The sequence below is a fragment of the Vicia villosa genome, linkage group LG7 (genome assembly GCF_029867415.1).
Source record: "Vicia villosa cultivar HV-30 ecotype Madison, WI linkage group LG7, Vvil1.0, whole genome shotgun sequence".
NCBI lineage: Eukaryota > Viridiplantae > Streptophyta > Magnoliopsida > Fabales > Fabaceae > Vicia > Vicia villosa.
The window spans coordinates 81749999-81822087 of NC_081186.1; the positions used below are offsets into that span (position 1 = coordinate 81749999).

The following is a 72089-nucleotide window of genomic DNA, read 5'->3' on the forward strand; positions in this document are numbered from 1 at the left end:
TAATTTATTTTAGTGTTAACATTATTAATTTAATTTAATTTAATTTATTTAATATTATTTTACTATTAACGTTATTTTTTAAATTAATATAAATTGTTTAAATTAAATTAATTAACTTAAATATAATGTTAATAGTAAAATAATATTAAATAAATTAAATAAATTAAATAAATTAAATTAAACATAAACGTTAAATTAAATTAAACTAATATTAATTAGAAAATATAAACTAAATTAAATTAATATAAACAAATATTAATTAATATTGTTAACAGTAAAATAAATTAAATTAAATTAGATATAAACATTTATTTAAAATCTTTAAATTAAATTTATTAAGTTAAATATAACGTTATTAGTAAGTTAAATTTATTAAATAGTATATTATTTTTTATTAAAGTATAGTATTAAAAAAAGTTATGTAAATTAATATGCAGTATATAATATATATATTAAAAAAGTTACATTAAATCGTATATAATAGTTGTATATAATTATTAATTAAATACAAACATATAACAAGTTGGATCTCTTAGCTTAGTGGGCAGGCGCTGTACCTTGTAGTTGAAGGGAGTGGGTTCAACTCCCACCTACAACATATTTTTAACATGTATTCTTATATTAACCTTATATTAATCAAAAATAAAAATAATATAAAATACATGTGGCATTAAAATTAACAAATAAATAAAATAAAAAGCCACCTGGGCATCCACGTCATTAAAAAAAAATAAAAAATAAAAAAAATACAAGCCACGTCAGCTTTTTTGCTGACTGGATGGGATGAAGGTAAAAAATGAGAGAATTTTGAAATGTTAGGGGAATTCTTGCAACTTTTTTTTTTGCAGGGGGGTTTTTCAAATGCGCCCTATATGGCAGGGGGGTTTTTCAAATGCGCCCTTTATCTATATCCAAATCGATCTTACCGAAGACTTCCTTATTCCACTTTTTGAGTATATCTTTTAGAATCCGGAGTTTCTCTTTCAAAACAAAATCGGGTCTTCCTTCCACTTTCAAAGACTTCCACTCCTTTTCCACAAAAGGTATAAAAGAATCGAAGGAAAACCATTCATTATTGAATTTGAACGGTTTCGGACCCCAATTACATTTATCCGACATAATCCAAATAGGACAATGGTCCGAAATATCTCTATCGCCTATCAATTGACCAATTATGTCCCACCGATTCACCACCACGTTGGAAATTAAGAAACGGTCAATCCTACTCATAGACTTGCCATCACCACTATACCACGAAAATTTCTTCCCTTTACACGGAATGTCCACCAAGGAGCTCTTATGAATGAACTCGGCAAAAAATTCCGTCTCCTTCTTGTAGCTCCCTCCCACTCTCCCTTTACGTTCTCTAGCATTCTTTATAGCATTAAAGTCTCCCCCTAATATCCATTCCCCATCGGAGTAAATTCTCATCAAGTCTAACAATTTCTCCCACAAAACCTTCTTCTTAGACAAATCACAAGAAGAGTACACGTTAACCACATAATAAAAGTCCTCCTTCCAACAAACTTTTAACCCCAAATACCCGTCCCCCTTAAAACTAAACAAAACATCCATGATGTTTTTCTTCCACATCGTAATCAAACCACCCGACCTACCTTCCGAGTTGGCAAAGGAAAAACCAATCTCCGAGTGTCTCCAAAAACTATTAGCATAATCCTCCACCATATTGGAAATCTTAGTTTCTTGCAAAAGGAAAATATCCGCACAACCTTTGTTAATCAAGTAACTAATTCTCCTTCTTTTGAGCGCATTTGCTCCCCCTCTAATGTTCAAAGAACCAATAATCATTGAGACACTTTGTTATGCTCCTTCCTACACTCCAATGCTATATTGGTTCCCTTTCCCAAATCTACAATTCTCCTAGCAAGATTGTTCCTTCCATTCACATCCACCACCCCCAATGCCACAATCGCCTCCAATAATTTCTCTCCGACATCCCTTTTGAGAAAATCCCATTGTCTATTATTATTCCTAATTATGTCTGACTCCTCTTGTTGATTACCATAACACTTGGAAGATGCACCCACACTACTATCTTCAGCCACTGTGCCCCGCTGCCCAGCATTTTTAGACTCTATCCTATCACAAACAGTAACGATTTCTTTATTCCCAGCCTTGCCGCTACAAGACTTCTTGCCCACTTCATCCCTGAATCTGTACCTTATTTGCTTCCTTACAGATTTACATCCCCCACCTTCTATTGAGCAACCAACCTTGGACTGGGACGCCTCAGCCTGCACCTCCCCTCTGGCAACTAAAACAGGCGACAAAGCTGTCCCAGGAAAATCCGCACTGCCTGCCACCTTAATCTGCTCCAGCACTGTCCCGTTCGATCCAGCCCCCACATTATCCAACCGCAAGACAGCTGAGCCAAGCTCTGTTTCGATGCCCCTCACACAGTGAGAAACAGAATCGCAGCACTCATTAGAATTGCTTCCTCTAATCGGAACTCCACAAATAGATAACTGGGAACAGCCTCTAACATTCTCAATGGCCTTATCAAAAATACCTCTAACCGCAAGATTGTCTACCAGAGGAGCCTTCTTAACAGCCGGAATATTTGTAGTAAATTCCCTCACAGCATTAGTATCAGACCGTAACACTCCGTCCACATTAACGTTTGCCACTTCCAAGTTCTCCTCAGAAAATTGTTCAATGCTGTCCGGAATACTCCCTTCCTTACCTTCATGATCGCTCCACCACTCCGCTACCGAGTCAGAGGAACTGCTATTGCGCGAACCAGCCGGTGCCTTAGGAGAAGATCTAAACAGGCCCTGAGCATCTTCTCTAATTAAAAGCTTGAAAACCCGTCCATCAAGATTAATATGAACAAAATCAGGAAACAGACAAGCAATAGGCACGTTAATCATAATTCTCGCGACGTCAAACACCTCTCCTTTAGCCGTGGATTCACCAATGCATAAGAATCTCCCCCATTGTTCAGCCAATGCCGTAAAACAGTCAGAACTCCAAGCATGGAGAGGGATCCCGTAAATCCGAATCCACACATCTCTATGCTGATCTACAGCACCAGGTTCCCATTTTTTGATCTCCAAAAACCAAGTCTTCCACCACACCTCTCCTTCACCAATGAGATCTTCAATAAAGCCCTCCTCATTTTCTTCTAGCAGACACCAATTGCTACCCATAGGGGACACTTTAACAGCGAAAACTCCTTCCATTTCGAATTGAGTTTGGATGATATGAGCCGATCCCGGAATACGAACTTTGCCCACAAAAGCTCTCTCCAACCGGCCTCTTAAGGCTTCCGATGATTGAAGCACCAACATGTTCTCCGATACTTTCGAATCGTTATCCTGATGACTCCCTCCCACGACCTCAGCATAAGAGTGGCCCTTCCGAGCCTCAGACCTTGGAATTCCATTACTGGCAGGGTGAAACCTATTTCGTGGAACCCCAATCTTGCCCAACACAGGCTCCCCATGACCCTTAACTCTCCTGTAAGAATCCCTTTTGAATCTTGGCAAATTGACATGTATTTTCTTACCACCAATAATTATATTGTCCAGACGCACAGCTAAGAGTCTACCGTCGATTACCTCCACAAACCGAGCAAAGCCAAATCGTTTCCCAAAAGAATTCCTCCTTGGTGAAATCGCCACCTCCACCACCGAACCATAACACCCAAAAAGCTGAAACAAATCCTTAGCTGTTGTCCCTTCTGGAAAATCCGACACGAACAAAGAAGTAACTTCCCCTAGCGAGGCAGACGGGTTACGATTACGACCACCAAAAGGAAAAGTGTCCCATTTCGGGGCGAACCGTTTCTTATAGGAAACCTCAGTCCATCCACCACGATACATCGAGAAATACGAACAATACTCACACAAACAGGCACAGAGATGAAGAAGGAAAAGGAGCCACCGCAGAAAGAAAGAAAAGAAAAGCGAGAATGAGGCTTCTCGAGAACAAATCAGAGCTAGAACAACCCAACACCCCAACAAGGTCCCTGACCCTAAGGCCAGGAGTTTAAACCAAAATTGAGATGAAGATGCTTAACCCTAACCTGCCTCTAGAAACCCACCGCGAGAAAACCACGGTAGCTTTCGTCCCTACGCCGTCGGCCGCCCTACGCCGGTACTGTAGCAACCATTCGCGAATTTTTTCTAACCGACAGAATCTCAAAGTTTCAAAAGTTAACGAGCATTATTAATATCTACTAACACCATTACTGTTGTTAACTATATTAGACTTGATATGGTTACAAATAAAGAGTAAGAAAGAAAAAAATGAAGGTGAAAATATGTAATAAATATATGATAAATATAAACAATTGATATATTATCTAGATTTAATACATTTTGGTCTTGTACGGTTAAATTTAAAGTCTTCTAAATTTATAAAAAATCTATATTAATCTTTTAACTCTTCAAAATATAGTATATTAATCGATTTTATTTATTTAGCGAAGAATTTAATATTTGAATTTTGAATTTTTTAATTGTCAATTAGACTAGACGAAAAAAATTAGCATAAAAAGTTAATTGATAAGTATAGATATTATTTAAATTTAAAAATTAAAATAAACTATGAAGTTAATTTTAGGATTAAAAAGAATATTACACTTATCATTTAATAATTAATATATTAAAAGACATAAAAAAAGAAAAATAGTAATTGTTTTCTAAAATATAAAAAATTCGTATCAAAATTTAAATTAACTTTTTTTACCCCTAATTCATTATTTAATTTTTTTAACTAGATTAATTTATCTAACTTTTCATTTAAATTATTTTTAATAAGAAAATATTGTTCTCACTCACCTTTAAAACTTTCAATACCACATAATTTCTTCTTATCCTTTAACATCCACACTCAATATAACTAATCATAATAGTGAACATGTTAACTTTTTATTTGTCACTATCTAAGTTTGTCGGTTCCACCACATTAAATTAAACTAAACAAAAGATACAATTCATTAGAGAGTTAGGCAAAGCAAAGCAACAAAATGAGAGACATGGATTTAGACAAAAATTTAGAGAGTTAGGCAAAGCAAAGCAATAAAATGAGCTAGAGACATGAATTTAGACAAGAATCTAGATAGTTAGGCAAAGCAAAGCAACAAAATGAGAGACATGGATTTAGAGAGTTAGGCAAGAGACATGAATTTGGATGATTATCTCTATTAATAATTGGTCTACGGATATATATATATATATATATATATATATATATATATATATATATATATATATATATATATATATAGGGTTAATACCTATTTTGCCCCCTGCCATATAGGGCGCATTTGAAAAACCCCCCTGTAATGATATTTGGGTTTTTTTATAAATGGGGAAACTAAAATCTTAAATCTAGGTAAAATATAATAACTAACGGATATCAGTATGTATTTCATCTAACTTAGGTGATCCGAAGTTCCATTGGCCAGATTCTAATTAAATCAAAGATCTTTACTAACTATGTTATTTAAAAGTCCTCCTCTCAAACTCTCGCTCTATTGATTCAGACTACGATCCTAACTCTTAATGTACGCTTTCGCCATCCCACCAGATTTAGAAACGCTTTTTGAAAACAACGTAATTAATAAAATGCTTGTTTTATGAAGTCGTTATCTACTTAAATCCCCTAATCTCAAACTCTCGCTCTGTTGACTCGGAACATGCTAATATCCCTAACGTACGCTTTCGCCATCCCGCTCGGGTGTAAAAACACTTTTTGGAAATAAATAAGTTCTAATTAGTTTTAATACGCTTTCGCCATCCTTAAAACTAATGTCCTATGTCTACTATCCAGTTAAAGATCTCAAACTTTCGCTCTATTGATTTTAACCTTTGACCGTCTTAACCCCTCAAACTTTCGCTCTATTGGTTTTAAGACTTACTAATTAAATTAGACATACAAACCAAAAACAAGTGATAATTAATAAAACATAATTAAGCCAATTTAATTCGGATCCCTACGGTTAAATTACTTTACATACCGACATCTAAATAAATTAGCCAGACATACTTAAAGAAACAAACATGAAATTATAATTATTAAACATGGAATTATAATTATTAAACATGAAATTATAATTACTAACCATATTATAATAATAATGATAAAACAATATTATAAGAACATAAAACTAAAATAATTGCAAATAAATAAACCTGGAAGTAAAGCAGACGAAATAAACTTGAATTAAATTGCGAACAAAACAAATCTTGAAACTTGAATGAAGCTTTGAAATAATGTCGGCAAGATTGTGATCCAAGAGTACATAAATTGTAGGCCTAAAACTAATGGTGTGGTAGTTCCTCAATGTGAGAAACTACCACTTTTACAAAGTGATAATTTATGCCTAAAACTATGAACAGCGCTTCCGCGCCTAAAACTTGGATGAATTCAAATGAATGCTAAGACCCTTTATATAGTGAATGGCAATGGAAGTTACATTCAGCATCACGTGAGAAGTAGTGGAGATAGTGGAGTGGGAAGTTGAGAAAATATAGGAAGACTTGGTTGGTGGAGTATAGAACGGAGACGTGGGCCTTCAAAGTGGCTGGATTGTTGGAGACGGACGTCTCCTTCATGTGACGTGGCCTATGAACGTGGGTGAGCTTGGGAGACGGACGTCTCCTTTGATGACGTGGCCCTAGAACTTTGGAGACGGGCGTCTCCATGCAATTGGGCCCTTAGACGGGCGTCTCAGCTTCTTCATAGTGGGAGCTTCAGCTCCTTCGTGGGCTGGGCTTCCACACTTGATCCATCGTATTTTCACCCTTCACATTTGATTAATTCCATTTGCACCTCCACTTCAAAAAAAAAAGTTGCAAGAATTCCCCTAACATTTCAAAATTCTCTCATTTTTTTCATCCCATCCAGTCAGCAAAAAAGCTGACGTGGCTTGTATTTTTTTTATTTTTTATTTTTTTTAATGATGTGGATGCCCAGGTGGCTTTTTATTTTATTTTATGATTACTTATAATGCCACGTATGCAATTAATATTATATTAATTTTTTGTTCATATGTCAAAACATTTCAAATAATCAAAATTTGTTGGAAGTGGGAGTTGAACCCACTCCCTTCCATTTGAAAGCCTAGCGCCTAACCACTAAGCCAAGTGGTTTATCTTGTTCAATAATTACTTTTAATGGTATTAATAGCATACTGCATTTGAATGGTATTAACTAATACTGCATTTGTTTTGTTCAATATTTATATTTTATAATTAATACTATTTTAGTTTATATTTTACTGTTAACATTATTAATTAATATTTTTTTATATTAATTTAAATTTTAGTTTATATTTTCTAATTAATATTAGTTTAATTAAATTTAATGTTTATACGTAATTTAATTTAATTAATGTTACTTTACTTTTAACGTTATATTTAACTTAATAAATTTAATTTAAAGATTTTATATAAATATTTATATCTAATTTAATTTATTTTAGTGTTAACATTATTAATTTAATTTAATTTAATTTATTTAATATTATTTTACTATTAACGTTATTTTTTAAATTAATATAAATTGTTTAAATTAAATTAATTAACTTAAATATAATGTTAATAGTAAAATAATATTAAATAAATTAAATAAATTAAATAAATTAAATTAAACATAAACGTTAAATTAAATTAAACTAATATTAATTAGAAAATATAAACTAAATTAAATTAATATAAACAAATATTAATTAATATTGTTAACAGTAAAATAAATTAAATTAAATTAGATATAAACATTTATTTAAAATCTTTAAATTAAATTTATTAAGTTAAATATAACGTTATTAGTAAGTTAAATTTATTAAATAGTATATTATTTTTTATTAAAGTATAGTATTAAAAAAAGTTATGTAAATTAATATGCAGTATATAATATATATATTAAAAAAGTTACATTAAATCGTATATAATAGTTGTATATAATTATTAATTAAATACAAACATATAACAAGTTGGATCTCTTAGCTTAGTGGGCAGGCGCTGTACCTTGTAGTTGAAGGGAGTGGGTTCAACTCCCACCTACAACATATTTTTAACATGTATTCTTATATTAACCTTATATTAATCAAAAATAAAAATAATATAAAATACATGTGGCATTAAAATTAACAAATAAATAAAATAAAAAGCCACCTGGGCATCCACGTCATTAAAAAAAAATAAAAAATAAAAAAATACAAGCCACGTCAGCTTTTTTGCTGACTGGATGGGATGAAGGTAAAAAATGAGAGAATTTTGAAATGTTAGGGGAATTCTTGCAACTTTTTTTTTTGCAGGGGGGTTTTTCAAATGCGCCCTATATGGCAGGGGGTTTTTCAAATGCGCCCTTTATCTATATCCAAATCGATCTTACCGAAGACTTCCTTATTCCACTTTTTGAGTATATCTTTTAGAATCCGGAGTTTCTCTTTCAAAACAAAATCGGGTCTTCCTTCCACTTTCAAAGACTTCCACTCCTTTTCCACAAAAGGTATAAAAGAATCGAAGGAAAACCATTCATTATTGAATTTGAACGGTTTCGGACCCCAATTACATTTATCCGACATAATCCAAATAGGACAATGGTCCGAAATATCTCTATCGCCTATCAATTGACCAATTATGTCCCACCGATTCACCACCACGTTGGAAATTAAGAAACGGTCAATCCTACTCATAGACTTGCCATCACCACTATACCACGAAAATTTCTTCCCTTTACACGGAATGTCCACCAAGGAGCTCTTATGAATGAACTCGGCAAAAAATTCCGTCTCCTTCTTGTAGCTCCCTCCCACTCTCCCTTTACGTTCTCTAGCATTCTTTATAGCATTAAAGTCTCCCCCTAATATCCATTCCCCATCGGAGTAAATTCTCATCAAGTCTAACAATTTCTCCCACAAAACCTTCTTCTTAGACAAATCACAAGAAGAGTACACGTTAACCACATAATAAAAGTCCTCCTTCCAACAAACTTTTAACCCCAAATACCCGTCCCCCTTAAAACTAAACAAAACATCCATGATGTTTTTCTTCCACATCGTAATCAAACCACCCGACCTACCTTCCGAGTTGGCAAAGGAAAAACCAATCTCCGAGTGTCTCCAAAAACTATTAGCATAATCCTCCACCATATTGGAAATCTTAGTTTCTTGCAAAAGGAAAATATCCGCACAACCTTTGTTAATCAAGTAACTAATTCTCCTTCTTTTGAGCGCATTTGCTCCCCCTCTAATGTTCAAAGAACCAATAATCATTGAGACACTTTGTTATGCTCCTTCCTACACTCCAATGCTATATTGGTTCCCTTTCCCAAATCTACAATTCTCCTAGCAAGATTGTTCCTTCCATTCACATCCACCACCCCCAATGCCACAATCGCCTCCAATAATTTCTCTCCGACATCCCTTTTGAGAAAATCCCATTGTCTATTATTATTCCTAATTATGTCTGACTCCTCTTGTTGATTACCATAACACTTGGAAGATGCACCCACACTACTATCTTCAGCCACTGTGCCCCGCTGCCCAGCATTTTTAGACTCTATCCTATCACAAACAGTAACGATTTCTTTATTCCCAGCCTTGCCGCTACAAGACTTCTTGCCCACTTCATCCCTGAATCTGTACCTTATTTGCTTCCTTACAGATTTACATCCCCCACCTTCTATTGAGCAACCAACCTTGGACTGGGACGCCTCAGCCTGCACCTCCCCTCTGGCAACTAAAACAGGCGACAAAGCTGTCCCAGGAAAATCCGCACTGCCTGCCACCTTAATCTGCTCCAGCACTGTCCCGTTCGATCCAGCCCCCACATTATCCAACCGCAAGACAGCTGAGCCAAGCTCTGTTTCGATGCCCCTCACACAGTGAGAAACAGAATCGCAGCACTCATTAGAATTGCTTCCTCTAATCGGAACTCCACAAATAGATAACTGGGAACAGCCTCTAACATTCTCAATGGCCTTATCAAAAATACCTCTAACCGCAAGATTGTCTACCAGAGGAGCCTTCTTAACAGCCGGAATATTTGTAGTAAATTCCCTCACAGCATTAGTATCAGACCGTAACACTCCGTCCACATTAACGTTTGCCACTTCCAAGTTCTCCTCAGAAAATTGTTCAATGCTGTCCGGAATACTCCCTTCCTTACCTTCATGATCGCTCCACCACTCCGCTACCGAGTCAGAGGAACTGCTATTGCGCGAACCAGCCGGTGCCTTAGGAGAAGATCTAAACAGGCCCTGAGCATCTTCTCTAATTAAAAGCTTGAAAACCCGTCCATCAAGATTAATATGAACAAAATCAGGAAACAGACAAGCAATAGGCACGTTAATCATAATTCTCGCGACGTCAAACACCTCTCCTTTAGCCGTGGATTCACCAATGCATAAGAATCTCCCCCATTGTTCAGCCAATGCCGTAAAACAGTCAGAACTCCAAGCATGGAGAGGGATCCCGTAAATCCGAATCCACACATCTCTATGCTGATCTACAGCACCAGGTTCCCATTTTTTGATCTCCAAAAACCAAGTCTTCCACCACACCTCTCCTTCACCAATGAGATCTTCAATAAAGCCCTCCTCATTTTCTTCTAGCAGACACCAATTGCTACCCATAGGGGACACTTTAACAGCGAAAACTCCTTCCATTTCGAATTGAGTTTGGATGATATGAGCCGATCCCGGAATACGAACTTTGCCCACAAAAGCTCTCTCCAACCGGCCTCTTAAGGCTTCCGATGATTGAAGCACCAACATGTTCTCCGATACTTTCGAATCGTTATCCTGATGACTCCCTCCCACGACCTCAGCATAAGAGTGGCCCTTCCGAGCCTCAGACCTTGGAATTCCATTACTGGCAGGGTGAAACCTATTTCGTGGAACCCCAATCTTGCCCAACACAGGCTCCCCATGACCCTTAACTCTCCTGTAAGAATCCCTTTTGAATCTTGGCAAATTGACATGTATTTTCTTACCACCAATAATTATATTGTCCAGACGCACAGCTAAGAGTCTACCGTCGATTACCTCCACAAACCGAGCAAAGCCAAATCGTTTCCCAAAAGAATTCCTCCTTGGTGAAATCGCCACCTCCACCACCGAACCATAACACCCAAAAAGCTGAAACAAATCCTTAGCTGTTGTCCCTTCTGGAAAATCCGACACGAACAAAGAAGTAACTTCCCCTAGCGAGGCAGACGGGTTACGATTACGACCACCAAAAGGAAAAGTGTCCCATTTCGGGGCGAACCGTTTCTTATAGGAAACCTCAGTCCATCCACCACGATACATCGAGAAATACGAACAATACTCACACAAACAGGCACAGAGATGAAGAAGGAAAAGGAGCCACCGCAGAAAGAAAGAAAAGAAAAGCGAGAATGAGGCTTCTCGAGAACAAATCAGAGCTAGAACAACCCAACACCCCAACAAGGTCCCTGACCCTAAGGCCAGGAGTTTAAACCAAAATTGAGATGAAGATGCTTAACCCTAACCTGCCTCTAGAAACCCACCGCGAGAAAACCACGGTAGCTTTCGTCCCTACGCCGTCGGCCGCCCTACGCCGGTACTGTAGCAACCATTCGCGAATTTTTTCTAACCGACAGAATCTCAAAGTTTCAAAAGTTAACGAGCATTATTAATATCTACTAACACCATTACTGTTGTTAACTATATTAGACTTGATATGGTTACAAATAAAGAGTAAGAAAGAAAAAAATGAAGGTGAAAATATGTAATAAATATATGATAAATATAAACAATTGATATATTATCTAGATTTAATACATTTTGGTCTTGTACGGTTAAATTTAAAGTCTTCTAAATTTATAAAAAATCTATATTAATCTTTTAACTCTTCAAAATATAGTATATTAATCGATTTTATTTATTTAGCGAAGAATTTAATATTTGAATTTTGAATTTTTTAATTGTCAATTAGACTAGACGAAAAAAATTAGCATAAAAAGTTAATTGATAAGTATAGATATTATTTAAATTTAAAAATTAAAATAAACTATGAAGTTAATTTTAGGATTAAAAAGAATATTACACTTATCATTTAATAATTAATATATTAAAAGACATAAAAAAAGAAAAATAGTAATTGTTTTCTAAAATATAAAAAATTCGTATCAAAATTTAAATTAACTTTTTTTACCCCTAATTCATTATTTAATTTTTTTAACTAGATTAATTTATCTAACTTTTCATTTAAATTATTTTTAATAAGAAAATATTGTTCTCACTCACCTTTAAAACTTTCAATACCACATAATTTCTTCTTATCCTTTAACATCCACACTCAATATAACTAATCATAATAGTGAACATGTTAACTTTTTATTTGTCACTATCTAAGTTTGTCGGTTCCACCACATTAAATTAAACTAAACAAAAGATACAATTCATTAGAGAGTTAGGCAAAGCAAAGCAACAAAATGAGAGACATGGATTTAGACAAAAATTTAGAGAGTTAGGCAAAGCAAAGCAATAAAATGAGCTAGAGACATGAATTTAGACAAGAATCTAGATAGTTAGGCAAAGCAAAGCAACAAAATGAGAGACATGGATTTAGAGAGTTAGGCAAGAGACATGAATTTGGATGATTATCTCTATTAATAATTGGTCTACGGATATATATATATATATATATATATATATATATATATATATATATATATATATATATATATATAGGGTTAATACCTATTTTGCCCCCTGCCATATAGGGCGCATTTGAAAAACCCCCCTGATCGCGACTTTGCGTGTCTATTAGTCGGGATAACTGCAAGTGCACAGTCGTGTCGTGTAGTTTTAAAAGATATCGAATCCACAGGGACTATAAATCGACCTACCGTTATCTAAAGTTACTATGTAAAGCTAAGGCTAATGATATTTGGGTTTTTTTATAAATGGGGAAACTAAAATCTTAAATCTAGGTAAAATATAATAACTAACGGATATCAGTATGTATTTCATCTAACTTAGGTGATCCGAAGTTCCATTGGCCAGATTCTAATTAAATCAAAGATCTTTACTAACTATGTTATTTAAAAGTCCTCCTCTCAAACTCTCGCTCTATTGATTCAGACTACGATCCTAACTCTTAATGTACGCTTTCGCCATCCCACCAGATTTAGAAACGCTTTTTGAAAACAACGTAATTAATAAAATGCTTGTTTTATGAAGTCGTTATCTACTTAAATCCCCTAATCTCAAACTCTCGCTCTGTTGACTCGGAACATGCTAATATCCCTAACGTACGCTTTCGCCATCCCGCTCGGGTGTAAAAACACTTTTTGGAAATAAATAAGTTCTAATTAGTTTTAATACGCTTTCGCCATCCTTAAAACTAATGTCCTATGTCTACTATCCAGTTAAAGATCTCAAACTTTCGCTCTATTGATTTTAACCTTTGACCGTCTTAACCCCTCAAACTTTCGCTCTATTGGTTTTAAGACTTACTAATTAAATTAGACATACAAACCAAAAACAAGTGATAATTAATAAAACATAATTAAGCCAATTTAATTCGGATCCCTACGGTTAAATTACTTTACATACCGACATCTAAATAAATTAGCCAGACATACTTAAAGAAACAAACATGAAATTATAATTATTAAACATGGAATTATAATTATTAAACATGAAATTATAATTACTAACCATATTATAATAATAATGATAAAACAATATTATAAGAACATAAAACTAAAATAATTGCAAATAAATAAACCTGGAAGTAAAGCAGACGAAATAAACTTGAATTAAATTGCGAACAAAACAAATCTTGAAACTTGAATGAAGCTTTGAAATAATGTCGGCAAGATTGTGATCCAAGAGTACATAAATTGTAGGCCTAAAACTAATGGTGTGGTAGTTCCTCAATGTGAGAAACTACCACTTTTACAAAGTGATAATTTATGCCTAAAACTATGAACAGCGCTTCCGCGCCTAAAACTTGGATGAATTCAAATGAATGCTAAGACCCTTTATATAGTGAATGGCAATGGAAGTTACATTCAGCATCACGTGAGAAGTAGTGGAGATAGTGGAGTGGGAAGTTGAGAAAATATAGGAAGACTTGGTTGGTGGAGTATAGAACGGAGACGTGGGCCTTCAAAGTGGCTGGATTGTTGGAGACGGACGTCTCCTTCATGTGACGTGGCCTATGAACGTGGGTGAGCTTGGGAGACGGACGTCTCCTTTGATGACGTGGCCCTAGAACTTTGGAGACGGGCGTCTCCATGCAATTGGGCCCTTAGACGGGCGTCTCAGCTTCTTCATAGTGGGAGCTTCAGCTCCTTCGTGGGCTGGGCTTCCACACTTGATCCATCGTATTTTCACCCTTCACATTTGATTAATTCCATTTGCACCTCCACTTCACTACAGTACCTCTTTTCCATCTTTTAGGCACAAATAGTAGTGATTTTAGCTCAATTTCTTTCCTTTTCACAAATAGTCTCAATATGAGCGTAAAACCTGAAAACATAGAAAATACCGGCATAATACCAACATAAAGCAACATAATTAAGATAAAATAGGGAAATAATCATTGTAAATCAAGCCAAATATGTGATACATTTTCGTGTTATCAAATACCCCCACACTTAAACCATTGCTTGTCCTCAAGCAATCAACCACACGGTAAAAGAAAATGATTAAGCAAGGCTTTTGAAACAAGGGCACGACACGACTCCTAGTCATACGTGGTTGCTAGGCTAAGGTTAGATCGATAGGTACTAAATGCCAACACCAAGGATACCATAACGACACAATGTTCAAAAACTCCCTCCTTATACAAACCAATTCGAATTATGCCATTATAACTCAACCTATATCTCTCGTTTTTCTTTCACTCTTTTCATTCAAGCGCAATCACATTAAGCCCGTTATCCGTGCACGCACATAGTAGGGGAAATCGGTTAGCGACTATGATCCTTTTCTTTTCTTTAGCACGGGGTTCTGGTTTTTTAAATGGTGAAGCCCCATCTTTCCCAACTGCGGTTGTGGGGGATCGAACCGTAGTCCACCCTACCAAGCCCAGTACCAGTGACCTCTAGGCCAACCAACAATGGGTGCTAAATATTAAATCCTTATTGGCTTAACAACCGTTGGGCTAAATGACCGGGTGAGGGTCACCTAACTTAGAAGGTTATTCTTTAATTAAATCATTTAAAAAAAACAGGATCATTCACTTATATTCATCGACTCCCTACGTAGTTTGTGCTTAAGATGGTGCCGACTGCTAATATAAACTACTTAAGAGCTACTTTGAAAACTTGAGCCTAAGGTATCGACATAATGGGCATCCAAATTGATATCACATAAAGAGGGGGTTTAGGGTGTCAGGACGGTATCGATGTTGTTGAAACATCTCCAAGTCTTTCTAACAAAGCCTAAAGTAGGACAACCTCTATACTTTCAGAGTGTGTATGCCATGCGTCAAAATTCAAATTTTCGTTGGAGGTTAAAATTTTCAAATTTTTGGGAAATTCGATAACAACAGAAAATCATATATAAAGACTTGACAACATAACTAGAAAACAATAAAGCAACAAATGAAAGCGGTAAAGCTTCTCCCCCACACTTAAACCAAACATTGTCCTCAATGTTTCGATCCAAGGTGGAGAAGAAAAGACAGAACCTATATGGATGCTACCGGCGGGCTATCACAACCAAATCTGCTCCGCGTCCGGAGGAAATATCTTCTCCTATCATGCTCATCAACTGTGTCACCACCAGCAGCAACACTCGTAGGAATGTGCGTGGAGACCCATTCATCTTTGAGATGATCGTCTATAGATTTTTCGCCTAGATATGGCCGAGACGTGACAAGCGATCCATATCTTTATTATCTGCAAATTCAAACGATAAAAGGAAAACATTAAACTGAAAACTCGTGGGTTGCCTCCCACGCAGCGCTTTGTTTAACGTCGATAGCTCGACGGCTTAAGAGTGCAAGCACTCAAGGTGGTTCTCTTGAGAATGACTCCTCAGTTGAACTTTTAACAAACCTCGTTTTCCATGGCCACTTATCAAGCCATCTCACATATCCCTCACCTTTTCTTTTCTTTCTTCTGTGGGGTGGTTCATTCTTTTGAAATCGTGGTGGCGGTTCTGGATCTATCCTAAGTATCAGTTTTTCGAGTTCGGGCTTAGTGATATTGTCCACCACCTCAAAGATTAACCTTACCCTCTTATCACTAATGATATCCTTAGTTTCATGGTCGTCTAAATTTCTCTTTTTATGCAAGACTTCAAATAAGGGTGCATTAGTGTGGATATTTTCCAATATCTTCACATACATTATGGATTTGGAGTCTACCTTAGCTTCCACAAAACTTTGCGGGAAAGGAATCAGTTGGGTATAGAGAAGAGGAATAACAATAGGTGTTTCCCTCTCTACCTCTTCTACAACCTCCCTTTCAGATGGTGTTGGTGGATTTTTCTCAATCTCCACTCTTTTCTCACTAGAAATCTCTTCAACCACATTATCACTCTCTTCAATCTCATAATCACTCTCCTCAATCTCATTATTACTCTCCTCAGGCATTTCAATTTGTTCTTCACTAATGGTTGTGCCAATATACTCCTCAAGTAAGTCTCCTAGTGGCTTTTGTTCAAGTTGGGCGATTTGAGTCTCTAATGTCATGTTGTGGGTCGCGAGGGACTCAACCATAGTGGTCAGTTGCCTAAGGGTTTCATTGTTTTGAAGACTTTGTTTGATAAACTCTTGGTTTTGAACAGTTTGTGTTTCTACAAAGTTCTCCATCATGGCTTCTAATCTAGAGTGAGTTAGCATCTCGTCGGAATCCTCCATTGATGTTTCGAAGTTAAAATTATGGGATTCTTGAGGTTCTTCAAAGGGAGCTAGCGTTGCATTTTGCGTTTCCTCAAAGTGCTTCGTCATCATAGATTCTAGCCTAGAGAGAGTTTGTGCTTCAATGAATTCCTCCATTATGATTTCGAGGTTGGATTTAGGATAATCTTTAGACTCCTCAAAATGTTGGGCGTGGTGATCGTAGAGGAAATTTGGTTGATGATAAGTTTGCGTTGCATTGAAATCCTCTGCTTCAAGGTTAGAGTTGTAGGATTCTTGTGGTTCCTCGAAGTAGGTTAGCGTCGCATTTTGTGTTTCCACAAAGTTCCTTGTCATCATAGATGTTTCATTAAAATTTTCCATTATTACTTCGAGGTCGGATTTATGGGATTCTGGTGACTCCTCAAAATATTGATTATGGTGATCATAGAGGAAATTCGGTTGAGGATAGGTTTGGTTAGAATAAAATTCTTGCGACTCCTCAAAATGTTGGGATTGGTGATTGTAAAGGGAATTCGGTTGAGGATAAGCTAATGTCGAATTGTAATCCCCAATTAATGTTTCGAGGTTTGGATTGTAGGTTTCTTGTGGTTCCTCGAAATGTTGAGATTGGGAGTTGCAGAGGTGATTTGGGTGAGAATGAGTTTGTGACGCTTTGAAATTTTCCAACAGTATTTCGAGGTCGGATTTATGGGATTCTTGGTATCCCTCGAAATACTGTTGTTGGGAGTTGTAGAAAAAGTTTGGGTGATACATAGTAATAAATGAAAAGAAAAAAAAAATAATGCCTTAGTCTCTACGGTGTAACAGCAAGTTACGATATCGACTTGAATAGTCCCCGGCAACGGCGCCAAAAACTTGATCGCGACTTTGCGTGTCTATTAGTCGGGATAACTGCAAGTGCACAGTCGTGTCGTGTAGTTTTAAAAGATATCGAATCCACAGGGACTATAAATCGACCTACCGTTATCTAAAGTTACTATGTAAAGCTAAGGCTAATGATATTTGGGTTTTTTTATAAATGGGGAAACTAAAATCTTAAATCTAGGTAAAATATAATAACTAACGGATATCAGTATGTATTTCATCTAACTTAGGTGATCCGAAGTTCCATTGGCCAGATTCTAATTAAATCAAAGATCTTTACTAACTATGTTATTTAAAAGTCCTCCTCTCAAACTCTCGCTCTATTGATTCAGACTACGATCCTAACTCTTAATGTACGCTTTCGCCATCCCACCAGATTTAGAAACGCTTTTTGAAAACAACGTAATTAATAAAATGCTTATTTTATGAAGTCGTTATCTACTTAAATCCCCTAATCTCAAACTCTCGCTCTGTTGACTCGGAACATGCTAATATCCCTAACGTACGCTTTCGCCATCCCGCTCGGGTGTAAAAACACTTTTTGGAAATAAATAAGTTCTAATTAGTTTTAATACGCTTTCGCCATCCTTAAAACTAATGTCCTATGTCTACTATCCAGTTAAAGATCTCAAACTTTCGCTCTATTGATTTTAACCTTTGACCGTCTTAACCCCTCAAACTTTCGCTCTATTGGTTTTAAGACTTACTAATTAAATTAGACATACAAACCAAAAACAAGTGATAATTAATAAAACATAATTAAGCCAATTTAATTCGGATCCCTACGGTTAAATTACTTTACATACCGACATCTAAATAAATTAGCCAGACATACTTAAAGAAACAAACATGAAATTATAATTATTAAACATGGAATTATAATTATTAAACATGAAATTATAATTACTAACCATATTATAATAATAATGATAAAACAATATTATAAGAACATAAAACTAAAATAATTGCAAATAAATAAACCTGGAAGTAAAGCAGACGAAATAAACTTGAATTAAATTGCGAACAAAACAAATCTTGAAACTTGAATGAAGCTTTGAAATAATGTCGGCAAGATTGTGATCCAAGAGTACATAAATTGTAGGCCTAAAACTAATGGTGTGGTAGTTCCTCAATGTGAGAAACTACCACTTTTACAAAGTGATAATTTATGCCTAAAACTATGAACAGCGCTTCCGCGCCTAAAACTTGGATGAATTCAAATGAATGCTAAGACCCTTTATATAGTGAATGGCAATGGAAGTTACATTCAGCATCACGTGAGAAGTAGTGGAGATAGTGGAGTGGGAAGTTGAGAAAATATAGGAAGACTTGGTTGGTGGAGTATAGAACGGAGACGTGGGCCTTCAAAGTGGCTGGATTGTTGGAGACGGACGTCTCCTTCATGTGACGTGGCCTATGAACGTGGGTGAGCTTGGGAGACGGACGTCTCCTTTGATGACGTGGCCCTAGAACTTTGGAGACGGGCGTCTCCATGCAATTGGGCCCTTAGACGGGCGTCTCAGCTTCTTCATAGTGGGAGCTTCAGCTCCTTCGTGGGCTGGGCTTCCACACTTGATCCATCGTATTTTCACCCTTCACATTTGATTAATTCCATTTGCACCTCCACTTCACTACAGTACCTCTTTTCCATCTTTTAGGCACAAATAGTAGTGATTTTAGCTCAATTTCTTTCCTTTTCACAAATAGTCTCAATATGAGCGTAAAACCTGAAAACATAGAAAATACCGGCATAATACCAACATAAAGCAACATAATTAAGATAAAATAGGGAAATAATCATTGTAAATCAAGCCAAATATGTGATACATTTTCGTGTTATCACCCCCTGCAAAAAAAAAAGTTGCAAGAATTCCCCTAACATTTCAAAATTCTCTCATTTTTTTCATCCCATCCAGTCAGCAAAAAAGCTGACGTGGCTTGTATTTTTTTTATTTTTTATTTTTTTTTAATGATGTGGATGCCCAGGTGGCTTTTTATTTTATTTTATGATTACTTATAATGCCACGTATGCAATTAATATTATATTAATTTTTTGTTCATATGTCAAAACATTTCAAATAATCAAAATTTGTTGGAAGTGGGAGTTGAACCCACTCCCTTCCATTTGAAAGCCTAGCGCCTAACCACTAAGCCAAGTGGTTTATCTTGTTCAATAATTACTTTTAATGGTATTAATAGCATACTGCATTTGAATGGTATTAACTAATACTGCATTTGTTTTGTTCAATATTTATATTTTATAATTAATACTATTTTAGTTTATATTTTACTGTTAACATTATTAATTAATATTTTTTTATATTAATTTAAATTTTAGTTTATATTTTCTAATTAATATTAGTTTAATTAAATTTAATGTTTATACGTAATTTAATTTAATTAATGTTACTTTACTTTTAACGTTATATTTAACTTAATAAATTTAATTTAAAGATTTTATATAAATATTTATATCTAATTTAATTTATTTTAGTGTTAACATTATTAATTTAATTTAATTTAATTTATTTAATATTATTTTACTATTAACGTTATTTTTTAAATTAATATAAATTGTTTAAATTAAATTAATTAACTTAAATATAATGTTAATAGTAAAATAATATTAAATAAATTAAATAAATTAAATAAATTAAATTAAACATAAACGTTAAATTAAATTAAATTAATATTAATTAGAAAATATAAACTAAATTAAATTAATATAAACAAATATTAATTAATATTGTTAACAGTAAAATAAATTAAATTAAATTAGATATAAACATTTATTTAAAATCTTTAAATTAAATTTATTAAGTTAAATATAACGTTATTAGTAAGTTAAATTTATTAAATAGTATATTATTTTTTATTAAAGTATAGTATTAAAAAAAGTTATGTAAATTAATATGCAGTATATAATATATATATTAAAAAAGTTACATTAAATCGTATATAATAGTTGTATATAATTATTAATTAAATACAAAATATAAAAAGTTGGATCTCTTAGCTTAGTGGGCAGGCGCTGTACCTTGTAGTTGAAGGGAGTGGGTTCAACTCCCACCTACAACATATTTTTAACATGTATTCTTATATTAACCTTATATTAATCAAAAATAAAAATAATATAAAATACATGTGGCATTAAAATTAACAAATAAATAAAATAAAAAGCCACCTGGGCATCCACGTCATTAAAAAAAATAAAAAATAAAAAAAATACAAGCCACGTCAGCTTTTTTGCTGACTGGATGGGATGAAGGTAAAAAATGAGAGAATTTTGAAATGTTAGGGGAATTCTTGCAACTTTTTTTTTGCAGGGGGGTTTTTCAAATGCGCCCTATATGGCAGGGGGGTTTTTCAAATGCGCCCTTTATCTATATCCAAATCGATCTTACCGAAGACTTCCTTATTCCACTTTTTGAGTATATCTTTTAGAATCCGGAGTTTCTCTTTCAAAACAAAATCGGGTCTTCCTTCCACTTTCAAAGACTTCCACTCCTTTTCCACAAAAGGTATAAAAGAATCGAAGGAAAACCATTCATTATTGAATTTGAACGGTTTCGGACCCCAATTACATTTATCCGACATAATCCAAATAGGACAATGGTCCGAAATATCTCTATCGCCTATCAATTGACCAATTATGTCCCACCGATTCACCACCACGTTGGAAATTAAGAAACGGTCAATCCTACTCATAGACTTGCCATCACCACTATACCACGAAAATTTCTTCCCTTTACACGGAATGTCCACCAAGGAGCTCTTATGAATGAACTCGGCAAAAAATTCCGTCTCCTTCTTGTAGCTCCCTCCCACTCTCCCTTTACGTTCTCTAGCATTCTTTATAGCATTAAAGTCTCCCTCTAATATCCATTCCCCATCGGAGTAAATTCTCATCAAGTCTAACAATTTCTCCCACAAAACCTTCTTCTTAGACAAATCACAAGAAGAGTACACGTTAACCACATAATAAAAGTCCTCCTTCCAACAAACTTTTAACCCCAAATACCCGTCCCCCTTAAAACTAAACAAAACATCCATGATGTTTTTCTTCCACATCGTAATCAAACCACCCGACCTACCTTCCGAGTTGGCAAAGGAAAAACCAATCTCCGAGTGTCTCCAAAAACTATTAGCATAATCCTCCACCATATTGGAAATCTTAGTTTCTTGCAAAAGGAAAATATCCGCACAACCTTTGTTAATCAAGTAACTAATTCTCCTTCTTTTGAGCGCATTTGCTCTCCCTCTAATGTTCAAAGAACCAATAATCATTGAGACACTTTGTTATGCTCCTTCCTACACTCCAATGCTATATTGGTTCCCTTTCCCAAATCTACAATTCTCCTAGCAAGATTGTTCCTTCCATTCACATCCACCACCCCCAATGCCACAATCGCCTCCAATAATTTCTCTCCGACATCCCTTTTGAGAAAATCCCATTGTCTATTATTATTCCTAATTATGTCTGACTCCTCTTGTTGATTACCATAACACTTGGAAGATGCACCCACACTACTATCTTCAGCCACTGTGCCCCGCTGCCCAGCATTTTTAGACTCTATCCTATCACAAACAGTAACGATTTCTTTATTCCCAGCCTTGCCGCTACAAGACTTCTTGCCCACTTCATCCCTGAATCTGTACCTTATTTGCTTCCTTACAGATTTACATCCCCCACCTTCTATTGAGCAACCAACCTTGGACTGGGACGCCTCAGCCTGCACCTCCCCTCTGGCAACTAAAACAGGCGACAAAGCTGTCCCAGGAAAATCCGCACTGCCTGCCACCTTAATCTGCTCCAGCACTGTCCCGTTCGATCCAGCCCCCACATTATCCAACCGCAAGACAGCTGAGCCAAGCTCTGTTTCGATGCCCCTCACACAGTGAGAAACAGAATCGCAGCACTCATTAGAATTGCTTCCTCTAATCGGAACTCCACAAATAGATAACTGGGAACAGCCTCTAACATTCTCAATGGCCTTATCAAAAATACCTCTAACCGCAAGATTGTCTACTAGAGGAGCCTTCTTAACAGCCGGAATATTTGTAGTAAATTCCCTCACAGCATTAGTATCAGACCGTAACACTCCGTCCACATTAACGTTTGCCACTTCCAAGTTCTCCTCAGAAAATTGTTCAATGCTGTCCGGAATACTCCCTTCCTTACCTTCATGATCGCTCCACCACTCCGCTACCGAGTCAGAGGAACTGCTATTGCGCGAACCAGCCGGTGCCTTAGGAGAAGATCTAAACAGGCCCTGAGCATCTTCTCTAATTAAAAGCTTGAAAACCCGTCCATCAAGATTAATATGAACAAAATCAGGAAACAGACAAGCAATAGGCACGTTAATCATAATTCTCGCGACGTCAAACACCTCTCCTTTAGCCGTGGATTCACCAATGCATAAGAATCTCCCCCATTGTTCAGCCAATGCCGTAAAACAGCCAGAACTCCAAGCATGGAGAGGGATCCCGTAAATCCGAATCCACACATCTCTATGCTGATCTACAGCACCAGGTTCCCATTTTTTGATCTCCAAAAACCAAGTCTTCCACCACACCTCTCCTTCACCAATGAGATCTTCAATAAAGCCCTCCTCATTTTCTTCTAGCAGACACCAATTGCTACCCATAGGGGACACTTTAACAGCGAAAACTCCTTCCATTTCGAATTGAGTTTGGATGATATGAGCCGATCCCGGAATACGAACTTTGCCCACAAAAGCTCTCTCCAACCGGCCTCTTAAGGCTTCCGATGATTGAAGCACCAACATGTTCTCCGATACTTTCGAATCGTTATCCTGATGACTCCCTCCCACGACCTCAGCATAAGAGTGGCCCTTCCGAGCCTCAGACCTTGGAATTCCATTACTGGCAGGGTGAAACCTATTTCGTGGAACCCCAATCTTGCCCAACACAGGCTCCCCATGACCCTTAACTCTCCTGTAAGAATCCCTTTTGAATCTTGGCAAATTGACATGTATTTTCTTACCACCAATAATTATATTGTCCAGACGCACAGCTAAGAGTCTACCGTCGATTACCTCCACAAACCGAGCAAAGCCAAATCGTTTCCCAAAAGAATTCCTCCTTGGTGAAATCGCCACCTCCACCACCGAACCATAACACCCAAAAAGCTGAAACAAATCCTTAGCTGTTGTCCCTTCTGGAAAATCCGACACGAACAAAGAAGTAACTTCCCCTAGCGAGGCAGACGGGTTACGATTTCGACCACCAAAAGGAAAAGTGTCCCATTTCGGGGCGAACCGTTTCTTATAGGAAACCTCAGTCCATCCACCACGATACATCGAGAAATACGAACAATACTCACACAAACAGGCACAGAGATGAAGAAGGAAAAGGAGCCACCGCAGAAAGAAAGAAAAGAAAAGCGAGAATGAGGCTTCTCGAGAACAAATCAGAGCTAGAACAACCCAACACCCCAACAAGGTCCCTGACCCTAAGGCCAGGAGTTTAAACCAAAATTGAGATGAAGATGCTTAACCCTAACCTGCCTCTAGAAACCCACCGCGAGAAAACCACGGTAGCTTTCGTCCCTACGCCGTCGGCCGCCCTACGCCGGTACTGTAGCAACCATTCGCGAATTTTTTCTAACCGACAGAATCTCAAAGTTTCAAAAGTTAACGAGCATTATTAATATCTACTAACACCATTACTGTTGTTAACTATATTAGACTTGATATGGTTACAAATAAAGAGTAAGAAAGAAAAAAATGAAGGTGAAAATATGTAATAAATATATGATAAATATAAACAATTGATATATTATCTAGATTTAATACATTTTGGTCTTGTACGGTTAAATTTAAAGTCTTCTAAATTTATAAAAAATCTATATTAATCTTTTAACTCTTCAAAATATAGTATATTAATCGATTTTATTTATTTAGCGAAGAATTTAATATTTGAATTTTGAATTTTTTAATTGTCAATTAGACTAGACGAAAAAAATTAGCATAAAAAGTTAATTGATAAGTATAGATATTATTTAAATTTAAAAATTAAAATAAACTATGAAGTTAATTTTAGGATTAAAAAGAATATTACACTTATCATTTAATAATTAATATATTAAAAGACATAAAAAAAGAAAAATAGTAATTGTTTTCTAAAATATAAAAAATTCGTATCAAAATTTAAATTAACTTTTTTTACCCCTAATTCATTATTTAATTTTTTTAACTAGATTAATTTATCTAACTTTTCATTTAAATTATTTTTAATAAGAAAATATTGTTCTCACTCACCTTTAAAACTTTCAATACCACATAATTTCTTCTTATCCTTTAACATCCACACTCAATATAACTAATCATAATAGTGAACATGTTAACTTTTTATTTGTCACTATCTAAGTTTGTCGGTTCCACCACATTAAATTAAACTAAACAAAAGATACAATTCATTAGAGAGTTAGGCAAAGCAAAACAACAAAATGAGAGACATGGATTTAGACAAAAATTTAGAGAGTTAGGCAAAGCAAAGCAATAAAATGAGCTAGAGACATGAATTTAGACAAGAATCTAGATAGTTAGGCAAAGCAAAGCAACAAAATGAGAGACATGGATTTAGAGAGTTAGGCAAGAGACATGAATTTGGATGATTATCTCTATTAATAATTGGTCTACGGAATATATATATATATATATATATATATATATATATATATATATATATATATATAGGGTTAATACCTATTTTGCCCCCTGCCATATAGGGCGCATTTGAAAAACCCCCCTGCAAAAAAAAAAGTTGCAAGAATTCCCCTAACATTTCAAAATTCTCTCATTTTTTTCATCCCATCCAGTCAGCAAAAAAGCTGACGTGGCTTGTATTTTTTTATTTTTTATTTTTATTAATGATGTGGATGCCCAGGTGGCTTTTTATTTTATTTTATGATTACTTATAATGCCACGTATGCAATTAATATTATATTAATTTTTTGTTCATATGTCAAAACATTTCAAATAATCAAAATTTGTTGGAAGTGGGAGTTGAACCCACTCCCTTCCATTTGAAAGCCTAGCGCCTAACCACTAAGCCAAGTGGTTTATCTTGTTCAATAATTACTTTTAATGGTATTAATAGCATACTGCATTTGAATGGTATTAACTAATACTGCATTTGTTTTGTTCAATATTTATATTTTATAATTAATACTATTTTAGTTTATATTTTACTGTTAACATTATTAATTAATATTTTTTTATATTAATTTAAATTTTAGTTTATATTTTCTAATTAATATTAGTTTAATTAAATTTAATGTTTATACGTAATTTAATTTAATTAATGTTACTTTACTTTTAATGTAATACCCGGTATTATATTTATTCGATCGTTATTATTACTAATGTAATTAGTATAAAATAAGATGGATGAATATGATATATATTTCTACTAATTGGTTTATGGGGTTAACTAAACCTATTAGTGGCAATAGGAGGGGCATAATGGTATTTTCACCCTTAAATATAACTTGGGACATGTTTGGTTGATCATTCTCTTCTTTCCAAAAACCAGAATTTTGTTTAGTAGAGGAAGAAGAGACAAAACGTGGAAAGGGAGAGGAAGAGGAGAAAGTTCCAACACTTGGTCCAAGCTCACTTGCATGCAACAGATTCTGTCCCAAAACCTTGCTTCCATCATCATCTCCATCTTGCTTTCAGCATCATCATCATCTTCTTCAACTACTAAGGTGAGTCCTTAGTTATATGCTTTGGGGTTGCATGTGAGGGTTATGATTGGGGCTTAGGGATTGTGAGATAATTGATAAACATGTGATGCTAAATATGCTAATTTTCATGTTAATTCTTGCATGCTGGTGGTTCTGATTATATTATATGTTAGAAATTCGTTAGAACTATATGTAGGATGCAGGGGATTCATTATAGAGCATTTGGGACTGTTATAGAACCCTTAAAATGCAGAAAAATGATTCTGGTACAGTGTAACCGGTTACGGGTGTTGGTGTAACCGGTTACGCTGCTGAAAATGCAATTCTGGGCTATTTTTCGTGCCCGTAACCGGTTACGGATTTGGCGTAACCCGTTACACTGGGTTAAAAGGGAAAAATTCAGCAAACTTTAGAAATTCATAACTTTTGGCTCGGGTATCGGAATTGCGCAAACTTTATATCGTTGGAAAGCTAGAGACGTGTACTTTCTAATAGAATTGGTCCCCAAACCAGAATATTTGATTTAATCATACTTGAACCCACTTAGTGTGTCTCGTCGAGTGAAATTGTGTGTGACTATTTCCCCCGAGAACAATTCCGTTCCGTATAGGGAACCGAGTGTCTCTTTAGCCGTGTGAGTCTTGTTTAATTGGTATTTGAACATGCTAATGTCATATATGATCATGGATGTGCTAACTTTAATATGTGAATTATGCATGATTAGAGTGGATTAATCTAATTGCACTTATTTGCTACATTATGTTTAAATGTGATTGCCATATTGCGATGAGACATGAATATATTGTTGATGCCCATTGTTTCGGTTAAACAATTGGGATTTTGTGTGCTTGTGTGATTTGGAGATTGATGTGTGTGTATGCTTGAATCGAAACGGGCCGGGGGCTAGGTTGCGTTACATCCCGGGCTTTGTGACCAATGGGACAGCCCCGATCTTGTGATCTTGGGCTCACACCTGAGCTACCGTTGCAGTGTGCTTGTGAGTGTCGCGGGCGAAAAACCGTTTTGTTCCTCTTTTTTGTGGGATGAGACACCTGATGCCTTCTTTGGGCTCGAGTGCTCATAAAAAATGATTTTTCTTTTGTTTCGACCAAACTTTTTATTATTTCCAAAGGAGGAAAAGGAAAAAAGCTGCAATAACCTAAAAGTGGGGGGAGAGATCTTGGGTAAGAGGGTTGGTTATACGAAGGGAAGGTATTAGCACCCAACGTATCTGTAGTACTCTACAGGGTTCTTTACTTTGTTTTTTCATTCCATGTTATTGAGAGGTTCTTGTGAAATAGGTGGGACCTAAAGTGTTTGTTTGATTATGCTCGCAAAGATCATCGCGATCCTCTGCATACATATCCCTTAGAGGGAATCAGAGCATCTGTAGCTCGGGGTCTACGGGTGCTAAGGTTTGAATGGTTTTTGTTTTGTTTTGCTCGCCAAGGATCGACCTTGTGCCTACGTATTCTCAAAGGGATGTTGAGAAAGTCAGAGCAATCGTAGTTCCCACTTATGCTAGTGGAAGCAAAGGAAAATAGACAAATGTCGTCTAAATGCTAGATGTATCTAATCTATATCATCACATACATCTGTTTGATTTTGTTTGAAAATCTTTTCATTATAAGCCCTGGGTCATGCCACTTATGGCGCTTAGAATGATAAAGATGTTTTTGTTTGTTTAACCAGCCTTGTGGCAAAAAATTTCAATGAAGTCAGCCTTGTGACAAAAAGTTTTGATTAATCAGCCAGCCTTGTGGCAAAAGTTTCAATGAAGTCAGCCTTGTGACAAAAACTTTGATTAATCAGCCAGTATGGTGGCAAAACGGTTTGATTGATTAGCCAGCCTTGTGGCAAAAGAAATTTGATTGATTAGCCAGCCTTGTGGCAAAAAAGTTTGATTGATTGATTGTTTGTGATGATATAGAAGAGATACTCCTATCATAGAGATGATAAATGTCTAATCTCCTAGGGTATTTGATTTGGATATTGGGGATGCTTATAAGAAGCCCGTGGGTCCTTGTACGAAGCCCAAGAGGAGGCTATCCGAGGGTCCTTGCATTGTAAGCCCAAGAGGAGGCTATGGGAGGGACAATCCAGGGTCCTTGCATTGTAAGCCCAAGAGGAGGCTATGGGAGGGTCACTCGTTTGTACAAAGCCCAAGGGGAGGCATGGTATAGTTGGTTTGAGCTCTTAGAGCGATTTCACCGGGAAACCATACTCTATGTCCTAACCTAAACTAGGGAGATTCTTTGCACGAAGCTCAATAGGAGGCTATGGGGAACCTAGTGTTGTACTAAGTTGAACAAGCATATAACACAATCACAAGTATGAACAAGTATGAACAAACATGAACAAGTACATGAACAGATATGAACAGTTATACATATATGACAAAGTGTGTGTATATAATGGAGTTTATGAAGGAAATATACCTGTAAGCATGATCCATTTGTATACACAGGGCTCGGGACTCACACTCGGGGAGAGGTCCACTTGAGTTTATTCACAGCTATGTGTCGGTATTTACAAGGGGCTTGGGACTTATACCTACATGGAGGCCCATGGTATATTTTTTGGGAAGATTTAAAGAAAACCTTCATTTTTGGTTTGTTATTCAAAGTTAAAAACAAATTGATTGGGATATGTACAAAAAGGAGTATGTACAAAAAAGTGTATGTACAAAAAGTGTATGTACAAAAAGTGTATGTACAGAAAGGCGTACAATGAAATACCTAATTTCATGTACTGGAATGGGTATGTACAAAAAGGGGCTTGGGACTTATACCTACGTGGAGGCCCATGGTATATTGAAAAGTTTTGAATAATTCTTTGAAGTTTTTGTTGTTTTGAAAATGATTTGAAAATTGTTTGAAAAGATTTTATTTTGAAGAAGTTTTATTGTTTAAAAAAACTGTACAAAAGGAAAAGAAATGGGACTTACACTCTCTAATATTCGAGAGGCCCCTGTTTTATTTTCATAAAACAGGGTGGATGGTTTGAGAAAGATGTGTGATTTGTTGTTAAAAAAACTGTTTGAAAGTTTTGGAAAAAAAGTTTTCTGTACAAAGAAAGACGAAAGGGACTTATACTCTCTAATATTCGAGAGGCCCCACATTGTTTTGAAAATCAATTGATCAATTAGAAAGATTTAATCAAAAGTTTCCTTTGAAAATCAAAAAGAGATGGTTTATCGTTTTTGAAAAGAATCGCGATCGTTCGTTTTAAGACGATTTGAATTTGACAAAAGTCAACTTAATTAAGCTAAAACAAATTTTAATGCTTAATTAAGACCTAAATGATTAGGATTTGATCACAAAAAATATTTACAAGTGATTAGGTTAAAAATTAAATAAAAAACAATATTTAAAGTAATTAAAAACACTTAACAATGTATCATTTTAAACCTAATTAAAAACATATTAAATAAATCCTTTTTTGGTGATTTTTTTGGATATTATCAAAATATGTATATTAAATAAAGAGTGTAAAAAAAATGAAGTGAAAATAATGAATTTTGATTGGTTAAATGAATGGTTAAAGTTTGTTAAAAAATGAAAGAAAATAGGTTGCAAAAAAATGGTTTTGTCTCCAATAGGGCTTGAACTCACGCCCTCTCTCTCACCAGCCAAAACACTTGCCAACTGAGCCACGCTTGTGGCTTGTAATACATACGCTTCTAGTTTAATATATTTTAAAACAACAATTTGAATTTTCTGAACCAAAAAACGCGCCAAGAACACAACCCTAACTGAATTTTGAAATTCTTCAAATCTGTGTTGTTTTGATTGATCAAAGGGTCTATCTCACTCGGTTTTGGACGAGGAACATGATGATGACCTTTAATTTCATTTATTTTCACTCTAAGGCTATCAATTTTCTGATGAACACGAAGAACCCTAGAACTGGAATTCAATGTGAAATCGTGTATGATCATGTTATGATGCAATTGATTGAGGGTTAATGATCCTCATAGGTGCAGAAACAAGATGGTATGTTCATTTTTCATTTATGATGCATGTATGATGGAGTTTGAAGTTCATGAGCACTTACCTCAAAAACGGCCAAACTGGAAATTGAAATCGTGCCTGGAGGTGTTACAGATGCTTTGTGATGATCTGGATAGCTTCAATGGACCTTATGTGATGTGTTTGAATGCCTGGAATGAACTGGAAACCTCTTGATCACCTTGTGGTACCCGAACTGCAGTTTAGCTCAAGTGAGGATCAAGTTAGTTGATTTTGATGTTTCAGATCATGTATGATGATTGGGATAGTTCATACATGGTACATGGATGGTGTTTGGATGATTAGTTTGGACAGATATGGGCCTGGATAAAAATTGGCATGATAAGTCTCATGTTATGCATATTTGGAAAGTGAGGTAGTGATTTTGAGTTTTAAGTGTTTTTGGGGTGTATGGATGGTTCAAACACATCATATGTGATGTTTATGATTTGTGGGAAGCATCACTTTGGTCAGAACTTGCAAGGTTTGGAGGTTGAGTTTTCTACCTCCCTTTGAAACACATGACTTGTAATTCAAGAAAGAAGAGAGAAAACCTATAATTGTGAGGTTTTGGTGTGTATTTGGAAGTGATTTGAACCTCTATTTATAGGCCATGAGTTCTGAACTCAGAACTTTGCAAGTTGCCCAAAGAATGGTGATTTGGCATTTGGAGATAGAAAGGAATCTTGCCATTAAATGCATATGGTTAAAAGTGACTTAACCATGGTTATTTTTCTAAGCTTCTTATCTCTTTCCTATCTGATCCTAAACCAGAAAATATCTATCAATTATTGCATTGGTGTGTCATCACTTGGATCATTGGCCATGTAGTATAGAAACTTAGTGAAAATGGCTTGAAATTTCATGCTTAATGACCTCTAATTGCAAAATTCAAAACCATGGCTACACTCCATATTTTTTCATGCTTTTGGACATTTTGGAAAGCTCATATTACACACTTCAAAACCTTAGTTGAAAGTTTCTTCAAGATCCTTAAGGAAGTGGGTGAAAAAGATCCATGAACTTTGAGAAAAATGAAGTTTTAAGTGAAATTTTCCAAAAGTACCAACTTTGAAGCTCCATATCTCTTAAATGGTTGATCTTATGGAAAAAATTTATATGTGTCAAAGTTGTTTATTGGATCAAAATCTACAACTTTCATGTTGGAAGTTTTTTTCAGTTTGTAGGTGAAATTTTGAGTTATTCCCCTTCAAAGTTTGGAAAAAACCATTGAAAAACACTTAGAAATTTTTCTAAGTATGAAAGTCAAACTTTTGACTTTTTGATTCTTGATTGATTTTCTTGATTTTTCTTGATCAAATGACTTAATATATCATATATTGATGATTCAAAACTTCAAAAGTCATGGTTGACCAAAATTCCCCAAAAGTCAATGGTGATCTTGTACAGTTGACTTTTTCAGACGAATCGCGTTTCTGGAAATTTCAAATGAAACAGGCTATCCTCATCAAATGAATGGTATGAATGGATCATATTGAAGCATTAGAGAATATTGAGCCATGGTTTGAGTTGTGGCACCATGTCCTGATTAAAAAGTCAGTTGTTCAGTGAATTAGGTCAAAAACCCTAATTGTCGACCTGATGAGATTGATGACTGTAGGTCTTGAATTGAGATGCAATTTTCATTGGATATTGTCATAGGGATTATTTGAGGATGATTGAAACCTTTGGTTGACTCCCTGGGGGTTTTTAGGGTTTCCCAAATGTGATCCCTGATTTCAGTCCCTGATAGTTCAAAACCTTGATCTGAGGATTTGTCTGATCAATCTTTGTGTAGGAGATGTTATGAGCCAATGGATTAGGTCAAAATGATGTACTTGAGGTCTTGATATCATGTTCCAAGCCATTAGGTCAAACTCTGAGCAAAAGTCAGGAGTGTGATGTCTTCAGTCAAAACCCTAATTCAGTCGATTCAAAGCTGTTGAGCTTGTTGAAGTGAATCTTTGAGGACCAAATGTTGATTGTTGATGAAGATGATTCTTTGAGATGAAGGGAGAACAAAACCCTAATTGATTGTTACTTGTACTGATGAGTGATTTCCTGATTAAATCCTGCTGAGTCACAAGTAGCAAACACAAACTATGCAATTTGTTAGAGATGCAAATGATGCATATGCAAATGATATGAGGTGGTATCTTAGGTCAAAAATTGGGGTATGACAGATGCCCCTATTTAAGTTTCTTCAACCTTAGACATGAAGATTGAAAATCTTTGTTTTGATAGGGTGGAAGAGACTTAAATATCAGAAGACGCAAATTTTGGACCTAAGATACCAAAATTGCGAATGATGCAAGGATATCTTTATCGAGGGATATCAAACTGACTCCACTGGGGAAAAGAGATCGGGAAGGATGTCTCAATCTGTTTTAGGAAGAGAATCCGTTTTCTTTCTTTTCGGGAAAGCAAGTGTATGCTTCACCTGGGAATGATAGCTTTGTAAGAAAAGCTTACCTATCGACATTATCGACTATCAGCATGGGGATAGACTTGTTTAATAATGCGAAGGTGAAAGGTGTGAAACTATATTACCGACTATCAGCATGGTGATAGACTTGACAAGGTAAAAGAGTTTCAAAGGTTTGGTTAACATTATCGACTATCAGCATGGTGATAGACATGTTAAATAATATAACCAGAACAAAAAGTTACCGACTACCAGCCTCGTGATAGTGGTTTCGAAGACATGATCAATTATCAGCCAAGTGATAAAATGATTCTGGAGACTTTGCTAGGGAAGTTACTGGTTATTCAGCCTTGTGAACAGTAATAAGGCCCTGATTTGTCAAATGGTCTTCATGATTGATTTCCTGAAGAGGAAAATTTGTTTTTGAAAGAGAAATAAGCCGCTCAGACGATGAGGCTATTGCTTATTGTTTGTTTTTTCACGACTCTGTTTGATGGAATCGGAATTTGAATCTCTGGTAAAGACAAAGTTCTAACCAAGAATGAATTGGAAAGAGACAGTCAAACAAGACTTTGTTCCCATGAGGAATGAACTCAAATGGGGATTTTCTCCTTTGTTTTGAGAGGAGAAACTGAAGAAACCTTCTTCCACGAGGAATGATCTCAGTGGGGAACTGGAGAAAAAAAATGTTCTTTTTGCTTATGGGTGACAACCTACTGGAGAGATGACACGCCCATACTTATTTCTTTTTTTTTTCTCTTCTCTTTTTCCTTTTTTCTCTTTCTTTTCTCTTTTTTTTTTCTTTTTTTTTCTTTTTTTTCTTTTTGAGGATAAATATATCCTAAACAAGTAAGTATTGAAAAATGCAAGAATGCATAAATGATGCAAATATGTATGAATGATGAATGTCAAGAATGTAGCATGCATACTGACAATACTGACAGACAAAGAAGTATATACTGGAGAAGGACCAACGTCGCAATACAACCAGATACTCGGCAAATGTTCTTCAACACGGTGTAGATAACACAGGTGATGAATGGTGTTGCGTGCTTTAAACTTCTCTGGGGAAGGTGAGCATCTTTCCTTATTGAGATGGAAGAACCTTTTCACTGGGGATAGAAAATCTTCGTTACTGGGGATAAAAGATCCTCTTCACTGGGGATAGAAGAGCTTCTTCACTGGGGATAGAAGAGCTTCTTTACCTCGAGGGATAATTGCTTCAAGAATTCTTTTCTGGGACAAGAATACCGTTGTCTCAATCAATTTTTCAGGGAGAATCTTTTTGTTCATCCTATGGAGACGACTGCTGATGTTCCTTCCGTTGTTCACAACTCAAAGGAAAATTTCGCTTTTATTTTGAAAAAGAAAAGTGAAGTAAATTCATTTAAAACTTATTTTTTCTTTTTTTGTTTCAAAAGTGAATAACACAATTAAAGCGTCATTTTGCGAGCTGAAAGAAATTAAAGATTGCAAACAAATGGGCACAAGGCTCAAATTTATTTAATAGGATGGTAATCAGCTAAAGGCGTGATTCCATGGAGTATTTACAATAGTTGGAAATGGTAATTATGCGGAAAAGGCTACATTGAAAGCAATAACCACTATTTCCCCTAACAACTTTGAGTTCCAACTGTGCTTGTCGCTTCAGATTGGCGATGATTTGCTTGAAGACCCTTTGACGAAGTACGGACTGATGCAGTTACTTTGTCATTAATCCCTAATTTTTGCCTAGATTGCCCTTTCAGGTTTTCAATCTACCAGGATGAATTTTTTCTGTTTATTGTCTCTAATTTTTGCCTGGACCGCCCTTTCAGGTTTTCAGTCCACCGAGACGCTCATTTTTGCCTAAGTCGCCCTTTGCGGGTTTTCGACTTACCGAGCTGTTCTTTTGTATTTTTAGACAAAGTATTTCTTGACTGCATCAGCATTCACAGGATGTGGGAGTTCATCACCATCCATGGTTGTAAGAATCATGGCGCCGCCAGAAAATGTTCTTTTGACAACATACGGGCCTTCGTAATTAGGAGACCATTTGCCCCTAGAATCTGGTTGAAAAGACAAGATCTTTTTAAGCACGAGGTCGCCTTCTTGAAATTCACGAGGTCGAACCTTTTTGTTGAAAGCTTGTTTCATCCTTGCTTGGTATAACTGTCCATGGCATAGAGCAGTCATACGTTTCTCTTCGATTAAGTTCAACTGATCATATCTGCTTTGACACCATTCAGCCTCTGATAACTTAGTCTCCATGAGGACTCTCATTGATGGGATTTCAACTTCTACGGGGAGCACAGCTTCCATGCCGTATACTAGAGAAAAGGGAGTTGCCCCTGTTGAAGTACGCACTGAAGTACGGTACCCATGTAAAGCAAATGGCAGCATTTCATGCCAGTCTTTGTAAGTGACGACCATTTTCTGGATGATCTTCTTAATGTTCTTGTTGGCGGCTTCAACAGCGCCGTTCATTTTTGGTCTGTAAGGAGAAGAGTTATGGTGCTCAATCTTGAATTCCTCACACAATTCTTTCATCATTTTGTTGTTCAGGTTTGAACCATTGTCAGTAATGATCTTGCTGGGAATACCATATCGGCAAATGATGTTATTCTTGATGAACCTCACAACCACTTGTCTTGTAACATTGGCGTAAGATGACGCTTCGACCCATTTGGTGAAGTAATCAATTGCTACCAAGATGAAACGATGACCATTTGAAGCTTTCGGTTCGATCATTCCAATCATGTCGATACCCCACATGGAAAAAGGCCATGGAGATGAGAGAACGTTGAGTAGAGTCGGTGGCACATGGATCTTATCTGCGTAGATCTGGCACTTGTGACATCTCTTCACGTGTTTGTAACAGTCTGATTCCATTGTCAACCAATAGTATCCTGCTCTTAAGATCTTTTTGGACATTGCATGCCCGTTTGAATGAGTTCCAAAGGACCCTTCATGCACTTCATGCATTAACATGTCTGCTTCGTGTCTATCCACGCATCTGAGCAAAACCATGTCGAAATTTCTTTTGTATAGCACATCCCCGTTCAGGAAGAAACTGCCAGAAAGTCTCCTTAGAGTTTTCTTATCTTTGTTTGATGCCCCAAGTGGGTACTCTTGAGTTTGAAGGAAGCGTTTGATGTCGTGGAACCACGGTTTATCATCGATGACTGCTTCGGTTGCAAACACATAGGCGGGCCTTTCAAGGCGCGTGATTCTGACTGTAGGCATATCATTCCAATGATTGACTTTGAACATGGAAGATAGAGTAGCCAAGGCGTCTGCCATTCGATTCTGATCTCGAGGTATATGATGCAATTCAACCTTGTTGAAGAAAGTCAACAGACGTCTTGCATAATCTCTGTAAGGAATCAAGCCAGGGTGGTAAGTTTCCCACTTGTCTTTGATTTGGTTGATCACAAGGGCTGAATCTCCATATATGTCTAGGATCTTGATCCTTAAGTCAATGGCTTCTTCGAGACCCATGATACAAGCTTCATATTCTGCGATGTTGTTGGTGCAATCAAATAGCAATCTGGCGGAGAACGGGATATGAGTACCCTTGGGAGTGATGATGATTGCCCCAATTCCATTGCCAAAAGCGTTTACTGCTCCATCGAAAATTAGGCCCCATCTTGATCCAGGCTCAGGACCTTCTTCAGGTAATGGTTCGTCACAATCTTTCATTTTCAAGTACAAGACGTCTTCGTCAGGAAAGTCAAACTTGAGAGATTGATATTCATTAATTGGTTGATGCGCCAAATGATCGGCGAGAATGCTTCCTTTGACCGCTTTTTGAGCACGGTATTCAATGTCATACTCGGATAACAGCATTTGCCATCGGGCAATCCTTCCTGTTAATGCAGGCTTTTCAAAGACATACTTGATCGGATCCATTTTGGAGATTAACCAAGTAGTATTGTTGATCATGTACTGGCGGAGACGTTTTGAAGCCCAAGCCAAAGCACAACATGTTTTTTCGAGCATGGAGTAACGAGACTCACAGTCTGTGAATTTCTTACTCAAGTAATAGATGGCATGCTCCTTCTTACCAGTTTCATCTTGCTGTCCAAGCATACAACCCATGGATTCTTCTAACACGGTAAGGTACATGATTAATGGTCTCCCTTCAACTGGAGGAATCAATATTGGTGGTTCTAACAGGTATTCCTTGATACTGTCAAACGCTTTCTGGCAATCTTCAGTCCATACAACCCCTTGATCTTTGCGGAGAAGCTTGAAAATTGGCCCACAAGTAGCAGTCATCTGAGAGATAAATCTGGAGATATAGTTCAATCGTCCGAGAAATCCTCTTACTTGTTTTTCAGTCTTTGATGCAGGCATCTCTTGAATAGCTCTGACTTTGTCGGGATCTACTTCGATACCTCTTTGGCTGACAATGAAACCCAAGAGTTTTCCAGATCTAACCCCAAAAGTACATTTGTTAGGATTCAAGCGAAGCTGATATTTCCTTAGTCGTTGAAACAACTTCAAAAGGTATTCAATATGTTCTTCTTCTGTGCTGGACTTGGCTATCATGTCGTCCACATAAACTTCAATTTCTTTATGCATCATGTCATGAAAGAGAGTAGTCATTGCCCTTTGGTAAGTTGCGCCTGCATTCTTCAATCCAAACGGCATCACTTTGTAGCAAAAAGTACCCCATGGGGTGATGAAAGATGTCTTCTCCATGTCTTCGGGAGCCATCTTGATCTGATTATAACCAGAGAACCCGTCCATGAAGGAAAAGACGTTGAATTTAGCAGTGTTATCGACCAACATGTCGATATGTGGTAATGGAAAGTCATCTTTTGGACTGGCTTTGTTCAAGTCACGGTAGTCAACACACATTCTGACTTTTCCATCTTTCTTCGGAACTGGCACTATGTTGGCCAACCATTGAGGATATTCTGAGGTGACAAGAAAACCTGCGTCGAGCTGTTTTTGAACTTCCACTTTGATCTTGTTAGCCATATCAGGGTGAGTCCTTCGCAATTTCTGCTTGACCGGCGGACATTCTGGCTTCAATGGCAAGTAATGCTGAACAATATTGGTATCCAACCCAGGCATGTCTTGGTAGGACCAGGCAAACACGTCAACATATTCTTTGAGAAGGTCTGTCAACTTACTCTTGATATCAGCATCAAGCAGCGATCCAATGGTCACTTCTTTTTCGTCTTCTTCAGAACCCAAGTTGATCTTTTCCAGAGGCTCTTTGTGAGGCAGAATGGCTCTTTCCTCGTGCTTAAGTAATCGAGAGATCTCGTCCGGGATCTCCTCTTCTTCCTCTTCTTCGGCTTCGAACACAGGAAACTCAAAGTTGGGAGAGGGCATAGGGTTATTGCATTCAATGGGTTTATCAATAGTAAATCTGCACATGTGATTTATATTTATTTCAGAAAATTTATGAATGCAAGAGTGTATGCAGATTTTTTTTTGAAAAAGTTTTTTTTTTATTATTTTGGTTTTTTAGGATTACCATTTCCAGAAAAAAGCAAAAATAAAACATATAATGTAGGGAATTCAAAATGACACTTTATTTATGATTCATCTTTGAAACAAAGCCCTAAACACAAACTCATTTGCCTTGGGCAGGACAAAGAGGGAAACTTTTAAAACAAAGCCCTATACACAAAGTTATTCGGGCGGAATATTTAAAAGCAAAGCCCTATAAAACATCTCTCTGCTTTGGGCAAGGCAGGAGGTCAAAATAACAGCGAGGTGATTACTTTGAGCGGCGAACAACATTCGGAACGTCGACAGCCTTCCAGTAGCAACGAACTCCTCTGTGCATTATGTATTCAGGAAAAATCTCCCCAGAATTGTCTTCAGTATTGACATCGACTGCTGGTTGAGCAGGATTCGAAGGTCCTGGTTTGTCAACCTTGTTCTTTGTAGAGTTGAAACGGTCTTCTTCTATTTCTTGAAGAGCATACGACGAGTCACAATCTTCAGAATTTTCAGGATGTACTTCCCAGTCTTCAGGATGAAGAGACTCATTGTCAGCGACACTTTCTGAGTCAGTTGCGGGACCATCTTCCCCTTCATCTTCAAAAATGGCATTTATGTGATAATAACCACCTTCAGGATTATAAATCTTGGCAGATGCATTAAATCCGAAACCTTCAGTAATTTCAGGCTGCTGAGAAAATTGACAGGGCTGATAGGCCTCTTCTGGTTGACTATCATATTCAAAGGAATCTCCCCATCCAGTTGGTTGGATATCTTCAATCGCAATCTTGTAACTTTCAGGTGCAGTATATTTCACCATATAATCAAATTTCCCACTTGGTTGTCCCAAGGTGTCCCAGATTTCTGCAGGAACAGGCTCAGTTTCTTTGCCTTTGGGTTTCTCTGACGGAGAATATGGTTCTTCCTGAGATATGTATCCCGAGTCATTGAGATAACATTTCCATTCTTCTTCAAGATCAGGTAGACCTTCTTCGATGCATTCTTCGATAAGGACATTAACCTCTTGAGGAATTGGATTGAGGAACCCTCCACTAATGAATGTTTCTTTGATCGGACGAAGGGTTTCATCCTTTCTTGGCGCAGTTTGAGAATGTTGGTGAACATCCGAGACCTGCTCTGGTTTCATTCTTAGTAGGGATCACAACTTGCCCCCAGCCAGTGGTAGTTCCATCTTTCACTACTTTTACCGCCTCTTTGTAAGAAGAGATTGATGCTTTCTTCTTGGAAGATTCGTCTTCTAAAGAGAGACCTTGGAACTGAGTTCCTTCCACATCATCAGCACTAATGAAAGAGAAATTGGATAAATGGCTCACCATCAAGGCTTGTTCTCCACTTATCGTTACCAATTTTCCATTTGTTACAAATTTTAACTTTTGATGGAGCGTAGAAGTTACTGCCCCTGCTTCATGGATCCATGGTCGTCCTAACAGACAGCTATAAGCAGCTTGAATGTCCATGACTTGGAAGGTGATTTGAAATGTATGGGGACCAATTGTCATGGGAAGGTTGACTTCGCCGATAACAGATTTTCGCGATCCATCAAATGCTTTGACTACTACACCACTGAATTTCATAGGCATTCCTTGGTAAGACAAGCGAGCAAGAGTCGTCTTTGGCATCACATTCAAGGAAGATCCAGTGTCTACCAGCACATTGGACAAAGAGTCTGACTGACAGTTCATAGAAATGTGCAAAGCAAGATTGTGATTTCTGCCCTCCTCGGGGAGTTCTTCATCACAGAAGCTTAAATTGTTACAAGCTGTTATGTTGGCTATTATCCCATCAAAGTGATCAACAGTCACATCATGATCGACAAAAGCTTGATCCAAGATCTTCATCAGGGCTTCCCTGTGGGCTTCTGAATTTAAAAGCAATGAAAGTATTGAGATCTTCGAAGGAGTCTGCATAAGCTGATCCACAATCTTATATTCACTTCTTTTGATAAGTTTCAAAATTTCATCAAAGTCAGGATTGACATTGGTTCCACTGGATTGACCAACATCAGTGTTTGTATTACTAACAGGAGTCTCCACAGGATTCCTCACTGGTGTATTTACAGGATTTTGCCCGGTAACAGGAGTAACAGGCTGCTTTGGAGGTAGTGGAGTATACACACGTCCACTTCTTGTTACGCGACTCACATCAGCAATGTTTACGACAGATGAAAGAGTAGGCAAAGGAACTTCTTGTCCGTTCTTTATCATTGTTGCACTGTAATTGTATGGAACTGCCTTGTCAGAGTCATAAGGAACAGGTCCAGGTAAACAAATGATCAAAGGAGCAATAGGAACCTTCGGCTTGTTGTAAGTAACTTCCATGCGCTCAGGCATGTTGAAATGAGGAACGATGACGTTAACTGTAGGCATTTCCGAGTTGATATCTGAGACTAAAAGCTCATGCGGATAACATCCTATCATGTTAACTTCATTTTCATCCCTATTTCTGTAGATCTCAATAGTACCATTATCTAGCAAAACTTGGAGATCTCTTCTCACAATCGAACACCCGTGAGGATCCACACAACATATTCTACAGGAACCGTATTGATGCTGGCGAAAATTCTGCCCCCGACAAAGAGTGGCGTGCATTTGTACCAAATCTGCTCTTGAGAAGTTGATATTATAGACTCGGTATTGGCCAGGACATCCATATACCATGTTTACAACATGCCCTCCATGATTGGGCAGCGGATTTGCTTGCACATTAGGATTCAAATTTCTGAAAGAGAGGAGATTAGACCTAACCAACCTCTGGACTTCATATTTCAAAGCTATGCAATGCTCAAGATCATGGCCAGGTGCTCCTTGATGATAAGGGCATGAGACCTCAGCTTTGTACCACCATGGGAGTTTCTCAGGTACGGGTGGTGGCGCTTTAGTTTGAACAAGACCTCTTTCAATCAAAGCAGGGTACAATTCTGTGTAGGTCATTGGAATCGGATCAAACTGTGGAGCTCTTTGCACACGATTCTGATTATTGTTGAACTGCTGAACCTGTGGTCGAGGCTGTTGTTGCTGAAACTGAGGAGTAAGTCCCGGATTTGGTGTTGTGTTAACGACTGGTGTGATAGCAGCAACCTGTCGTTGACGATTGACGTTTCCTCTTGGCCTCCCTTGGGATACCATGTCAACACTTTGTTCCTTCTTCTTTGGGAAACCACTTCCGAACTTTTTGGTTCCACTTGAAGATCCACCTTCTTTAGTTAGGCGTCCGGTTCGGACTCCTTCTTCTAGACGCATCCCCATGTTTACCATTTCGGTGAAATCACTTGGAGCACTAGCAATCATGCGTTCATAATAAAACGGACTGAGAGTATTCAAGAAGATCTTTGTCATCTCTTTCTCTTTCAACGGTGGATTAATCTGAGCAGCAGTTTCTCTCCATCGTTGGGCATACTCTTTAAAAGCTTCATGATCTTTCTGAGCCATGGATCGAAGCTGATCTCTGTCTGGAGCCATATCCGAGTTATATTTGTATTGACGGACAAAGGCCTCACCTAGGTCATTGAATGTTCGAATATTAGTGCTATCCAAGCCTGTGTACCACTTCAGTGCGGCACCAGTCAAACTGTCTTGAAAGTAATGGATAAGCAACTGATGATTATCTGCATAAGTAGACATCTTTCTGGCATACATCACGAGATGACTTTGCGGACAAGAACTACCTTTGTACTTCTCAAAGTCAGGGACCTTGAATTTAGCAGGTATTTGTACACTGGGAACCAAACATAGCTCCTGGGCATTCTTTCCAAACAAATCTTTCCCACGGATAGCCTTAACTTCCAGTTGCATCTTGTTAAACTGTTCTTGGAGATCTCCCACAAGACTTCGCTGATTTGTGCTATCACCCTGATCATGATAAATCTCATTGTCTCCGTAAGGAACAGTGTGAACCATAGGAGTCGGAACCGTCATAGTGGGTTGAGAAAGTGCCATAGTGATTTGGGAAAAAGTTACCCCTGAATGTGGAATAAATGCTGAACCTTGTGCAGCAGGCGCTTCAGTTGTAGCTGTTTGAACCCCAGAGAAATTATGACGGAAACCTGTACCAAAGCTGAAAGGCGTGCCCCAACCTTCTGGCATGGAGAAAGATGGAATACCGAATGCAACTGTAGAAACCGGAGTAGTGACTTCAGATGTTACTGTTGCTTGACTGTTGGGTGGTGGCGGCTGATTCTGTGCGGCCATCAAGGAGTCAACCAAAGTAGTGAGACTTTCCAACTTTTCCTGAAGGGTGGTCACTGTACCACGAAGCTCAATATTCTCTTGTTCAGAGTGTTCCATTACTCTTCTTCTACTTGAACGAGTATTGTATCTGTGATCTGATTGCGAGCGCGGTCGAGAAACTTTGAGACGCGACAGCTTGACGATCTATTGGAGAAAGATCCAAAAGATGAGACTCTATACAACAGACTCGATATGCAGAATGATGTATGCAAAAAGAAATTTATGATTTTTCCAATTATTTTAGAGATTATTTCCTTGCAAACATTTGAACACAAACAAATCTTTTATTCATTTTTTATTATTGCAATAATGGGAAATGTTACAACATTGGAGCGTAGCTCCTTACAAAAGCAAATGATAAATAAAAAAGCTAAAAAATCCTAAGCATCTTCATCAGACGAAGAACCAAATGCATTGTGCAGCTTGAGCTTCATGATTTCTTTCCCATAGTAAGCTTTCAATTCGGCCTTTTCAGCTCTCAGCTTGTCAACAACCTTCTTCCAATCATCAGGAGTCGGAGCGTTGCTTGTTGAACCTTCAAGATTTCTTTTGCTTTCTTTGATATACCTCTTGATTGCAGCGTCTTTCTGGCGAATCTTCTCATCTTTGCTCATAAGCCATCCATCTTGACAGTAGAGTGTTTCTTCATGATCTTTCACTCTTTTCTTCAACTTTCTATTTTCCACCTCAGTGCTACGAAACTTTTCTTCCCAAGCATCTTTTTCTGTCCTCATTTTAGCCAAAGTGCGTTGGTATTCCTCCATAGCTGGAATGTTGGGTCGTTGAGACACAGCAGGAAACATGGGTTTTTCATAAGCATAAGGCATTTGGAACTCTTTTGCTCTTTTCTTTACCCAGCAGGTGTAGGCGTCCATGGCAATGCAATTTCTTTCCTCACCTTTTTCTTTCCATCGGATGTCGTACCAAGCTCTCACCATTCTCGCTTTCAACCTTTTAGGATTATCCCCTTCTCGGTAAAAGTATCCTTCCACTGAGGGACCAGCAGGTTTAACTGAATTTGCATACCCGAGTTGTCGTCGGGCTAGGACCGGATTATAGTTAATTCCTCCTTGTGTACCAATGAGGGGTACGTTGGCGAACTCTCCACAACTTTCAATGGTTTCTGTACCACAGCGAGCCAAGGTATACCAACGAATATCATTATTAGTAAGAGACATAAGTCTTCGAGGCCAACGCAAACCTTCTCGGTTTTCCGTGAAAATAGGAGACTCAGGTAAGTGTGAAACAATCCATTTGAACAACAAAGGTGCACAACATACAATGATTCCACCGCCTTGGCGATTCCTATGATGGACAGAGAAATACATGTCACCAAGTAAAGTCGGAACAGGATTTCCAATCAGAAAGATCTTTATGGCATTGATATCAACAAAGTTGTCGACATTGGGAAACAGAACCAACCCATAGATGAGCAAGGCTAGTATGGCTTCAAAAGCTATCATGCTACCAGTTTCGATGAAATCAAAGGCTTTCTTTATTAGGAAGTGTGAGGTTAATCCCGGGAGGTTTCCTTTGGTAGTCCAATTACTCTCTACTTCAGACTTTTTCATGTGGATACTTGCTGCAATGACGTGGGACTTAGGAATGGCTTCCAAACCATTGAAGGGTATTTTGTCAGACACGGGAATACCCAAAAGATTGGCATATTCTTCCAAGGTCGGTACCAACTGGTAGTCTGGAAAGGTAAAACAACGGTAGACGGGATCATAGAACTGAACCAGAGTTTTGAGAAGTCCTTCATCAACATGAGTATTCAGGATAGGCAAAAGCTTTCCATAACTTTTCCTAAAATTAGAAGGATCTTGTACAGAAGATGCTAACTCTATCAGTCTTTCTACATCAGGCGTTTTGAAACCGTACTTTTTGGTATACCTTTTTTCCATAACTTAATCCTATAATGTTTGCAAAGAAAATTCTCTAAAATTTTTTTGGAAAAATCATTTTTTTTTTATGGAAAAAGATGGGTTTTTTAATGAATGTATGAATGCATGGATGCGTGGATGCCACATATTCAAACATGGTGAAACAAACATGGTAACGCAAACAGGGTAACGCGAACATGGTAACGCATACATGGTAACGCATACATGGTAATACAAACATGGTAACACAAACATGATAACGCATAGGTTCAAAGGTCCAAAGTCACGAGCATGAGGTCATAGAACCAAAAATGGGATAGATTTAGTTAATCACCTGTATGACATGTTCTACTGATACGTCAGAGTCTACATTTTTCTTTCGGATATTACCGGCCTTCCACAATTAAACTCATGAGCCAGTAATATTCTCAAGAAAAACTCGTCTGAGTGTGGTTCTCCGCATGACAACTAATCCAAGTCTTCACCTGAATAGTTTCTGCACCACAACCTAATAAGGCCAGGATGGGTTGGGGTTCTACGGTCTCTCAGCTTCTACAGTTCAATGAAAGTAATAATGTCTTCGCTACGAAACATGCTAAACATATATTACCAACAAGGAACCTCCACTGAGCGGAAGGATTCTCACGTGCGCCTGCACATGACTATACCCTCCACCTAATTTCTTATGTGTACTTAATCCGGGTTAGGATTTGTCCATAATGTATCACTTGTAACAGAACCACACAAGTAACAGAACAAGAACCACACATATAACAAAAAATGAAATGAAGAAATAAAGAAAATAGAAATAACCCTTCCTTTGGAAACAATAAAAAGATGGTCCCCAGTGAAGTCGCCATTTTTCTGTCGCGGGCGAAAAACCGTTTTGTTCCTCTTTTTTGTGGGATGAGACACCTGATGCCTTCTTTGGGCTCGAGTGCTCATAAAAAATGATTTTTCTTTTGTTTCGACCAAACTTTTTATTATTTCCAAAGGAGGAAAAGGAAAAAAGCTGCAATAACCTAAAAGTGGGGGGAGAGATCTTGGGTAAGAGGGTTGGTTATACGAAGGGAAGGTATTAGCACCCAACGTATCTGTAGTACTCTACAGGGTTCTTTACTTTGTTTTTTCATTCCATGTTATTGAGAGGTTCTTGTGAAATAGGTGGGACCTAAAGTGTTTGTTTGATTATGCTCGCAAAGATCATCGCGATCCTCTGCATACATATCCCTTAGAGGGAATCAGAGCATCTGTAGCTCGGGGTCTACGGGTGCTAAGGTTTGAATGGTTTTTGTTTTGTTTTGCTCGCCAAGGATCGACCTTGTGCCTACGTATTCTCAAAGGGATGTTGAGAAAGTCAGAGCAATCGTAGTTCCCACTTATGCTAGTGGAAGCAAAGGAAAATAGACAAATGTCGTCTAAATGCTAGATGTATCTAATCTATATCATCACATACATCTGTTTGATTTTGTTTGAAAATCTTTTCATTATAAGCCCTGGGTCATGCCACTTATGGCGCTTAGAATGATAAAGATGTTTTTGTTTGTTTAACAAGCCTTGTGGCAAAAACTTTCAATGAAGTCAGCCTTGTGACAAAAAGTTTTGATTAATCAGCCAGCCTTGTGGCAAAAGTTTCAATGAAGTCAGCCTTGTGACAAAAACTTTGATTAATCAGCCAGTATGGTGGCAAAACGGTTTGATTGATTAGCCAGCCTTGTGGCAAAAGAAATTTGATTGATTAGCCAGCCTTGTGGCAAAAAAGTTTGATTGATTGATTGTTTGTGATGATATAGAAGAGATACTCCTATCATAGAGATGATAAATGTCTAATCTCCTAGGGTATTTGATTTGGATATTGGGGATGCTTATAAGAAGCCCGTGGGTCCTTGTACGAAGCCCAAGAGGAGGCTATCCGAGGGTCCTTGCATTGTAAGCCCAAGAGGAGGCTATGGGAGGGACAATCCAGGGTCCTTGCATTGTAAGCCCAAGAGGAGGCTATGGGAGGGTCACTCGTTTGTACAAAGCCCAAGGGGAGGCATGGTATAGTTGGTTTGAGCTCTTAGAGCGATTTCACCGGGAAACCATACTCTATGTCCTAACCTAAACTAGGGAGATTCTTTGCACGAAGCCCAATAGGAGGCTATGGGGAACCTAGTGTTGTACTAAGTTGAACAAGCATATAACACAATCACAAGTATGAACAAGTATGAACAAACATGAACAAGTACATGAACAGATATGAACAGTTATACATATATGACAAAGTGTGTGTATATAATGGAGTTTATGAAGGAAATATACCTGTAAGCATGATCCATTTGTATACACAGGGCTCGGGACTCACACTCGGGGAGAGGTCCACTTGAGTTTATTCACAGCTATGTGTCGGTATTTACAAGGGGCTTGGGACTTATACCTACATGGAGGCCCATGGTATATTTTTTGGGAAGATTTAAAGAAAACCTTCATTTTTGGTTTGTTATTCAAAGTTAAAAACAAATTGATTGGGATATGTACAAAAAGGAGTATGTACAAAAAAGTGTATGTACAAAAAGTGTATGTACAAAAAGTGTATGTACAGAAAGGCGTACAATGAAATACCTAATTTCATGTACTGGAATGGGTATGTACAAAAAGGGGCTTGGGACTTATACCTACGTGGAGGCCCATGGTATATTGAAAAGTTTTGAATAATTCTTTGAAGTTTTTGTTGTTTTGAAAATGATTTGAAAATTGTTTGAAAAGATTTTATTTTGAAGAAGTTTTATTGTTTAAAAAAACTGTACAAAAGGAAAAGAAATGGGACTTACACTCTCTAATATTCGAGAGGCCCCTGTTTTATTTTCATAAAACAGGGTGGATGGTTTGAGAAAGATGTGTGATTTGTTGTTAAAAAAACTGTTTGAAAGTTTTGGAAAAAAAGTTTTCTGTACAAAGAAAGACGAAAGGGACTTATACTCTCTAATATTCGAGAGGCCCCACATCGTTTTGAAAATCAATTGATCAATTAGAAAGATTTAATCAAAAGTTTCCTTTGAAAATCAAAAAGAGATGGTTTATCGTTTTTGAAAAGAATCGCGATCGTTCGTTTTAAGACGATTTGAATTTGACAAAAGTCAACTTAATTAAGCTAAAACAAATTTTAATGCTTAATTAAGACCTAAATGATTAGGATTTGATCACAAAAAATATTTACAAGTGATTAGGTTAAAAATTAAATAAAAAACAATATTTAAAGTAATTAAAAACACTTAACAATGTATCATTTTAAACCTAATTAAAAACATATTAAATAAATCCTTTTTTGGTGATTTTTTTGGATATTATCAAAATATGTATATTAAATAAAGAGTGTAAAAAAAATGAAGTGAAAATAATGAATTTTGATTGGTTAAATGAATGGTTAAAGTTTGTTAAAAAATGAAAGAAAATAGGTTGCAAAAAAATGGTTTTGTCTCCAATAGGGCTTGAACTCACGCCCTCTCTCTCACCAGCCAAAACACTTGCCAACTGAGCCACGCTTGTGGCTTGTAATACATACGCTTCTAGTTTAATATATTTTAAAACAACAATTTGAATTTTCTGAACCAAAAAACGCGCCAAGAACACAACCCTAACTGAATTTTGAAATTCTTCAAATCTGTGTTGTTTTGATTGATCAAAGGGTCTATCTCACTCGGTTTTGGACGAGGAACATGATGATGACCTTTAATTTCATTTATTTTCACTCTAAGGCTATCAATTTTCTGATGAACACGAAGAACCCTAGAACTGGAATTCAATGTGAAATCGTGTATGATCATGTTATGATGCAATTGATTGAGGGTTAATGATCCTCATAGGTGCAGAAACAAGATGGTATGTTCATTTTTCATTTATGATGCATGTATGATGGAGTTTGAAGTTCATGAGCACTTACCTCAAAAACGGCCAAACTGGAAATTGAAATCGTGCCTGGAGGTGTTACAGATGCTTTGTGATGATCTGGATAGCTTCAATGGACCTTATGTGATGTGTTTGAATGCCTGGAATGAACTGGAAACCTCTTGATCACCTTGTGGTACCCGAACTGCAGTTTAGCTCAAGTGAGGATCAAGTTAGTTGATTTTGATGTTTCAGATCATGTATGATGATTGGGATAGTTCATACATGGTACATGGATGGTGTTTGGATGATTAGTTTGGACAGATATGGGCCTGGATAAAAATTGGCATGATAAGTCTCATGTTATGCATATTTGGAAAGTGAGGTAGTGATTTTGAGTTTTAAGTGTTTTTGGGGTGTATGGATGGTTCAAACACATCATATGTGATGTTTATGATTTGTGGGAAGCATCACTTTGGTCAGAACTTGCAAGGTTTGGAGGTTGAGTTTTCTACCTCCCTTTGAAACACATGACTTGTAATTCAAGAAAGAAGAGAGAAAACCTATAATTGTGAGGTTTTGGTGTGTATTTGGAAGTGATTTGAACCTCTATTTATAGGCCATGAGTTCTGAACTCAGAACTTTGCAAGTTGCCCAAAGAATGGTGATTTGGCATTTGGAGATAGAAAGGAATCTTGCCATTAAATGCATATGGTTAAAAGTGACTTAACCATGGTTATTTTTCTAAGCTTCTTATCTCTTTCCTATCTGATCCTAAACCAGAAAATATCTATCAATTATTGCATTGGTGTGTCATCACTTGGATCATTGGCCATGTAGTATAGAAACTTAGTGAAAATGGCTTGAAATTTCATGCTTAATGACCTCTAATTGCAAAATTCAAAACCATGGCTACACTCCATATTTTTTCATGCTTTTGGACATTTTGGAAAGCTCATATTACACACTTCAAAACCTTAGTTGAAAGTTTCTTCAAGATCCTTAAGGAAGTGGGTGAAAAAGATCCATGAACTTTGAGAAAAATGAAGTTTTAAGTGAAATTTTCCAAAAGTACCAACTTTGAAGCTCCATATCTCTTAAATGGTTGATCTTATGGAAAAAATTTATATGTGTCAAAGTTGTTTATTGGATCAAAATCTACAACTTTCATGTTGGAAGTTTTTTTCAGTTTGTAGGTGAAATTTTGAGTTATTCCCCTTCAAAGTTTGGAAAAAACCATTGAAAAACACTTAGAAATTTTTCTAAGTATGAAAGTCAAACTTTTGACTTTTTGATTCTTGATTGATTTTCTTGATTTTTCTTGATCAAATGACTTAATATATCATATATTGATGATTCAAAACTTCAAAAGTCATGGTTGACCAAAATTCCCCAAAAGTCAATGGTGATCTTGTACAGTTGACTTTTTCAGACGAATCGCGTTTCTGGAAATTTCAAATGAAACAGGCTATCCTCATCAAATGAATGGTATGAATGGATCATATTGAAGCATTAGAGAATATTGAGCCATGGTTTGAGTTGTGGCACCATGTCCTGATTAAAAAGTCAGTTGTTCAGTGAATTAGGTCAAAAACCCTAATTGTCGACCTGATGAGATTGATGACTGTAGGTCTTGAATTGAGATGCAACTTTCATTGGATATTGTCATAGGGATTATTTGAGGATGATTGAAACCTTTGGTTGACTCCCTGGGGGTTTTTAGGGTTTCCCAAATGTGATCCCTGATTTCAGTCCCTAATAGTTCAAAACCTTGATCTGAGGATTTGTCTGATCAATCTTTGTGTAGGAGATGTTATGAGCCAATGGATTAGGTCAAAATGATGTACTTGAGGTCTTGATATCATGTTCCAAGCCATTAGGTCAAACTCTGAGCAAAAGTCAGGAGTGTGATGTCTTCAGTCAAAACCCTAATTCAGTCGATTCAAAGCTGTTGAGCTTGTTGAAGTGAATCTTTGAGGACCAAATATTGATTGTTGATGAAGATGATTCTTTGAGATGAAGGGAGAACAAAACCCTAATTGATTGTTACTTGTACTGATGAGTGATTTCCTGATTAAATCCTGCTGAGTCACAAGTAGCAAACACAAACTATGCAATTTGTTAGAGATGCAAATGATGCATATGCAAATGATATGAGGTGGTATCTTAGGTCAAAAATTGGGGTATGACAGTGAGGGTCTTGAGGCATTTCCCACTTGGCGTTAACACACTTGCGTGCTCGGTATGGTGGCGTTATGCGGCCAAGTAGGCCTACGCATGACAGGTAAACCATCTCTAGTGGTGCCATGTAGGCTACATCACTAGGCTTTCGCCCGATGGACCCATGTGTCAATATGGCGTATTGTACTCGGTGTTAACACATGTGCGTGAAGATGGTTAATGGGACAATGACGCCAATTAGGCTAAGGTCATCTCGCGGCCGTTTAGGCTTGTGCGAACCCATCTAATCATCTTGCGGTGTGCTTGTACAAGTCTCTTGACGATAGGCATGGGCGTGATTCATCGAGGGTGTGTTTTTATAACCTAGTCGAGGCATTAACGCGTTTCTGGATTCCCCGTATATGGATGCGGGTTTTGCATACTTGGTTGCTTATATAATTGTATATTTTCATTATTCATCCAATGGCGGGTGAATTGATTATTTGCTTTGTATTTGTACCGGAAGTAAGAATAACCCCGAATCAATGGTGGATTCGTTCATTTTTAGTATGTTCCCTTTAGATCCGAGTGGACTAGTAGGATAGGCGGACTCACTGAGATTTAGTAATCTCATCCCATTCCAATTATATTTTTTCAGGCGGTTCGAGACAAGATCGCGGTAAGGGAAAGATGGATTAGATCTCTTGGCGATGCTTGGATGTTTCTTTTAGTTCTTGTCGTGCTTGCTAGTTTATGTAATTTGGACATGTACTATTATGATGTACTTGTATTTTGGCCATGATACATTCGGCTTTTGTATTCGTACACTTCTACTTTCCGCTGCAAAACATTATGTATTTGTTGTCTTATGAACCATATATAATACTTTATGCATATTATTCTAGACAAATATGTGTGGGGTGTTACAGTTGGTATCAGAGCAGGTCGATCTTCGGCTTTGCTAAGACGCATCATAATGCAGTACAATTCTGCCTCATATGTGTATAATCAGTATGATTCCTTATGTCTTATTTATGGCATTGAGTCTGATCAACTTGATTCCATGCGTAGGACAGACAGGGAGATGGCTGAGCAACGCAGAGGTCCCGGAAGGCCCAGAACAAGGAATGTGGAGCCCGAGCAACCATCCGGAAGTGCAGGCGTGCCTTGGCAACAGATGATGCAGCAGATGATGCAGCAAAACCAGATGATGGCTCAAATGATGCAAGGCATGCAGGGACAACAACCTCCTACTCAAGCTCCCGTTCCTCAAGCTGCAGCTGGACCTGACTTTCGTGCCTTCTTCAGGATGGATCCCCCAGAGTTTGTTGGCGGACTTGATTCACTCTTGGCTCATGATTGGTTAGCTGGTATGGAGAGGGTGTTTCAAGCTATTCAGTGTACTGAAGAAGAGAAGGTGATCTTTGCTACTCAGAAGATGAAGGGACCAGCTCTTAGGTGGTGGAACACTGCATCCACTTATTTCACCACTCAAGAGATTCCTAAGGATTGGCAACACTTCAAAGTGGCATTCTTGGAGAAGTATTTCCCTAATAGTGTGAGGACTCGGAAGGAAAGAGAATTCCAGAACTTCAAGCAAGGCAACATGTCTGTTTCAGAATATGCAGAGAAGTTCGAGGACTTGGCAGACTACTCCAGACAAGCTGTTTATGCCCCAGATGAACTATGGAAGATTGATCAATTCATGATGGGTTTGAGGGCCGACATTGCTCATAGTGTTTCCCAAAGAGAGTTCACCACTTATGCTGAATGTTTGAGGCAATGTTATGTTGCCGAAAACAGCTTGAAGAGGGTTCAAGAAGAGACGAACCAGAACAGCACTAATTTTAGGGAGCAAGGAAGGTCTACTCAACACTTGAGGCCCCGTAACCCTCCATCAAAGAAGAAGCAGGTTTATGGTGACCAATCAGCTCAACCGACTTATTGTCGCAAGTGTAATAGGAAGCATACCGGGGAGTGCACCAACTCTTCAGTGACTTGTTACGAGTGTGGCGAGCCAGGTCACATATCCAGATTCTGCCCCAAGAAGAGAGCTTCTGGGAAGACTGCAGGTCGTGTGTACACTCTGGATGCAAGAAAGGCCAAGGGAAACAACAATCTCATTGCGGGTACGTGTTATGTTAACAATCAACCTTTATGTGTTTTAGTTGATTGTGGAGCCACTCATTCTTTTATCTCCACCGAGTGCGTCTACCGACTTGGTTTGGAGGTTATTCCGTTACCTGAACCCATGATTATTTCTTCGGCAACGGATGATACTGTGGAAGCTCGACTGATTTGTAAAGATTGCTCGGTGTCTTTTAATGGTCGCGATTACCCAATTGATTTAATTTGTTTACCCCTCAAGAAGCTTGATGTGATTCTAGGGATGGATTGGTTGTCTCTTAACTCGGTGTACATTGGTTGCAAGGAGAAGGCCATATTCATTCCTGCTGAAGAGACTTCCTCCGATGATGCAATTACCAAATTGATAGAAGGTACAATCAGCACGGTTAATTATCTCTTTTCTCAAGAAAGATCCTTTCTTTTAGTTCTTTCCAAAGAACCTTCGGTGAGAGTTGAATTGTCGGAGATTCCGGTGGTGTGCGAATTTCCTGATGTGTTCCCTGAGGATATCACTTCTCTTCCTCCGGAAAGGGAAGCGGAATTCTCAATTGACCTTGTTCCTGGAACAGCCCCAGTTTCCATCACTCCATATAGGATGTCTCCTATTGAACTCAGAGAACTGAAGAGCCAATTGGAAGAGCTTCTTGCTAAGCATTTTATCCAACCCAGTGTTTCTCCATGGGGAGCTCCTGTTCTTTTGGTAAAGAAGAAAGACGGAAGTATGCGCCTGTGCATCGATTACCGTCAGCTGAACAAAGTTACCATAAAGAACAAATATCCTTTACCACGGATTGATGACCTCCTAGATCAGTTGAAAGGAGCCAGTGTGTTCTCGAAGATTGATCTTAGGTCAGGGTACCATCAAATCCGAGTGAAGAGCTCAGATGTACCTAAGACTGCATTCAGGACCCGGTATGGTCACTACGAGTTTTTAGTTATGCCGTTCGGTGTGACTAATGCTCCGGCAGTTTTCATGGATTACATGAATCGAATCTTTCAACCATATCTGGACCAGTTTGTAGTGATTTTCATTGATGATATTCTGGTGTATTCTCGTACCCCCGAGGATCATGAAGAGCATTTGCGAATTATATTATCTACTCTTCGAGAGAAGCAATTGTATGCCAAGTTCAGTAAGTGTGAATTTTGGCTATCCGAAGTAAGTTTCCTCGGTCACGTCATCTCAGGAGGAGGCGTGGCAGTGGATCCTTCTAAAGTGGAAGCGGTGGTGAATTGGGATAGGCCAAAGAGTGTGACTGAAGTCAGAAGCTTCTTAGGTTTGGCAGGCTATTACCGGAGATTTATTATGGGGTTTGCTAAGTTAGCCTTACCGTTGACAAAGCTTACGCGAAAGGAGGTTGCTTTTGAATGGAATTCCGAGTGTGAGCAGAGTTTCCAGAAACTTAAGAAGAAGTTGACTACTGCACCTGTGTTAGTGATTCCAGACCCAAACCGGTCATATGAAGTGTTTTGCGATGCTTCTAAGAAAGGTTTAGGCGGAGTGTTGATGCAAGATGGTCAGGTGGTAGCATATGCCTCTCGGCAGTTGAGATCTCACGAAGAGAATTACCCAACCCACGATCTTGAGCTTGCTGCAATAGTTTTTGCACTCAAAGTGTGGCGACATTACCTATATGGTGTTCACTTTGAGATGTTCAGTGATCATAAAAGCTTAAGATATCTTTTCGACCAGAAGGAGTTGAATATGCGACAAAGGAGATGGATGGAGTATCTTAAAGATTATGACTTTGAATTGAAGTATCATCCAGGAAAGGCTAACAAAGTGGCAGATGCCTTAAGTAGGAAGGAATTTAGAGTCGCGGAATTGATGATGTTAGAGTATGGATTGTTGGAAAAGTTTTGAAATCTTAACCTCCAGTTCGAATGGACGCCCAATGGTGTGTTGATTAGTAACTTGAGCATCCAGAATGAACTGCGGGAAAGAATTCGGATATCACAAGGACGTGATGGACGATTGCAAGCGAGCATAAGCATGTCTGATTTCTCTAGAGCACCTGATGGAGTGATCTTGTTTAGGCAGAGAATGTGCATACCGGATGATTCTGAATTGAAGCGTTTGATTCTTGATGAAGCACACAAGAGTAGATTTTCTATTCATCCTGGATCGACCAAAATGTATCAAGACTTGAAGAAAGACTTTTGGTGGCCGGGAATGAAGAAGGAGATTGTGGAGTACGTAGCACGATGTTCCGTTTGCCAGCAAGTTAAGATTGAACATCAGAGGCCAGGAGGGATGTTGCAACCACTGGAGATACCGGTGTGGAAATGGGATTCTATCTCCATGGATTTCATTGTGGGATTACCTCGTACTCGAGGCGGACATGATTCTATATGGGTAATAGTGGACAGGTTGACTAAGTCTGCTCACTTTTTACCTGTAAAGACCACTCATAAGGTGATTCATCTCGCGAGGCTTTTCATAGCAGAGATTGTACGGTTGCATGGCGTGCCATCTAGTATAGTGTCCGATCGTGATCCAAAGTTCACTTCGAGATTTTGGAAGATATTTCATAAGGAATTGGGGACTAGACTGGATATGAGTACGTCTAACCATCCTCAATCCGATGGACAGACAGAGAGGACAATCCAAACAATAGAAGATATGTTGAGAGCTTGTATTTTAGAAGAAGGTGGGAGTTGGAAGGATCATTTGCCGTTAGTGGAGTTCGCATATAATAACAGTTACCATGCTAGTTTGGGTATGGCTCCCTATGAAGCTCTATATGGGAGAAAATGTCGATCACCACTATGTTGGGCCGAAGTAGGGGAGAAAAGTATTCTTGGACCGGAGATTATACAAGAAACTACCGAGAAAGTTAAGATGATCCAAGATAATCTTAAGAAAGCCCAAGACCGACAGAAGAATTATGCGGACAAGCGGAGGAGACCGTTAGAATTTGAAGTTGGTGATCATGTGTTTTTGAAGGTTACTCCAAGATTGAGGTTGGGAGGACCGTTCAAGACGCGTAAACTCAGTCCGAGATATGTGGGACCGTATCAGATTATGAGTCAGGTAGGTGAGGTGGCTTATCAGTTGGCATTACCACCTTCACTATCCGGGCTGCATGACGTATTCCACGTATCTCAGCTCCGGAAGTTCGTGCCCGATACTTTTCATCCTATTCTTCCGGATTCTGTTGAAGTAGAACCAGATCTTTCCTACGATCCTCAACCTTACCGTATCTTAGAGCGTGCTAGCAAGTCCCTACGGAGTAAGGAGATACCTATCGTGAAGGTGATGTGGGATGAGACGCGTCCTGAGGAAGCTACGTGGGAGCTTGAGTCAGAGATGCGGGAATCCTATCCTCACTTGTTTTGGTAAGTTTTCGAATTCGAGGACGAATTCTATTTAAGGGGGGGAGAATGTAATACCCGGTATTATATTTATTCGATCGTTATTATTACTAATGTAATTAGTATAAAATAAGATGGATGAATATGATATATATTTCTACTAATTGGTTTATGGGGTTAACTAAACCTATTAGTGGCAATAGGAGGGGCATAATGGTATTTTCACCCTTAAATATAACTTGGGACATGTTTGGTTGATCATTCTCTTCTTTCCAAAAACCAGAATTTTGTTTAGTAGAGGAAGAAGAGACAAAACGTGGAAAGGGAGAGGAAGAGGAGAAAGTTCCAACACTTGGTCCAAGCTCACTTGCATGCAACAGATTCTGTCCCAAAACCTTGCTTCCATCATCATCTCCATCTTGCTTTCAGCATCATCATCATCTTCTTCAACTACTAAGGTGAGTCCTTAGTTAGATGCTTTGGGGTTGCATGTGAGGGTTATGATTGGGGCTTAGGGATTGTGAGATAATTGATAAACATGTGATGCTAAATATGCTAATTTTCATGTTAATTCTTGCATGCTGGTGGTTCTGATTATATTATATGTTAGAAATTCGTTAGAACTATATGTAGGATGCAGGGGATTCATTATAGAGCATTTGGGACTGTTATAGAACCCTTAAAATGCAGAAAAATGATTCTGGTACAGTGTAACCGGTTACGGGTGTTGGTGTAACCGGTTACGCTGCTGAAAATGCAATTCTGGGCTATTTTTCGTGCCCGTAACCGGTTACGGATTTGGCGTAACCCGTTACACTGGGTTAAAAGGGAAAAATTCAGCAAACTTTAGAAATTCATAACTTTTGGCTCGGGTATCGGAATTGCGCAAACTTTATATCGTTGGAAAGCTAGAGACGTGTACTTTCTAATAGAATTGGTCCCCAAACCAGAATATTTGATTTAATCATACTTGAACCCACTTAGTGTGTCTCGTCGAGTGAAATTGTGTGTGACTATTTCCCCCGAGAACAGTTCCGTTCCGTATAGGGAACCGAGTGTCTCTTTAGCCGTGTGAGTCTTGTTTAATTGGTATTTGAACATGCTAATGTCATATATGATCATGGATGTGCTAACTTTAATATGTGAATTATGCATGATTAGAGTGGATTAATCTAATTGCACTTATTTGCTACATTATGTTTAAATGTGATTGCCATATTGCGATGAGACATGAATATATTGTTGATGCCCATTGTTTCGGTTAAACAATTGGGATTTTGTGTGCTTGTGTGATTTGGAGATTGATGTGTGTGTATGCTTGAATCGAAACGGGCCGGGGGCTAGGTTGCGTTACATCCCGGGCTTTGTGACCAATGGGACAGCCCCGATCTTGTGATCTTGGGCTCACACCTGAGCTACCGTTGCAGTGTGCTTGTGAGGGTCTTGAGGCATTTCCCACTTGGCGTTAACACACTTACGTGCTCGGTATGGTGGCGTTATGCGGCCAAGTAGGCCTACGCATGACAGGTAAACCATCTCTAGTGGTGCCATGTAGGCTACATCACTAGGCTTTCGCCCGATGGACCCATGTGTCAATATGGCGTATTGTACTCGGTGTTAACACATGTGCGTGAAGATGGTTAATGGGACAATGACGCCAATTAGGCTAAGGTCATCTCGCGGCCGTTTAGGCTTGTGCGAACCCATCTAATCATCTTGCGGTGTGCTTGTACAAGTCTCTTGACGATAGGCATGGGCGTGATTCATCGAGGGTGTGTTTTTATAACCTAGTCGAGGCATTAACGCGTTTCTGGATTCCCCGTATATGGATGCGGGTTTTGCATACTTGGTTGCTTATATAATTGTATATTTTCATTATTCATCCAATGGCGGGTGAATTGATTATTTGCTTTGTATTTGTACCCTTTAGATCCGAGTGGACTAGTAGGATAGGCGGACTCACTGAGATTTAGTAATCTCATCCCATTCCAATTATATTTTTTCAGGCGGTTCGAGACAAGATCGCGGTAAGGGAAAGATGGATTAGATCTCTTGGCGATGCTTGGATGTTTCTTTTAGTTCTTGTCGTGCTTGCTAGTTTATGTAATTTGGACATGTACTATTATGATGTACTTGTATTTTGGCCATGATACATTCGGCTTTTGTATTCGTACACTTCTACTTTCCGCTGCAAAACATTATGTATTTGTTGTCTTATGAACCATATATAATACTTTATGCATATTATTCTAGACAAATATGTGTGGGGTGTTACATTTAACGTTATATTTAACTTAATAAATTTAATTTAAAGATTTTATATAAATGTTTATATCTAATTTAATTTATTTTAGTGTTAACATTATTAATTTAATTTAATTTAATTTATTTAATATTATTTTACTATTAACGTTATTTTTTAAATTAATATAAATTGTTTAAATTAAATTAATTAACTTAAATATAATGTTAACACTAAAATAATATTAAATAAATTAAATAACTTAAATAAATTAAATTAAACATAAACGTTAAATTAAATTAAACTAATATTAATTAGAAAATATAAACTAAATTAAATTAATATAAACAAATATTAATTAATATTGTTAACAGTAAAATAAATTAAATTAAATTAGATATAAACATTTATTTAAAATCTTTAAATTAAATTTATTAAGTTAAATATAACGTTATTAGTAAGTTAAATTTATTAAATAGTATATTATTTTTTATTAAAGTATAGTATTAAAAAAAGTTATGTAAATTAATATGCAGTATATAATATATATATTAAAAAAGTTACATTAAATCGTATATAATAGTTGTATATAATTATTAATTAAATACAAACATATAACAAGTTGGATCTCTTAGCTTAGTGGGCAGGCGCTGTACCTTGTAGTTGAAGGGAGTGGGTTCAACTCCCACCTACAACATATTTTTAACATGTATTCTTATATTAACCTTATATTAATCAAAAATAAAAATAATATAAAATACATGTGGCATTAAAATTAACAAATAAATAAAATAAAAAGCCACCTGGGCATCCACGTCATTAAAAAAAATAAAAAATAAAAAAAATACAAGCCACGTCAGCTTTTTTGCTGACTGGATGGGATGAAGGTAAAAAATGAGAGAATTTTGAAACGTTAGGGGAATTCTTGCAACTTTTTTTTTTGCAGGGGGGTTTTTCAAATGCGCCCTATATGACAGGGGGGTTTTTCAAATGCGCCCTTTATCTATATCCAAATCGATCTTACCGAAGACTTCCTTATTCCACTTTTTGAGTATATCTTTTAGAATCCGGAGTTTCTCTTTCAAAACAAAATCGGGTCTTCCTTCCACTTTCAAAGACTTCCACTCCTTTTCCACAAAAGGTATAAAAGAATCGAAGGAAAACCATTCATTATTTAATTTGAACGGTTTCGGACCCCAATTACATTTATCCGACATAATCCAAATAGGACAATGGTCTGAAATATCTCTATCGCCTATCAATTGACCAATTATGTCCCACCGATTCACCACCATGTTGGAAATTAAGAAACGGTCAATCCTACTCATAGACTTGCCATCACCACTATACCACGAAAATTTCTTCCCTTTACACGGAATGTCCACCAAGGAGCTCTTATGAATGAACTCGGCAAAAAATTCCGTCTCCTTCTTGTAGCTCCCTCCCACTCTCCCTTTACGTTCTCTAGCATTCTTTATAGCATTAAAGTCTCCCCCTTATATCCATTCCCCATCGGAGTAAATTCTCATCAAGTCTAACAATTTCTCCCATAAAACCTTCTTCTTAGACAAATCACAAGAAGAGTACACGTTAACCACATAATAAAAGTCCTCCTTCCAACAAACTTTTAACCCCAAATACCCGTCCCCCTTAAAACTAAACAAAACATCCATGATGTTTTTCTTCCACATCGTAATCAAACCACCCGACCTACCTTCCGAGTTGGCAAAGGAAAAACCAATCTCCGAGTGTCTCCAAAAACTATTAGCATAATCCTCCACCATATTGGAAATCTTAGTTTCTTGCAAAAGGAAAATATCCGCACAACCTTTGTTAATCAAGTAACTAATTCTCCTTCTTTTGAGCGCATTTGCTCCCCCTCTAATGTTCAAAGAACCAATAATCATTGAGACACTTTGTTATGCTCCTTCCTACACTCCAATGCTATATTGGTTCCCTTTCCCAAATCTACAATTCTCCTAGCAAGATTGTTCCTTCCATTCACATCCACCACCCCCAATGCCACAATCGCCTCCAATAATTTCTCTCCGACATCCCTTTTGAGAAAATCCCATTGTCTATTATTATTCCTAATTATGTCTGACTCCTCTTGTTGATTACCATAACACTTGGAAGATGCACCCACACTACTATCTTCAGCCACTGTGCCCCGCTGCCCAGCATTTTTAGACTCTATCCTATCACAAACAGTAACGATTTCTTTATTCCCAGCCTTGCCGCTACAAGACTTCTTGCCCACTTCATCCCTGAATCTGTACCTTATTTGCTTCCTTACAGATTTACATCCCCCACCTTCTATTGAGCAACCAACCTTGGACTGGGACGCCTCAGCCTGCACCTCCCCTCTGGCAACTAAAACAGGCGACAAAGCTGTCCCAGGAAAATCCGCACTGCCTGCCACCTTAATCTGCTCCAGCACTGTCCCGTTCGATCCAGCCCCCACATTATCCAACCGCAAGACAGCTGAGCCAAGCTCTGTTTCGATGCCCCTCACACAGTGAGAAACAGAATCGCAGCACTCATTAGAATTGCTTCCTCTAATCGGAACTCCACAAATAGATAACTGGGAACAGCCTCTAACATTCTCAATGGCCTTATCAAAAATACCTCTAACCGCAAGATTGTCTACCAGAGGAGCCTTCTTAACAGCCGGAATATTTGTAGTAAATTCCCTCACAGCATTAGTATCAGACCGTAACACTCCGTCCACATTAACGTTTGCCACTTCCAAGTTCTCCTCAGAAAATTGTTCAATGCTGTCCGGAATACTCCCTTCCTTACCTTCATGATCGCTCCACCACTCCGCTACCGAGTCAGAGGAACTGCTATTGCGCGAACCAGCCGGTGCCTTAGGAGAAGATCTAAACAGGCCCTGAGCATCTTCTCTAATTAAAAGCTTGAAAACCCGTCCATCAAGATTAATATGAACAAAATCAGGAAACAGACAAGCAATAGGCACGTTAATCATAATTCTCGCGACGTCAAACACCTCTCCTTTAGCCGTGGATTCACCAATGCATAAGAATCTCCCCCATTGTTCAGCCAATGCCGTAAAACAGTCAGAACTCCAAGCATGGAGAGGGATCCCGTAAATCCGAATCCACACATCTCTATGCTGATCTACAGCACCAGGTTCCCATTTTTTGATCTCCAAAAACCAAGTCTTCCACCACACCTCTCCTTCACCAATGAGATCTTCAATAAAGCCCTCCTCATTTTCTTCTAGCAGACACCAATTGCTACCCATAGGGGACACTTTAACAGCGAAAACTCCTTCCATTTCGAATTGAGTTTGGATGATATGAGCCGATCCCGGAATACGAACTTTGCCCACAAAAGCTCTCTCCAACCGGCCTCTTAAGGCTTCCGATGATTGAAGCACCAACATGTTCTCCGATACTTTCGAATCGTTATCCTGATGACTCCCTCCCACGACCTCAGCATAAGAGTGGCCCTTCCGAGCCTCAGACCTTGGAATTCCATTACTGGCAGGGTGAAACCTATTTCGTGGAACCCCAATCTTGCCCAACACAGGCTCCCCATGACCCTTAACTCTCCTGTAAGAATCCCTTTTGAATCTTGGCAAATTGACATGTATTTTCTTACCACCAATAATTATATTGTCCAGACGCACAGCTAAGAGTCTACCGTCGATTACCTCCACAAACCGAGCAAAGCCAAATCGTTTCCCAAAAGAATTCCTCCTTGGTGAAATCGCCACCTCCACCACCGAACCATAACACCCAAAAAGCTGAAACAAATCCTTAGCTGTTGTCCCTTCTGGAAAATCCGACACGAACAAAGAAGTAACTTCCCCTAGCGAGGCAGACGGGTTACGATTACGACCACCAAAAGGAAAAGTGTCCCATTTCGGGGCGAACCGTTTCTTATAGGAAACCTCAGTCCATCCACCACGATACATCGAGAAATACGAACAATACTCACACAAACAGGCACAGAGATGAAGAAGGAAAAGGAGCCACCGCAGAAAGAAAGAAAAGAAAAGCGAGAATGAGGCTTCTCGAGAACAAATCAGAGCTAGAACAACCCAACACCCCAACAAGGTCCCTGACCCTAAGGCCAGGAGTTTAAACCAAAATTGAGATGAAGATGCTTAACCCTAACCTGCCTCTAGAAACCCACCGCGAGAAAACCACGGTAGCTTTCGTCCCTACGCCGTCGGCCGCCCTACGCCGGTACTGTAGCAACCATTCGCGAATTTTTTCTAACCGACAGAATCTCAAAGTTTCAAAAGTTAACGAGCATTATTAATATCTACTAACACCATTACTGTTGTTAACTATATTAGACTTGATATGGTTACAAATAAAGAGTAAGAAAGAAAAAAATGAAGGTGAAAATATGTAATAAATATATGATAAATATAAACAATTGATATATTATCTAGATTTAATACATTTTGGTCTTGTACGGTTAAATTTAAAGTCTTCTAAATTTATAAAAAATCTATATTAATCTTTTAACTCTTCAAAATATAGTATATTAATCGATTTTATTTATTTAGCGAAGAATTTAATATTTGAATTTTGAATTTTTTAATTGTCAATTAGACTAGACGAAAAAAATTAGCATAAAAAGTTAATTGATAAGTATAGATATTATTTAAATTTAAAAATTAAAATAAACTATGAAGTTAATTTTAGGATTAAAAAGAATATTACACTTATCATTTAATAATTAATATATTAAAAGACATAAAAAAAGAAAAATAGTAATTGTTTTCTAAAATATAAAAAATTCGTATCAAAATTTAAATTAACTTTTTTTACCCCTAATTCATTATTTAATTTTTTTAACTAGATTAATTTATCTAACTTTTCATTTAAATTATTTTTAATAAGAAAATATTGTTCTCACTCACCTTTAAAACTTTCAATACCACATAATTTCTTCTTATCCTTTAACATCCACACTCAATATAACTAATCATAATAGTGAACATGTTAACTTTTTATTTGTCACTATCTAAGTTTGTCGGTTCCACCACATTAAATTAAACTAAACAAAAGATACAATTCATTAGAGAGTTAGGCAAAGCAAAGCAACAAAATGAGAGACATGGATTTAGACAAAAATTTAGAGAGTTAGGCAAAGCAAAGCAATAAAATGAGCTAGAGACATGAATTTAGACAAGAATCTAGATAGTTAGGCAAAGCAAAGCAACAAAATGAGAGACATGGATTTAGAGAGTTAGGCAAGAGACATGAATTTGGATGATTATCTCTATTAATAATTGGTCTACGGATATATATATATATATATATATATATATATATATATATATATATATATATATATATATATATATATATATATATATATATATATATATATATATATATATATAGGGTTAATACCTATTTTGCCCCCTGCCATATAGGGCGCATTTGAAAAACCCCCCTGCAAAAAAAAAAAGTTGCAAGAATTCCCCTAACATTTCAAAATTCTCTCATTTTTTTCATCCCATCCAGTCAGCAAAAAAGCTGACGTGGCTTGTATTTTTTTTATTTTTTATTTTTTTTTAATGATGTGGATGCCCAGGTGGCTTTTTATTTTATTTTATGATTACTTATAATGCCACGTATGCAATTAATATTATATTAATTTTTTGTTCATATGTCAAAACATTTCAAATAATCAAAATTTGTTGGAAGTGGGAGTTGAACCCACTCCCTTCCATTTGAAAGCCTAGCGCCTAACCACTAAGCCAAGTGGTTTATCTTGTTCAATAATTACTTTTAATGGTATTAATAGCATACTGCATTTGAATGGTATTAACTAATACTGCATTTGTTTTGTTCAATATTTATATTTTATAATTAATACTATTTTAGTTTATATTTTACTGTTAACATTATTAATTAATATTTTTTTATATTAATTTAAATTTTAGTTTATATTTTCTAATTAATATTAGTTTAATTAAATTTAATGTTTATACGTAATTTAATTTAATTAATGTTACTTTACTTTTAACGTTATATTTAACTTAATAAATTTAATTTAAAGATTTTATATAAATGTTTATATCTAATTTAATTTATTTTAGTGTTAACATTATTAATTTAATTTAATTTAATTTATTTAATATTATTTTACTATTAACGTTATTTTTTAAATTAATATAAATTGTTTAAATTAAATTAATTAACTTAAATATAATGTTAATAGTAAAATAATATTAAATAAATTAAATAAATTAAATAAATTAAATTAAACATAAACGTTAAATTAAATTAAACTAATATTAATTAGAAAATATAAACTAAATTAAATTAATATAAACAAATATTAATTAATATTGTTAACAGTAAAATAAATTAAATTAAATTAGATATAAACATTTATTTAAAATCTTTAAATTAAATTTATTAAGTTAAATATAACGTTATTAGTAAGTTAAATTTATTAAATAGTATATTATTTTTTATTAAAGTATAGTATTAAAAAAAGTTATGTAAATTAATATGCAGTATATAATATATATATTAAAAAAGTTACATTAAATCGTATATAATAGTTGTATATAATTATTAATTAAATACAAACATATAACAAGTTGGATCTCTTAGCTTAGTGGGCAGGCGCTGTACCTTGTAGTTGAAGGGAGTGGGTTCAACTCCCACCTACAACATATTTTTAACATGTATTCTTATATTAACCTTATATTAATCAAAAATAAAAATAATATAAAATACATGTGGCATTAAAATTAACAAATAAATAAAATAAAAAGCCACCTGGGCATCCACGTCATTAAAAAAAAATAAAAAATAAAAAAAATACAAGCCACGTCAGCTTTTTTGCTGACTGGATGGGATGAAGGTAAAAAATGAGAGAATTTTGAAATGTTAGGGGAATTCTTGCAACTTTTTTTTTTGCAGGGGGGTTTTTCAAATGCGCCCTATATGGCAGGGGGGTTTTTCAAATGCGCCCTTTATCTATATCCAAATCGATCTTACCGAAGACTTCCTTATTCCACTTTTTGAGTATATCTTTTAGAATCCGGAGTTTCTCTTTCAAAACAAAATCGGGTCTTCCTTCCACTTTCAAAGACTTCCACTCCTTTTCCACAAAAGGTATAAAAGAATCGAAGGAAAACCATTCATTATTGAATTTGAACGGTTTCGGACCCCAATTACATTTATCCGACATAATCCAAATAGGACAATGGTCCGAAATATCTCTATCGCCTATCAATTGACCAATTATGTCCCACCGATTCACCACCACGTTGGAAATTAAGAAACGGTCAATCCTACTCATAGACTTGCCATCACCACTATACCACGAAAATTTCTTCCCTTTACACGGAATGTCCACCAAGGAGCTCTTATGAATGAACTCGGCAAAAAATTCCGTCTCCTTCTTGTAGCTCCCTCCCACTCTCCCTTTACGTTCTCTAGCATTCTTTATAGCATTAAAGTCTCCCCCTAATATCCATTCCCCATCGGAGTAAATTCTCATCAAGTCTAACAATTTCTCCCACAAAACCTTCTTCTTAGACAAATCACAAGAAGAGTACACGTTAACCACATAATAAAAGTCCTCCTTCCAACAAACTTTTAACCCCAAATACCCGTCCCCCTTAAAACTAAACAAAACATCCATGATGTTTTTCTTCCACATCGTAATCAAACCACCCGACCTACCTTCCGAGTTGGCAAAGGAAAAACCAATCTCCGAGTGTCTCCAAAAACTATTAGCATAATCCTCCACCATATTGGAAATCTTAGTTTCTTGCAAAAGGAAAATATCCGCACAACCTTTGTTAATCAAGTAACTAATTCTCCTTCTTTTGAGCGCATTTGCTCCCCCTCTAATGTTCAAAGAACCAATAATCATTGAGACACTTTGTTATGCTCCTTCCTACACTCCAATGCTATATTGGTTCCCTTTCCCAAATCTACAATTCTCCTAGCAAGATTGTTCCTTCCATTCACATCCACCACCCCCAATGCCACAATCGCCTCCAATAATTTCTCTCCGACATCCCTTTTGAGAAAATCCCATTGTCTATTATTATTCCTAATTATGTCTGACTCCTCTTGTTGATTACCATAACACTTGGAAGATGCACCCACACTACTATCTTCAGCCACTGTGCCCCGCTGCCCAGCATTTTTAGACTCTATCCTATCACAAACAGTAACGATTTCTTTATTCCCAGCCTTGCCGCTACAAGACTTCTTGCCCACTTCATCCCTGAATCTGTACCTTATTTGCTTCCTTACAGATTTACATCCCCCACCTTCTATTGAGCAACCAACCTTGGACTGGGACGCCTCAGCCTGCACCTCCCCTCTGGCAACTAAAACAGGCGACAAAGCTGTCCCAGGAAAATCCGCACTGCCTGCCACCTTAATCTGCTCCAGCACTGTCCCGTTCGATCCAGCCCCCACATTATCCAACCGCAAGACAGCTGAGCCAAGCTCTGTTTCGATGCCCCTCACACAGTGAGAAACAGAATCGCAGCACTCATTAGAATTGCTTCCTCTAATCGGAACTCCACAAATAGATAACTGGGAACAGCCTCTAACATTCTCAATGGCCTTATCAAAAATACCTCTAACCGCAAGATTGTCTACCAGAGGAGCCTTCTTAACAGCCGGAATATTTGTAGTAAATTCCCTCACAGCATTAGTATCAGACCGTAACACTCCGTCCACATTAACGTTTGCCACTTCCAAGTTCTCCTCAGAAAATTGTTCAATGCTGTCCGGAATACTCCCTTCCTTACCTTCATGATCGCTCCACCACTCCGCTACCGAGTCAGAGGAACTGCTATTGCGCGAACCAGCCGGTGCCTTAGGAGAAGATCTAAACAGGCCCTGAGCATCTTCTCTAATTAAAAGCTTGAAAACCCGTCCATCAAGATTAATATGAACAAAATCAGGAAACAGACAAGCAATAGGCACGTTAATCATAATTCTCGCGACGTCAAACACCTCTCCTTTAGCCGTGGATTCACCAATGCATAAGAATCTCCCCCATTGTTCAGCCAATGCCGTAAAACAGTCAGAACTCCAAGCATGGAGAGGGATCCCGTAAATCCGAATCCACACATCTCTATGCTGATCTACAGCACCAGGTTCCCATTTTTTGATCTCCAAAAACCAAGTCTTCCACCACACCTCTCCTTCACCAATGAGATCTTCAATAAAGCCCTCCTCATTTTCTTCTAGCAGACACCAATTGCTACCCATAGGGGACACTTTAACAGCGAAAACTCCTTCCATTTCGAATTGAGTTTGGATGATATGAGCCGATCCCGGAATACGAACTTTGCCCACAAAAGCTCTCTCCAACCGGCCTCTTAAGGCTTCCGATGATTGAAGCACCAACATGTTCTCCGATACTTTCGAATCGTTATCCTGATGACTCCCTCCCACGACCTCAGCATAAGAGTGGCCCTTCCGAGCCTCAGACCTTGGAATTCCATTACTGGCAGGGTGAAACCTATTTCGTGGAACCCCAATCTTGCCCAACACAGGCTCCCCATGACCCTTAACTCTCCTGTAAGAATCCCTTTTGAATCTTGGCAAATTGACATGTATTTTCTTACCACCAATAATTATATTGTCCAGACGCACAGCTAAGAGTCTACCGTCGATTACCTCCACAAACCGAGCAAAGCCAAATCGTTTCCCAAAAGAATTCCTCCTTGGTGAAATCGCCACCTCCACCACCGAACCATAACACCCAAAAAGCTGAAACAAATCCTTAGCTGTTGTCCCTTCTGGAAAATCCGACACGAACAAAGAAGTAACTTCCCCTAGCGAGGCAGACGGGTTACGATTACGACCACCAAAAGGAAAAGTGTCCCATTTCGGGGCGAACCGTTTCTTATAGGAAACCTCAGTCCATCCACCACGATACATCGAGAAATACGAACAATACTCACACAAACAGGCACAGAGATGAAGAAGGAAAAGGAGCCACCGCAGAAAGAAAGAAAAGAAAAGCGAGAATGAGGCTTCTCGAGAACAAATCAGAGCTAGAACAACCCAACACCCCAACAAGGTCCCTGACCCTAAGGCCAGGAGTTTAAACCAAAATTGAGATGAAGATGCTTAACCCTAACCTGCCTCTAGAAACCCACCGCGAGAAAACCACGGTAGCTTTCGTCCCTACGCCGTCGGCCGCCCTACGCCGGTACTGTAGCAACCATTCGCGAATTTTTTCTAACCGACAGAATCTCAAAGTTTCAAAAGTTAACGAGCATTATTAATATCTACTAACACCATTACTGTTGTTAACTATATTAGACTTGATATGGTTACAAATAAAGAGTAAGAAAGAAAAAAATGAAGGTGAAAATATGTAATAAATATATGATAAATATAAACAATTGATATATTATCTAGATTTAATACATTTTGGTCTTGTACGGTTAAATTTAAAGTCTTCTAAATTTATAAAAAATCTATATTAATCTTTTAACTCTTCAAAATATAGTATATTAATCGATTTTATTTATTTAGCGAAGAATTTAATATTTGAATTTTGAATTTTTTAATTGTCAATTAGACTAGACGAAAAAAATTAGCATAAAAAGTTAATTGATAAGTATAGATATTATTTAAATTTAAAAATTAAAATAAACTATGAAGTTAATTTTAGGATTAAAAAGAATATTACACTTATCATTTAATAATTAATATATTAAAAGACATAAAAAAAGAAAAATAGTAATTGTTTTCTAAAATATAAAAAATTCGTATCAAAATTTAAATTAACTTTTTTTACCCCTAATTCATTATTTAATTTTTTTAACTAGATTAATTTATCTAACTTTTCATTTAAATTATTTTTAATAAGAAAATATTGTTCTCACTCACCTTTAAAACTTTCAATACCACATAATTTCTTCTTATCCTTTAACATCCACACTCAATATAACTAATCATAATAGTGAACATGTTAACTTTTTATTTGTCACTATCTAAGTTTGTCGGTTCCACCACATTAAATTAAACTAAACAAAAGATACAATTCATTAGAGAGTTAGGCAAAGCAAAGCAACAAAATGAGAGACATGGATTTAGACAAAAATTTAGAGAGTTAGGCAAAGCAAAGCAATAAAATGAGCTAGAGACATGAATTTAGACAAGAATCTAGATAGTTAGGCAAAGCAAAGCAACAAAATGAGAGACATGGATTTAGAGAGTTAGGCAAGAGACATGAATTTGGATGATTATCTCTATTAATAATTGGTCTACGGAATATATATATATATATATATATATATATATATATATATATATATATATATATATATATATATATATATATATATATATATATATATATATATATATATATATATATATATATATATATAGGGTTAATACCTATTTTGCCCCCTGCCATATAGGGCGCATTTGAAAAACCCCCCTGCAAAAAAAAAAGTTGCAAGAATTCCCCTAACATTTCAAAATTCTCTCATTTTTTTCATCCCATCCAGTCAGCAAAAAAGCTGACGTGGCTTGTATTTTTTTTATTTTTTATTTTTTTTTAATGATGTGGATGCCCAGGTGGCTTTTTATTTTATTTTATGATTACTTATAATGCCACGTATGCAATTAATATTATATTAATTTTTTGTTCATATGTCAAAACATTTCAAATAATCAAAATTTGTTGGAAGTGGGAGTTGAACCCACTCCCTTCCATTTGAAAGCCTAGCGCCTAACCACTAAGCCAAGTGGTTTATCTTGTTCAATAATTACTTTTAATGGTATTAATAGCATACTGCATTTGAATGGTATTAACTAATACTGCATTTGTTTTGTTCAATATTTATATTTTATAATTAATACTATTTTAGTTTATATTTTACTGTTAACATTATTAATTAATATTTTTTTATATTAATTTAAATTTTAGTTTATATTTTCTAATTAATATTAGTTTAATTAAATTTAATGTTTATACGTAATTTAATTTAATTAATGTTACTTTACTTTTAACGTTATATTTAACTTAATAAATTTAATTTAAAGATTTTATATAAATGTTTATATCTAATTTAATTTATTTTAGTGTTAACATTATTAATTTAATTTAATTTAATTTATTTAATATTATTTTACTATTAACGTTATTTTTTAAATTAATATAAATTGTTTAAATTAAATTAATTAACTTAAATATAATGTTAATAGTAAAATAATATTAAATAAATTAAATAAATTAAATAAATTAAATTAAACATAAACGTTAAATTAAATTAAACTAATATTAATTAGAAAATATAAACTAAATTAAATTAATATAAACAAATATTAATTAATATTGTTAACAGTAAAATAAATTAAATTAAATTAGATATAAACATTTATTTAAAATCTTTAAATTAAATTTATTAAGTTAAATATAACGTTATTAGTAAGTTAAATTTATTAAATAGTATATTATTTTTTATTAAAGTATAGTATTAAAAAAAGTTATGTAAATTAATATGCAGTATATAATATATATATTAAAAAAGTTACATTAAATCGTATATAATAGTTGTATATAATTATTAATTAAATACAAACATATAACAAGTTGGATCTCTTAGCTTAGTGGGCAGGCGCTGTACCTTGTAGTTGAAGGGAGTGGGTTCAACTCCCACCTACAACATATTTTTAACATGTATTCTTATATTAACCTTATATTAATCAAAAATAAAAATAATATAAAATACATGTGGCATTAAAATTAACAAATAAATAAAATAAAAAGCCACCTGGGCATCCACGTCATTAAAAAAAAATAAAAAATAAAAAAAATACAAGCCACGTCAGCTTTTTTGCTGACTGGATGGGATGAAGGTAAAAAATGAGAGAATTTTGAAATGTTAGGGGAATTCTTGCAACTTTTTTTTTTGCAGGGGGGTTTTTCAAATGCGCCCTATATGGCAGGGGGGTTTTTCAAATGCGCCCTTTATCTATATCCAAATCGATCTTACCGAAGACTTCCTTATTCCACTTTTTGAGTATATCTTTTAGAATCCGGAGTTTCTCTTTCAAAACAAAATCGGGTCTTCCTTCCACTTTCAAAGACTTCCACTCCTTTTCCACAAAAGGTATAAAAGAATCGAAGGAAAACCATTCATTATTGAATTTGAACGGTTTCGGACCCCAATTACATTTATCCGACATAATCCAAATAGGACAATGGTCCGAAATATCTCTATCGCCTATCAATTGACCAATTATGTCCCACCGATTCACCACCACGTTGGAAATTAAGAAACGGTCAATCCTACTCATAGACTTGCCATCACCACTATACCACGAAAATTTCTTCCCTTTACACGGAATGTCCACCAAGGAGCTCTTATGAATGAACTCGGCAAAAAATTCCGTCTCCTTCTTGTAGCTCCCTCCCACTCTCCCTTTACGTTCTCTAGCATTCTTTATAGCATTAAAGTCTCCCCCTAATATCCATTCCCCATCGGAGTAAATTCTCATCAAGTCTAACAATTTCTCCCACAAAACCTTCTTCTTAGACAAATCACAAGAAGAGTACACGTTAACCACATAATAAAAGTCCTCCTTCCAACAAACTTTTAACCCCAAATACCCGTCCCCCTTAAAACTAAACAAAACATCCATGATGTTTTTCTTCCACATCGTAATCAAACCACCCGACCTACCTTCCGAGTTGGCAAAGGAAAAACCAATCTCCGAGTGTCTCCAAAAACTATTAGCATAATCCTCCACCATATTGGAAATCTTAGTTTCTTGCAAAAGGAAAATATCCGCACAACCTTTGTTAATCAAGTAACTAATTCTCCTTCTTTTGAGCGCATTTGCTCCCCCTCTAATGTTCAAAGAACCAATAATCATTGAGACACTTTGTTATGCTCCTTCCTACACTCCAATGCTATATTGGTTCCCTTTCCCAAATCTACAATTCTCCTAGCAAGATTGTTCCT

General features: G+C 36.8%; 2 protein-coding genes across 2 annotated transcripts; one reads left to right on the plus strand and one right to left on the minus strand.

Annotated features, from left to right (window-relative positions):
- Positions 1-20698: 20698 nt before the first annotated feature.
- On the minus strand, positions 20699-21973 carry LOC131619476 (uncharacterized). Its single transcript, XM_058890565.1, has 2 exons — positions 21231-21973; positions 20699-20756 (listed from the first exon to the last, which is right to left on the minus strand). Exons 1-2 carry the CDS (start codon positions 21971-21973, stop codon positions 20699-20701), a joined length of 801 nt encoding a protein of 266 aa, XP_058746548.1.
- A 29519-nt stretch (positions 21974-51492) lies between these two features.
- On the plus strand, positions 51493-58091 carry LOC131617601 (uncharacterized). The gene is made up of 2 exons (XM_058888865.1): positions 51493-52562; positions 57882-58091. The coding sequence occupies exons 1-2, from the start codon at positions 51497-51499 to the stop codon at positions 57920-57922; spliced, it is 1107 nt and encodes a 368-aa protein (XP_058744848.1). The 5' UTR covers positions 51493-51496; the 3' UTR covers positions 57923-58091.
- The last annotated feature ends 13998 nt before the right edge of the window (positions 58092-72089 follow it).

What these genes read in the sequence shown, in the direction of transcription:
- LOC131617601 (XM_058888865.1), top strand. Translation starts at nt 51,497, where the DNA reads ATGCGTAGGACAGACAGGGAGATGGCTGAGCAACGCAGAGGTCCCGGA. An exon ending in AAACAACAATCTCATTGCGG is followed by an intron (nt 52,563 to 57,881) that starts GTACGTGTTATG and finishes ATATTTTTTCAG; the next exon opens with GCGGTTCGAGACAAGATCGC.
- LOC131619476 (XM_058890565.1), bottom strand. Translation starts at nt 21,973, where the DNA reads ATGATTATTGGTTCTTTGAACATTAGAGGGAGAGCAAATGCGCTCAAA. An exon ending in TTCAAATTCAATAATGAATG is followed by an intron (nt 20,757 to 21,230) that starts GTTTTCCTTCGA and finishes AATATGTTGTAG; the next exon opens with GTGGGAGTTGAACCCACTCC.